This window comes from Apodemus sylvaticus, chromosome 10 (assembly GCF_947179515.1).
Source record: "Apodemus sylvaticus chromosome 10, mApoSyl1.1, whole genome shotgun sequence".
NCBI lineage: Eukaryota > Metazoa > Chordata > Mammalia > Rodentia > Muridae > Apodemus > Apodemus sylvaticus.
The window spans coordinates 78549136-78610083 of record NC_067481.1 but is presented as its reverse complement, the minus strand read 5'-3'; the positions used below and the strand labels follow the sequence as shown (position 1 = coordinate 78610083).

General features: G+C 42.7%; 1 protein-coding gene across 1 annotated transcript; it reads left to right on the top strand.

Annotated features, from left to right (window-relative positions):
• Nucleotides 1–17136: 17136 nt before the first annotated feature.
• LOC127693698 (hepatitis A virus cellular receptor 1 homolog) lies at nt 17137–53138 on the top strand. Its single transcript, XM_052194757.1, has 10 exons — nt 17137–17323; nt 17774–17843; nt 26690–26747; nt 27951–28289; nt 32264–32410; nt 35588–35656; nt 39221–39270; nt 47469–47580; nt 49031–49067; nt 52081–53138. The coding sequence occupies exons 3-10, from the start codon at nt 26699–26701 to the stop codon at nt 52181–52183; spliced, it is 906 nt and encodes a 301-aa protein (XP_052050717.1). The 5' UTR covers nt 17137–17323; nt 17774–17843; nt 26690–26698; the 3' UTR covers nt 52184–53138.
• The last annotated feature ends 7810 nt before the right edge of the window (nt 53139–60948 follow it).

Genomic DNA, 60948 nt, shown 5'->3' with positions numbered 1-60948 from the left:
GTGGCTATTCTTGGACCCCAACAAGTTAAAGTTAAAACCCCTTTTGTCTTTTGTTTAGTCTCAATCCAGATTAGGGGCTCAGCACCCCCACTTTGTGCTGGTTTATGTCCACAAACTCTGGTATCCAGAGGCAGCAATATCTAGCTGTACCTAGGAACTCTTAAACCTGTCTCTTAGTCTTTGGAATTGGGATCTGAAGGGTGGTAGCAATCCTATTGTGAGAAGCTCTCTTTGCTTCTCTTCAGTTGGTAGCCAAGATAAGTAGCCTTCTACAAAAGTGGGTTTTCTTAGACAATTATTTTATTTTATTTTATTCTATTTTATTTATTTTATTTTATTTTATTTTATTTTATTTTATTTGAGACAGAAGTTCTCTGGGTAACCCTGGCTATCCTGAAACTCACTTTGTAGAACAGGCTGGCCTTGAACTCAAAGATCCACCTTCCTCTGCCTCCCAAGTGTTGGAATTTAAGGCATGCATCACCACCATCGTCTGAGTTAGCTGACATTTTGTAGCTCGAGGTCTGTAATACTTGCAGCAGTCCCTCAGTGGTCCTTTTACAATCTGTTTTCTCAGGGAGTCTCTAACAATGAAAGGACAAGAAGTGTGTATTAGTGTCTTTAAATCCTGGGGCAACCTGGTTCATGTAAGTTGCCTGGTGTAAATCTCCCAATGGGTCTGTCCATTTAAAAAGAAAAGATGGGTTGGCTCATCTCTGTCTATCGGAGGCTGAAAAATTAATCTTTCAGGTCCAAGACAATGCATGCCGATTTTTCTGAAAGAATCAGACTCATGAGAGTCAGAGGTCGCAGCACTTTTCACAGCAGGAGAGGTGTACTCCAGAGTGACTGGCCAGAGCCAGATTCCTGCCCTTTCAAGCCAGGCAATTCGGATTTTAATTTCCTCCTTTTGTTTCCAGGCTCTTGAGAATGGTTTAATCTGACTGAGGTAGCTGAATAAATTAGTCGAATAATTATAGGAACTTGTATTGGGCCAGTCCTAGGGGTTGGGCTTTTTTGTTTGTTTGTTTTGTTTGTTTGTTTGTTTTCTGACAAAGGGTAAGACATCAAACTTTTGCTGAGTATCTATAAGTGTAACTGCATCTCATCCTTGGAGGTGACAGTGGCTTTCTGTTTTTGTAAAAGGTCTTGTTCTTTGTTATTAAACATCCTCTAAGCTAACTCCAGCAGCTACTTCTTATTTCTTTAATTTTTTTTAAACTTTTATAACCTTTTTTTTTTTTTTTAATATCTGGGGTCAACTGGATGACAAAGGCAACCTTGTTAGTAGCTGTCTTTAATCCTTTAAAAAGGACGCAGCAAAAGTATTTTGTTTTGTTTTGTTTGTTTGTTGTTTTTTGTTTGGTTGGTTTTAAGTTCCTTGGTAAGTGTTGGATGGAAGTGAAAAATTTGTTCTGTTCAGGTTGTATTTTCCGCCAGGGATCCACCCCTCCCTGCCCAGCCCCGGGCTCTTCTCTTCTCTTCTCTTCTCTTCTCTTCTCTTCTCTTCTCTTCTCTTCTCTTCTCTTCTCTTCTCTTCTCTTCTCTTCTCTTCTCTTCTCTTCTCTCTCTTCTCTTCTCTCTCTTCTCTTCTCTTCTCTCTCTTCTCTTCTCTCTCTTCTCTTCTCTTCTCTTCTCTTCTCTTCTCTTCTCTCTCTTCTCTTCTCTTCTCTTCTCTCCTCTCCCCTCCCCTCCCCTCCCCTCCCTCCCCTCCCCTCCCCTCCACTCCCCTCTCCTCTTTTCTCCTCTCCCTTGCCCTCCCTTCCTCCCTCCCTTTCTTTCTTCTTCCTTCCTTTCTTTCTTTTACTTGTTTTTCTGAGAATGGTTAGTTTCACAGATCATTGGTTGAAACAAATACATAAATTGTGGAAGGAAAGGAGTGGGAATTCCTTCTTCCTTTTGGGCTCAGCCCTGAGCTTTTCCCCTTTCCTTAAAGCAGGCAAGGAAATGGGGGACTCTGTCCCCCTTCCTTCGTGCATCCCACTTAGATGTCAGTGGACCCTGGATAAGAGGCCCAGCTTTTCCCAACCTCACACTGGGATCAATTTTGACTATGAGCAGGAAGGAGCGAAACAACAAAACAAGCAAGCAAGCACTCCTATTCTGGAAGTGCTTTGTTTTTGATTTTGTTTGTTTCTCTCCCTGACCTGGCAGAGCCAAAAGGATTTAGATCCCCTACGGGAGGGGGCACAGGTTTCAAGCTGGATCAGGGGAGGGTCTCACAGCAGATCAAAACACACACACACACACACACACACACACACACACCAAACAACTGGGAGTGGCCACCATACATTCATATAAACTTAATGAATTCACAGTCACCATTATATTCTGGTCAGACAGGAGGATCCAGTAATGTCTCAAATGGATCCCAGACTCTGGATCCGCAGCCATGTCTGATCTCTCCTATGTGTTCAAACAGAAGGTTCCCTAACAAGACTTAGCTTCAGAAATGACAGACCACATGAAGTGACATTCTACTTTGTTTCCTTTTGGGGCAGACGTGTCAGACCTCTGGGGAAGCATTAGGAATGCTAATTTGGGGGTCAAATGATCAAAGGAAGCCCTGGGGACCTGATCGAACTCAGAGTACACACCCACTAGGAGTTCCCTGACCACTACACTCTTCCTCACTCCAAGGGCTCCAAGAACCCCAGTGTCTTGATGTCTAGTCTCTGGGATTTTGCTGGGGCCTCCAGAAATGTTGTGGGTTATTCATCAGAGAAGACTGCTTGAATATGTGTTTAGGCCATTAGACAGCCAGCTTTGATACTTGGTGCTTGGGATCCCATGGTAGCACTAAGTCGTTCACAAGATGAGGTTTTTAAGCACAAAAAACATGTTCTGGGTTGATGCTTCAGTTAACAAGAACAGTTAGCAGAGGGTGGATCCAGAACCCAAGGTCTGCTCAAGGCATCGGCTCAACATGGATGGATTTTTCTTTTAATTTTAATTTTGATTTTTTATTATATTTGACACAATATATATTTTATACCAATCGTAAAAGTGATGGACATGTTATTAAATGAACATAAATAGATAAAGTCTTTTTGTTTGTTTGTTCATTTTGTTTTTAGTAGAGCTTAAAATCTTGGCTCATACTGTGGTACAAACCCAAAATAAGCACAATTTTTAGACATTGGAGTTCATAAGGATATTGAGGACTATGTCATAGGTCAGTTTTGTGCTTAAACTTCTGGACTGTGACATCTGAATGAGTGTAAGATGCCCCTACACCCATTCAGGTGAAGACAGATGGGTCAGGGAGATTTGACATTAGATTTTACCTAATGGAGTTAGGTATGAAATGAATAATCATTTCAGTTTGGATTTGGAGTGATGTTGCTTGTTTTTCTTTCTTGTTTTGACACAGGGCCTTACTATGTGATGCAGGCTAGCCTGAAACTCCTGTGTAGCTCAGGGTGGCTTTAGACTTATCATCTTCTTGTCTCCCCTTGTGCTGGGATCACAGGTGTGTGCTACCACCCATGGACTCTGCTGTACTGAAGAGCCAACCCAGAACTTTATGCATGCTTGGAAAGTACACTAAAACTTAACTACATCCCAGCCAGGATGATCATCTTACAAAGAACTGTCTACACTCAAATCAAGATGTTCCAGAGTCCTTGGACACCAAGCTGAACATCCCTTGTCAGGAGCAGTTATATAAATGTGTACTAAGTTTTGCCAACTTTCTACTCAGAGCTTGTGACTTGAAACAATGTTGACTTTGCTCATCTCTATGATATATATATATATATATATATATATATATATATATATATATATATCATATGATATATATATATATATCATATGATATATATATATATATATATATATATATCATAGAGAATGTCAATAGTTTTTTGATGTTTTTTGAGACAGAGTTTTCTGCATAGCTCTAGCTATCCTAGTACTGACTGTGTAGACCAGCTGGCCTTGAACTGTCTGCCTCTGCTTTCAGAATGCTGGGATTAAAGGTATACACCACCACTCCTTGGCTAGGAATGTCAACATTTTATTGGAGCTCTGTGACTTGAAAATATGTCCAAGAAATATAACTTCTAAAAAAAGTGCAAAACAACCTATGCTACAGGAACCTTTTTTTTTTCTGTTTTGTTTTGTTTTGTTTTGTTTTGTTTTTCGAGGTAGGGTTTCTCTGTGTAGTCCTGGTTGTCCTGAAACTCACTCTGTAGACCAGGCTGGCCTCGAACTCAGAAATCCACCTGCCTCTGCCTCTGCCTCTCAAGTGCTGGAATTATAGGCGTGCACCACCACCGACTGGCTAGGAACCCATTTTTGTAAAAACTTGACAAAATGATAACACACTTGCATTTGTCTAGAGATATGTACTGGCTGCTTTTGTGTGTGTCAAGTTGACACAAGCCAGAGAAAGGAGAGACAGTCTCAGTCGAGGAAATGCCTCCGTGAGATCCAGGTGTATGGCATTTTGTCAATTAGCAATCCATTGGAAAGGGCCCAGCCCGTGGTGGGTGATGCCATCCCTGGCCTGGTGGTCCTGCGTTCTGTCAGAAAGCCGAATGAGCAAGCCACTGGAAACAAACCAATAAGTAGCGCCACTCCATGGCTTCTGCAGCAGCTCCTGCCACAGGGTTCTAGCTCTGCTTCAGTGCTTGTCCTGACTTCCTCCAGTGGTGGACTATGATCTGGAGGTGTAAGGCAAATAAACCATTTCCTCCCCAATTTGCTCTTTGGTGAAGTTTTCCTTTTCTCTTCTCTTTTCTTTTTCTTTTTCTTTTTTCTTTTCCTTTCCTTTTTGCAGTTATAGAAACCTTAACTAAGACAAGGTGGAAATGTCATGAGCAAGAGCTACCAGACTCACCGTAGGATTCTTTCTCTGCCTGGTAGAGAATCAGGCTGAAATAGGAGGGCTTTAGTTTGATGATATATAAATATAAATGTAAATGTAACATACATATAATTTGAATATTTTATAAGACTTACTAGTATATGTTTGTTTATTTTAAGATTTGTTTATTATTTGTGTGTGTGTGTGTGTGTGTGTGTACATGTGAATGTATTCTACATGTGTGCATTTTCCCTTGGAGGCCAGGGAGGGCATTGAATGCCCTGGAGCAAGAGTAACAGCACATTGTAGGTACACTACATTGGAGCTGAGAAATGTAATCTCGTCCGATAGAATAGCAACACACACTCTAAACTGCTGATCTCTCCAGCCCCAAGTTAAATACTATAAATAAAATTAAACCAAGTTAACTTCTTCATTATACAGACCAGGCTAGCTTCAAACTCACAAAGATCTGCCTCCTCCTGCCTTCCCTGTTTCCTCGTGCCAAGGTTGACCACTAGTTCTTGTCTAAAATCTCTGGACCCGGTGCTGACTGAGCTGAGGTATCAGGAAGGTTCCAGTGCTCATGGTGAGGGGCTTTAGGCCTGTCTGCTCCAGGTCACAGTGAAGGTCTATTCGGTTTTCACTGTTCCTTCCAACAGTGTCATCGACCATGATTCTCAGGCTAAACCATTCTGCTACACAAGCAGCTGTCTCATCACCCTGGAACTTCAAGGAAAGACTTCATCACGAGGATACTCTGGGCAGGGCAGCCAGCCTGAAGCTAATTGCTTTACCAAGAGAGTGGCTTGACCCTGATAACTGAGCCTTACTTGCTGGGAATCCTGAGACTGATTCAAGTTTGAATGCTTTAGCTGGGTGTGGTTGCTCGTGACTATAGTTCTAGCATGTGGGTATACTTCCAGCACTAGGCAGGGAGATTGCTTGTATAATGTCAGCCTCGTCTACATAGTAAGAACCTGTTTTAGAAGACCAAGGGTGGTAACATTGCGTAGTGGTGGCATGCTTGTCTAGTGGAAAGCCTTTGTTTTAATTTTCAGCACTAAAGGGAAAAATCAAATTGAAAAGTATATAGTACAGCGTCTGAATGGGTGGCTCAGAAGTTAAGAGCTCTTGATGGTCTTCTAGAGGAGCTAAACTTGGTACCCAGCACACATGTTAGACATCCAACAATTGCCTGTAATTCCAGCTTTGAGGAATTCCATCTTTTACTGGTCTCTGGGGAGGAGGGGTGTCTCAGGATTGCACATCAAGTGGATGTGGGTACACACACACATACACACACACACACACACACACACACAGGAAAAAGAAAAAGAGAGAGAGATAGAGAACTCAAATATATATATACATAAACCAAATAAGTGAATATGATAAAAACTGTGCTAATCTATACTGAAATTATATTAATTAGTATATTAAATATTTACTTATATTAAAAATTAAAATAAAATACAGAAAAGATAAGCATTGTGTTGCACACTTAAAATCTAGTAGTTTGTACACAGAGGTAGAAAAGTCATAGTCTAAGGTCAGCCTTGGCTACATTGAGAATTCTAGGCTAGCCCAGGCTACATGAGACTTTGTTCAAAACAAATAACAAGAAACTTCAGCTAACCAAACAAAAGTGCAGTAGAATTTAAGTTTATGCTGGTTTCTCCCTCCCCTCCTCTTCCTCCCCTCCCCTCCCCTCCTTCCCCCTCCCAGGTTTCTCTGTCCTTCCCATTTATCATTCTCACAGCTCAGGGGCCATCTGGGTAACTGCTCTGTACGTCTAGACTGGCTCTGTCCAGTGCTAATACAAATGAGAACCACCTAGGCAATTTTTATTTTTGTACTATCCATATTTAAAAGAAACAAAATAAGACAGAGCTTGCTACATGACTCCGTAGTTCAAAGCATTTGCTGTACAATTCTGAGATGCAGACTGTGGATCCCAGCACCCCCAAACAAATTGTCATGCATACACCTGCAACTCCAGCTCAGAGAGGGTCAGAGACAGAAGATCATTGGAAGATGATGCTGAGAAAACATGAGTTATTTAGATGTTTTATTGTTAATTATTTTATTTTTAGGTGGGTTCTAACTATATTACCCTGGCTGACCTCAGAATCACTTTGTAGACGAGGCTGGTCTTGAACTCACAGAGGGAGATCCATCTGCCTTTGACTCACTGATACTACACCTGTAATTTAACATTCAGATGTTTGGTTACTTCCTTGGAGTCAGCTCTGACACAGCCAAACCCCTACACAGCTCAGTCAGTGCAGCTCAGTTGTGCATTGAACTAGTCCACACAGCTTTTCATTAAAGGGGGCCAGGTATAATGAGCAATTTTCTACGTGTTTGTTCTAATGATGGATTTTTTTACATCAGATTCAGGAGGAGACCAGACCATGTGTCATAGGAATAGGCAGTGATAGAAGAGGACACCAGACGCCCTCTTCTGGAAAGCATGCGCATGTACAGGTTCCTATGCACCCAGTGATTATAAAGCAGTTGATCCTCTTTTTTATTTTTTTTATTTTTTTATTCGATATAATTTATTTACATTTCAAATGATTTCCCCTTTTCTAGCCCCCCCACTCCCCGATAGTCCCTTCTCTTCCCCTGTCCTCCCTCCCACCCCTTCCCACTTCCCCGTTCTGGTTTTGCCGAATACTGTTTCACTGAGTCTTTCCAGAACCAGGGGCCACTCCTCCTTTCTTCTTGTATCTCATTTGATGTGTGGATTATGTTTTGGGTATTCCAGTTTTCTAGGTTAATATCCACTTATTAGTGAGTGCATACCATGATTCACCTTTTGAGTCTGGGTTACCTCACTTAGTTGTAAGTCTTCCTCCTAGCACTGCTTTCATTGTGTCCCAAAGATTTGGGTATGTTGTGTCTTCATTTTCATTAAATTCTAAAACGTCTCTGATTTCTTTCTTTCTTTCTTCTTTGGCCAAGGTGTCATTGAGTAGATTATTGTTCAGCCTCCATGTGTATGTGGGCTTTCTGTTGTTTCTGTTGCTGTTGAAGACCACTATTACTCCATAGTGATCTGATAGGAGGCATGGGATTAGTTCGATCTTCTTATATTTGTTAAGATCTGTCTTGTGACCAATTATATGGTCGATTTTGGAGAAGGTACCATGAGGTGCTGAGAAAAAGGTATATTCTTTTGCTTTAGGGTGAAATGTTCTATAAATATCAGTCAAATCCATTTGGTCCAAAGCTTCAATTAGTTTTACTGTGTCCCAGTTTAGTTTCTGTTTTCCTGATCAGTCCATTGAGGAGACTGGACTGTTGAAGTCACCCACAATTATTATGTTAGGTGCAATGTGTGCTTTGAGGAAATGCAAATCAAAACAACATTGAGATTTCACCTTACACCAGTCAGAATGGCTAAGATTAAAAATTCAGGAGACAGCAGGTGTTGGCGAGGATGTGAAGAAAGAGGAACACTCCTCCACTGCTGGTGGGGTTGCAAATTGGTACAACCACTCTGGAAATCAGTCTGGCAGTTCCTCAGAAAACTGGGCACATCACTTCTGGAAGATCTGGCTATACCACTCTTGGGCATATACCCAGAGGATTCCCCAGCATGTAATAAGGATACGTGCTCCACTATGTTCATAGCAGCCCTATTTATAATAGCCAGAAGCTGGAAAGAACCCAGGCATCCCTCAACAGAAGAATAGATGTAAGTCTTAGGAATTCAGTGTGGATTTCATGTGTGTTACAAACCAAGAGTCTCCGCAGTCATGGGGGAATGAGTTAATTCCTGTGACAATGGTACAGCTCCCATAAGGCACTATTTCTCTACCAACTCCTAAATTATCATATATTTTAACTTTTATTTATTTGTTTGTTTATTTTTGTCTTGGATAACACTTTATTTAGATGGATTTGTAGTGTTAGGTAGAACAAATGCAACTCTTCTGTTAAACCACCTCATATAGACAAGTAGTTCTATTTTTAGCTTTATTTTATTTCAAATACAAATGCAAGGAATATCATTTTAAAAAGATCAGCTGGGCGGTGCTGGTGCATGCCTGTAATCCCAGCACTCTGGGAGGCAGAGGCAGGCAGATTTCTGAGTTCAAGGCCAGCCTGGTCTACAGACTGAGCTCCAGGACAGCCAGGGCTGTACAGAGAAACCCTGTCTCGGAAAAAAACAAATCCCCAAAACAACAAAAAAACAACAAAAAACAAACAAACAAACAAGATCAACTATAGACATTACTATGCTGTAAAGGCATGGAGTTCTGTGTGAAGAACACTGTCAAAGGAATGGCATGTGGTGAACAATACCTTGGGGAACTGTGAGAGAGACTCCAGAGAAAAGCAGAGAGAGGGCCTATTACCTCAGGTGCATTTTCTTCCCTGGATTATTCTTGGATGTGATTTCATGCCTACTGTGTGAAATATTTACAGTCAGTGTACAGGACATGTTTATTCTTGTTGGAGGTCAGAACATAGCTGTAGAAGCCAATCTGGTCAATGTGCCTGGAATTTGGATCTGGCCTCGCTTTCATGCTTTCCGGGATATAATACGGGCCAGGCACTTGTGTTTACACAGGTCTGTCCTAAGGGCGTTCTGGGAGAGAGCTGTTCTGTTAATGATTACTGTGTGCTTATTGATATCTATTGACATGTTCTTCTGATCCTGACTTGTTTTTAACTCAAGCAGCTTTCCTTGGGTCGCTGCTTTCTTTGTTACGTTGGTGTGTACACTGAAACTGATTGTCTACAGCAAAGCTGGGCGGTGGTGGCGCACACCTTTAATCCCAGCACTTGGAAGGCAGAGGCAGGTGGATTTCTGAGTTCTAGGACAGCCTGGTCTACAAAGTGAGTTCCAGGACAGCCAGGGCTACACAGAGAAACCCTGTCTCTTAAAAAAAAAAAAAAAAAAAAAAAAAAAAAAACCACAAGATTGTCTACAGCATCTATAAGCCACCCCATTCTTTCAGGTCCTCAGATCCCATGTCCAGCAGACAAGATCTATGCAGGTCAACAAAAGTCAGCAGATGTGTCAAAAAGTGTGATCTTCAGTAGGGTTTGGAGAGCATGAAACAGTAACATTTCAAACAATCCTCTCAGCAAGTGTACAGCTGCAGTCAACAGCATACTAATGATTGATCTGGGAATGGATGGTCAACAATGATTGAGCTGGGAGGGTCCAGTCCACTGTGGGCAGTGCCAGGCTGGGCAGGTGGTCTCCTGCTGTACGAACAGGCAGACTGATGAACAGGCAGGCTAAGCGAGCCAGTGAGCAGCCTGCCTCCCTGTCTCACCTCTGCCCCTGACTGAGCTCCTGCCTCATTCCTCTCTAGGATAGACTGTCATCAGGATGCTCAGGAAAGCCAGATAAGTCCACTCAGCCCAAACTGCTTTTGACCACTGTGTTTATCTGTTAGCAGCAGAAAGCCAGCTAAGAGTTAAGTAAGCATTCTCTATTCCAAGGCAACTATTCAAAGAAACAAAGCACAACTCTTTTTTTTTTTTTTTTTTGAGACAGGGTCTCACATAGCTCAGGCTGGCCTTGAACTCCCTACCTGGACAGTGCTGACCCTTGAACTTGTTATTTCGCCCCCACCTTCCAAGTGTTGGCTGACCTTGCAGGTGTGCACCACCATGCTGGGTGTGGAACCCGGGCCTCGGTCCAGGCTAGGCACTCTCCTGAGGTACATCCTCAGTCTCTAGAACATTATATTTTTATTCCATCACAGTCTCTTGAGTATGGGTTTTGCTGTTTAATTTGGCTGAAGAATCCAGCCTAAACTGGTGTGAGGTACATGCCCCCAATCAAGCAGTCAGGAGACTGGGGCAGGAGGAGCAGAGCTGGAGATCAATCAAACAAATCAAAGACCAATCAGATTAAGCGAGCCGTAGAGGCCAAGCAGTTCCCACCAGTTTTCTGATGGAATCCCACTGATCCTACTCCCTCCTTCCTCCCCCCCTCCTAGGAATCAGTGTCCTGCCTGGGGCCTCTCCTCCAGTCTTGCTCCCTAATAGTCCACTCTCCTCACGAGGCAGCCCACGTGTTCCACTTTCTCCGATTATCAGAAGGATCCACCTGTTCTGCTGTTCAAGTCCTTTCAGTCCCTGCCTGGAGGAACTGCCTCTCTCCTGCCTTTACCAGTCCCTCCTTTAGCTACACTGGCTTTCAGTCTGCTTCTAGGATATCACAAGTTCTCCTGGTCCCTGCACCTATTCATGCCTGGTCCCTTTCTCAAGACACTTGTCTCTGGTGGCCATTGGAGTTGCCTCATAACTTTCAGTTCCTGGCTGACATTTGTTGTCCAGAAAATAACCTTCCTGTTTGTTTTTAGTATATTTCTTGAGTAGCTTATGCCAATCAAACTCTTACCTAGAGCGTGAACTCTAACATGCCATGCCTTAGGAGCCCACGCGATGTTTGACTCATAGTTGGCACAGAATGAGTATGTGCACTGTGATTGGAAGGACAACGCACACGCCTGATTCATTGCAATCCCATGAAGGACGGGGAGGGAGAGCTGGCTCTGAGGTTGTTGACAGGTTATGTCTCCTCCGGTGACATGAGCCAATTGAAACCAAATTAGATTATATAAAGTCAGCAGCTTTACTGGAAAGCAGCTCCCGGGAGAATGGGGGGAGGGGTGAAGAGATAGCGAGAAAGGGCCCATGTGCAGAGGGAGAAGAACAGAAGAGAGAGACCAAAATGTTGGATTCATTTTGGAGGAGCCTCTGGGGGTAGGGCAGCCCAGCACCTGGCTGGGCTGGATATGCAGATAGAGGCTGTAGGATATGCAGATAGAGGCTGTAGGATATGCAGATAGAGGCTGTAGGATATGCAGATAGAGGTTGTAGGATGCTGGGAGAACTTGGAGCCAGGTCTGCTTTGATGTGTAAAATATGCTCTTTGGTCCCTAATCCCTGGTCCAAAACCAAACACTTAGGAGTCCTGTTCTTCCTGAGAATCAAATACTACCGCTTTGGTCTCTGTGAATGACTAACTTCCTTTTCTGGCTTCCGCGGGCACTAGGTATGCATGCGGTGCACGTCCATCTGGGTGGGAAAAAGATCTACACGCACAAAAAGAAATTTGATTTTTTTTTTGTTTGTTTTTTTGGATTTTGTTTTTCTTTTCGAGACAGGGTTTCTCTGTGTAGCCCTGGCTGTCCTGGAATTCACTCTGTAGACCAGGCTGGTCTCAAACTCAGAAATCTGCCTGCCTCTGCCTCCCAGAGTGCTGGGATTACAGGCGTGCGCCACCACCGCCCAGCTGAAATTTGATTTTAAAGGAAAGGAAAAACTATTCATGAGGAGTTTTTCTTTCGAGAAAGTCAGAATGCAGCAGGAGAGTTCCATAGCCAAGACAAAGTATTTCAGCCAGACAGACTGAGCACAGAGCAGAGATGCTGCCACAAAGTCCGAAGGACATGAGGAAGGGGTTCTTTTTTTTCTATATTCTTTGTTTACATTCTAAATGCTTTCCCCTTTCCCGGTTGCCCCCTTCCCATAAATCCCATAAGCCCTCTTCCCTCAGCCAGTTCCCCAATCAACCCCCTCCCACTTTTCTGTCCTGGTACTCCTCTACATGGCTGCATCAGGCCTTTCCAGGACCAGGGCCCTTTCTTTCCTTCTTCTTGGGAATGATTTGATATGCTAATTGTGTCTTGGCTATTCAGAGCTTCTGGGCTAATATCCATTTATCAGTGAGTGCATTCCATGTGTGTTCTTTTGTGATTGGGTTACCTCACTTAGGATGATATTTTCCAATTCCAACCATTTGCCTAAACATTTCATGAATTCATTGTTTTTAATTGCTGAGTAGTGTAAATATACCACATTTTCTGTATCCATTTCTCCACTGAGGGACATCTGGGTTCTTTCCAGCTTCTGGCTTTTATGAATAAGGCTGCTATGACCACACCCTTTGTTTTCTCTCCACTGTAGAAATAAAAACTTTTACTGTTATGTTTGCTTAATTGGTTCTACAATATTCAAGTGACCCTTGCTGCATAGAGATGGCCTATAAGTAGGAGTTGGTGTCTTCATGAACCTTGGCAGAGTCTAATTTCTACTCACAGACCCATAGTAATTAATGAGCTACTCGGTAGAGGAAAAAGTATTTCTTAGTGCAGCATTTTTCTTTAACTTTTCTTTTTTATATTTATTTCTATATTCTTTGTTTACATCCTAAAATCTTTCCCCTTTCCCAGTTCTCTGCCCCTCCCCCCATAAGTCCCATAAGTCCTCTTCTCTCCATCCATTCTCATATCTTTCCCCCTCCCTTTTCTCTGTCCTGGTACTCCCCTACAATGCTGGATCAAGCCTTTCCAGAATTAGGGTCCTCTCCTTCCTTCTTCATGGGAATCATTTGATATGCTAATTGTATCTTCAGTATTCAGAGCTTCAGGGCTAATTATTATCCACTTATCAATGATTGCATTCCATGTGTATTCTTTTGTGACTGCATTACCTCACTTAGGATATTTTCCAGTTCCATCCATTTGCCTAAAAAATTCATGAATTCATTGTTTTTAATTGCTGAATAGTACTCCATTGTGTATATATACCACGTGTTCTGTATCCATTCCTCCATTGAGGGATATCTGGGTTTTTTCCAGATTCTGGCTATTATAAATAAGGCTGCTATGAACATAGTGGAGCATGTGTCCTTATTGCATGCTGGGGAATCCTCTGGGTATATGCCCAGGAGAGGTATAGCAGGTTCCACCTGAAGTGTCATTCCCAGTTTTCTTAGGAACTGCCAGACTGATTTCCATAATGGTTGTACCATCTTACAATCCCACCAGCAATGAAAGAGTGTTCCTCTTTCTCCACATCCTCGCCAACACCTGCTGTCTCCTGAGTTTTTAACCTTAGCCATTCTTACTGGTGTGAGGTGAAATCTCAGGGTTGTTTTGATTTGCATTTCCCTAATGGCTAATGATGTTGAACATTTCTTAAGGTGCTTCTCGGCCATCCGAATTTCTTCAGGTGAAAATTCTTTGTTTAGGTTAGGTCTGTACCCCATTTTTTAATAGGGTTATTTGGTTCCCTGGGGTCTAACTTCTTGAGTTCTTTGTATATATTGGATATTAGCCCTCTATCGGATGTAGGGTTGGTGAAGATCTTTTCCCAATTTGTTGGTTGCCATTTTGTCCTATTGATGGTGTCCTTTGCCTTACAGAAACTTTGTAATTTTATGAGATCCAATTTGTCAATTCTTGATCTTAGAGCATCTGGAATAACAAAAAACCCAGGATAGCTAAAACTATTCTCAACAGTAAAAGAACTTCTGAGGGAATTAGTATCCCAGACCTCAAGCAATACTACAGAGCAATAGTGTTAAAAACTGCATGGTATTGGCACAGTGACAGACAAGTGGACCAATGGAATAGAATTGAAGACCCAGAAATGAACCCACACACCTATGGTCACTTGATCTTCTCAAAAGAGCAGAAAATATCCAGTGGAAAAAAGATAGCCTTTTCAACAAATGGTGCTGGTTCAATTGGAGGTCAGCATGCAGAAGAATGCAAATTGATCCATTCTTATCTCCTTGTACTAAGCTCAACTCCTAGTAGATCAAGGACCTCCTCATAAAGCCAGACACACTGAAACTAATAGAAAAGAAACTGGGGAAGACCCTGTTGTGCCAGAGGCACAGGGGAAAAGTTTAGTGCAGCGTTCGTATGCTTGGAGGCGCCTATCCTTCCACGCACTTGGTGATGCCCTCTCAGGACAATCTGTTTTACTAAAAAAAGAAGGAAGGAAAGAAAGAAACAAACGAAGGAAGACAGAAAGAAGAAAGAAAGAGTAGTGTAGTTAGGCTGAGAAAAATAAAATCATGTTAATTAAAGTACTTTGTAACAATACATACTTTGGAGATTTGCTGTGCATGTGGGTCTCTTTTTGTCCTTAAACATTTATTTACTGGTAATTCTTTTGTTTGTTTGTTTGTTTTTTGAGACAGGGTTTCTCTGTATAGTCATGACTGTCCTGGAACTCCCTCTGTAGACCAGGCTGGTTTCAAACTCAGAAATCTGCCTGCCTCTGCCTCCCATGCACTGGGATTAAAGGCATGCACCACCACAACCCAGCACTGGTAATTCTAAGGAAGGAAGGGCCATTTTGGTTTGAAGGTTGAGGATACAGTCCTTCTTGGTGGAGTCTGCAGCAACGTGAGGTGTCTGCTGGCATCGCACGCACAGTCAGGAAGCAGAATGATCAATGCTGCTGCTCAGCTGGCTTCCTCTTCTCATTCAGCTCACGACTCGAGGCTGTGGGCTCTGGCTACTCCCTTGTCTAATTTTATTTCAAACATCTAACTTGTGGATGAAGAGATGTGTCAGCAATGCTTGCTGCTCTTCCACTGGATCTGGATTAACTTCTCAGCATCTACGTAGATGGGTTACAATGGCTCGTAACTAGCTCCAGGGGATTCAACATCCTCTTTTGGCTTCCAAGGGAATGTATACCCATGGCATACATTCATGTACACACACACACACACACACACACACACACACACACACACACACAAGCTATTAGACGAATTTAAAAGCAAACAAAATAATCCATTTAATATACAAATATTAATGAGTCCTTTAAAATACTCCGATGATAACAAAATGCCAAAAAACCCAAAAAGATATGGCTTCGAATGAAGGCTCTTCCATTTCAGCCTGCTTCTCTCCCAGAGAGAATATAACAAAGAGCCTTCGGGGTTTGGCTCATCACATTTCTACCTCTAGACAAACACATGTGAACATGTTGTTATTATCTCATTTTTTCCGCAAAACGTCTGCAAAAAATAGATTTCTATGGAATAGGTTGTGTTGCACTCTTTAAAAAATTATATTTCTTGGAGATATTCTCAAGTCACAGAGTTCCAGTGTATTGTTGACATTCTCTATGAGTACACATTGTTTTTTTAATATATGTTTTTAAAGAATTATTTATTTTGTCTGGGCGGTGGTGGCGTATGCCTTTAATCCCAGCACTTGGGAGGCAGGAGCAGGTAGATCTCTGAGTTTGAGGCCAGCCTGGTCTACGTAGTGAGTTCCAGGACAGCCAGGGCTTCACAGAGAAACCCTGTCTCAAAAAAACCAAAAAAAAAAAAAAAAAAGGAATTATTTATTTTATGCATATAAGTACGCTATAGCTGTCTTCAGACACATCAGAAGAGGACATCTGATCACTTTGTTCTCTTTGGCTGTGAGCCATCATGTGGTTGCTGGGGAGAATTGAACTCAGGACCTCTGGAAGAACAGTGTTCCTAACCGCTGAGTCATCTCTTCAGCCCCAGAGCACACATTGTTAATAAGCAGACTCAACTTTGTTTTAAGTCATGATCCCTGATAGGAAGTTGGAAAAACATAAAACGCATTTTTAGAAAGCTGCTCCTGGGAAGGGTTGTTCAGCTTGGTGTTCAGGGACTCTGGGACATCTTGATTTGAGTGTAGACAGCTCTTTGCAAGAGGACCATCCTGGCTGGGGTGTGGCTCAGTTTTAGTGTACTTGTCAAGCATGCATGGAGTTCTGGGTTGGATCTTCAGCACAGCAGAACCCATGGGTGGTGGCATACACCTGAGAAACCAGCTCAAGGGGAGGCAAGAGGATGGGAAGTCTAAAGTTACCCCCGGCCACACAGCAGTTTCAGTCTAGCCTGCCTTACGTAGTGAGACCCTGTGTCAAAACAAGAGAGAAAAACAAACACCACTACTCTGAATCCAAACTGAAATGATCATCCTAATTTCATTTGGTAAAACCTAATGTTAAATCTCCCTGACCCATGTGCCTTGCTTGCCCTGAGTGGGTGTGGGAACGACATCTTACACTCACTCAGATGGTCATGGTCCAGAAGTTTTAGCACCAAACTGACTTGTGACATTGTACAGAATAACCTTAAGAACGCCTCGCTTAGTTTATTAATTATTTATTTGATTTCAGGATTGCAAGAGGCTCTGTAAATTGGTAATACCTCCTGAAATCATTTTGCTTTGAGCAATGTAGCACTTTCTAGTTGTCAGAACAGAAAATGGTCTTATCCAATTTCCTGTCTTATACAACTACCTAACTCTGGAAGACTCCACAGGTGAGTTAGTAAACCTGAAAGGGTGTCAGGACATGGGAACGCTCTGCTTTGGAAGCTGGAAACCTCTCCCTACACTTCTACAAGCAGAGATTCTTAGGTTTGTTTGCTTAAACTGTTCACTATTAGCATGGGCTACAAATAAACATTTATGAGGATGATGTTAGTTGAAAGTCAGACTGGTGTCATATAATTAGTCAGTTTTCACTTCTGCACACGAGCTTCACTGGGTTCTGTCTATATTCTATTCCTCTTTCTGACTTTCAATTTATTCATCTACAATTAAGAAAGCTGGTCCAGTGGATCAAAGTCCCTTTCTGTGGAAACCTTCTCAAAGCCAGCATGATCTCCAGATCTGGAATCTGAACTCAACGAAGACTTTTGCTGAAGCCTTAGAGATTGCCCAGCAGAAAGTTAGCTTTTGTTTGTTTGTTTTGTTTTGTTTTGTTTTTGTTTTTGTTTTTGTTTCAAGACAGGGTTTCTCTGTGTAGCCCTGCCTGTCCTGGAACTCACTCTGTAGACCAGGCTGGCCTCGAACTCAGAAATCTGCCTGCCTCTGCCTCCTAAGTGCTAGGATTAAAGGCAGAGTGCCACCACTGCCGCTTGGCTTAGCTTTTGTTTGTTGTGGGGACAAGATCTCACTATGTAGACCAGGGTAGCCTTGAGCTCCAAAGATACAGCTGCCTCTGCTGGCTTGAGTGCTAGTTTAAGTATTTTGTTTTAATCCTTAAAATTGAACAGATACTATCTTGGCAAAAGGATTGTAGAACTAGAGAAACTCGATTTTCAAACAAAACACTTGAAGGTGTGGTCAGGAGATAAGGATGGAATTCTGGGACAGACTCTTCTTTATCCATCTGCAGCTCTGGAAGGGTCCAGCAGCAGCAGAGGACTAGGAGAGACTAAGAAGAAGCTGTGGCTCTCTCCTATCTGGTAAGTACGGTTTGGTTTTCTGTAGGCTTGTGCTGGAGAGAAGCAATGAGGATAGTGCTCCTACTATATGGCTTTGCATTTGGGATGGTGTGGGATTCTGTGTGGGATATTAGGACAATGATGAATCTGTAGACATTAGGGCAACTTTAGGGCAACTTAATATCTAATAGAGTTCTTTGGCTTCTTGGATGGTGAGTCTTTCTTTAAATGGAATAATGGCTTTTTATAGAAGAGGTATTAAAGCCTTCTTAAATTCAGTTAATATAAGATATAAAATTAAAACTGTAGCCATAGTCTGGTACTTTTAGACTAAGGCCCTATATAAGTTAGGCCCACATCTGTAGATAATATGCAAATTTGTCTAATATGATAATGGGTTCAAGAAGTTGAGGGCATAGATGTATTCGCAGTCTTGTTCATTGACTTTTGTTGTTTGCAAAGTAAAAGTATTTATAAGGGATGTTGGTTTGGAGTGTAAATTGAGAGCTTCAAATTGGCTACTGGGATTTGAGGTTTTGTGTTAGGTTTGTGAACATAGCAAGGCCAGAAGTAGAAAAGTTTTGCTTTGTTGGGAGTGTTGGAGAGGGGGATGGTGTGGCCAGTCCAGGAAAGGGGGGCACCTTTTTTGAGTTTGGAGTTTACTTTTTAGTGACTGAGTTGTCAGTGAATTCTTTTTCTGTGTTGGGGGAGATATTTAGAGGAAAGCTTTAGAAGATATTTTTAAACGTATGTATTTATGTCAAGCAGACTTGATGAGGTCTCCCTCAGACTGTGGCTTCCTCATCTGGCCATCTGCCTGTCTGATCGGTACTTCCCCTTACGTTCATATACTGCAGGGTGTGCTTTCTCGCTCCAAAGATTCCTCCCCCAAGTCTCTCCCCCACCTAAACTCTGAAGTTTTTAAAATAAGCCACGAGTCAGGCAGTGCAGGAAACACATCATAATGAATTCTCGTTCGATTCTTACAACAATATGAAGTCTCACCAACCTAGACCTCACTGCAGTCTTCCACTGAGGTCTGGGATTCCAAGTATAAACTGCCGTGACTGGTTCTTGCTGTCACTGTATTTGAGGCAGGGCCTCTTGTGTGCCAGGATTTCCTCAGAATAGAAGCCTTGCTGAGGATGAGCTTGAACTTCTGGTCCTCCTTTTCCCAGTTGCTGTGATTCCAGGTATATACTTCTAGCTAGACCCAGTTTATCTCATGAGGAACATCGAACTCAGGGCTTGCTTAGCAAGTTGTCTACCACCCAAACTGGACCACAGCTTCTATACTGCTCATTTTATCATTAAAATACCAAAGTACCAGCATGTTGACAAACACTTATAATCCTAACCCTGGCAATTCCAGCCCTTGGGAGTCAGAGGCAGTTAGGACTGGTTCTAGCTCAACATTGCTACAGGGTCAATTAGAGGCTAACCTTGCTACTTGAGAGTTTGCATTGTCAAACTACCCAACCAGTCTTCTCTTTCCTTGTATATGTCTGTCTCTATCTCTCTGTGTGAGTATTATCAAACTCTGGCTATATAAAACTTTGGTGTTATCTTTAAGATGCTAATAAAATAGTTTATTATACAAATTAGAGTGATCATGACTTTAGGGCATCAACTCTCACTGAATGACATTACACGATGGGAAAGCGTTACATGAAGTTGTTTTTCATTTAGAATCTTATTTATTTTTTTAAAGACATGCTCTTACTGTGTACCTCTGGCTGGGAGGGAAGTTGCTGTGCATACCAAACTGGTCTCTAATGCGCAGATATCTGCAGGAGTTTGCCTCTTGGTTCTGGAGTAAATGCGTGTTCCATCATGCTTTGCACTTTTGTTTGTTTATCTATTTTTTTTCCTCATTTTTTGTGCTTTCCAAAGGTGGAAACCAGGGTCTCTCTGCCTCTGACCTATAACTCCAGTCATCCAAACTCATTTTCCCATTTATTATTTAGAGACAAGGTCTTAAGAAGTTGCTCAGGTAGCCTAGATAGCCCTTAAGCTCTTGATCCTCCAGCCTCAGCCAGCTGAGAAGCTGTGGTTACAGGCCTGTACTTTCAGGCCAAACACAAACTTTGACTGTCCCAGAAATGAAAGTCAAGGATCAGTGTTTGTATAAAGCACAGAGGTAGGACGGTGTGTTGGGTCATGCCTGCAATCCCAGCATTCTGAATCAGGAGGATCTCAATTTGTGAGAGACCAACCTGAGATAGAAAGAGTTTAAGGTTAGCCTGGGCTACAGTTAGACCCTACCAAAATAACTATATAAATTAATAAACCAACCAATCAACCAACCCTCCCACCCACCCACCCAACCAACCAACCAACCAACCACACTGGTGGATCATGACATGGGAGCTACAGTGAGGTAAAGGGATTTCTGGTCACAGAGATGTTTATTGTCTTCCCAGCCTCTGAGCAGATGAAACTAGCTGAAGCCAACCCAGGCTACATTTCAAGGTGTGTCTAAAAGTTAAGAGATTGTAAGAAGCTGAGCTCTGTGGTTAATGGCTACTCAAAGATCTAAGATACCCTGAGATAGCTTTGACTCTACGGTCAGTACTGTATCCCTCCGCCATCTGCAAATTCTACTCAGTCAAGATCAAACAGCCTTAGGAATCTTGAGTCCATGTCCAGCTCCTTAGACATCAGCCTCTTAGTGTAGTGACACTTTTGGAATTTACCTTATTTTAAAAAACACAAAACTATCATAAGAAAATGCTTTGTGCTTTTGTTTGTTTGGTTTTTTGAAACAGGGTTTCTCTATATGTGCCCTGGAACTCACTGTGTAGACCAGGCTGGCCTTGAATTTATAGAGATTTGCCTGCCTCCCAAATGCTGGGATTTAAGGTGTGTACCACAAAACCTGGCTAGTTTAATCCCAGGTGTGAGGCTGTCAGGCTGCTTGAGACTGTCCTCAGGGTGCTTGTGATTTTCCTCATGCTCTAGTAGAGGTTTGGTTTTGCCTGAAGCAGATTCTGTGATTATGTGACAGTTGGAATTCTGGGAATTTTTCATATGGTATATGAAAGCTAGAGTCCAAATTGAGGGGTAATGGGGGATAAAGGGTGGGAGGAAGAATTACAAAGTAGCAAAGAGAGGCTACAATGTAGACAGCTTCAGCTCACAGCACCTTAAGTCTTCTGGGTTTCCAGCCATCACCTTGTTGTCTTCTCCTTTACACTTGTTTCCACTGATGTGTGTCTTTATGTGATCCCAAAGATATCTCCCACTCAACATGACAAAAAAAAGCCAGGATATCTCTTCCAAACCCTGTCATGTGAGCAGTTCTTCCCTCCTCTGCTGATAGCCCCTCCCCTCATGCACAGCTCAGACCTGAGTAACTCGATCTCCCTCTGCAGACCCCAGCCTACAGGATTCCCACTTTGCTCTGCCTTCTGAGCCCACTGACCAACGAGAGTCCTGATCCCTTCGACCACTTTGCTCTCTGTTGTCTCTCTCCCACAGTGAACTCCTGCAAAGACTCTGAGGTGTCCTTGCTTGTCAGCCTAGCAGTCACAGCAATCCTCACATGGCACCAGTTCCTGGGACTCCCACACCCCAGCAATGACTCTCTGTGTCCTTGGGAAAAAGAGTCCTCACAGAGCATTTCCTGTCCCTGTCCTGCCCTGCCCCCTGTTCTTCTTCTTTGCTGTTCTTCACTGTCCCAACTGCCCTGCCCTCTCCCCTGCCTCAGGCATTCTCCTGCATCTGCACCTTTCCCCTCTCTCTGTCTTCTCCCCTCACAGCCCTTTTTGGTTGGCTAACCTTCTTCAGTTTTGCTCAAATATGTTCTGTGTGAAGGTATTAGAAAGAGCATTTAAGCTTGACAGTACAGGTTAAGATTGTACCCGTACCTTCCAGCACTGCCGCCGAAGCTTCCTGAGCTTGCTGGATAATCTGTTTACTTGTCCATCCAGCAGGGTTAGGAATACTGTCTGCACAGACCTAAGCCCTGTGTGACTGGGCATGGACTATTTATTCTCTCTTACATATAGTTAGTTAAATGTTACATGTTTTTCTTAATGTATTGATTTCCCACAAAGACACAACCTTCTTGAGACCTGGTCTTTGATTCATTGGTATATACAAAATTCATGCTATCATGTATAATATACTGTAGCTATGCAATGAATGTGAAATGAGCAAAATTTTAGTATGAATAGTACAGTTTGCTATACTAAACATGATTACCTTATAATTTTATATTTCTGATTTCATAGTCATTTTAAATTCTGTGTATATGCCTATGATTGTGTGCCTATGTGCATTTAAATGTAGAAGCCTTCTCAACTGCCAGATTTTTTTGGAGCTGGAGCTAAGGGTGGGTGTGAGTCACCTGAGTTTGTTGCTGGGAGCCATACTTGCATCTTCTGCAGGAGTAGTAGACCCTTCTTACTGCTGAGCTCTCTCCAGCCCCCATGTTAGCATTTTTAATGTGAATAATAAGTTAAGGGAAATGGCTGACTTACACAGCAGTCAGGGCTGGCAGGCAGATGGCTCTGGGACATAAAAAGACCATTCTGGAAGGGATTTCAGGATTCTGGTTATACATGAAGGCTTGGCAGAAGCTGCTGGAGTTGGGATAAGATGGAGTGCATGCAGTGAGTACCTAGTAGTATAGGGGAGCAACGGGACATTGCCCTGTGTGGAAATAAAGTGAATTCAAGCTGGTGGAGTATTTCAGAGAGGTCTGCAGTAAGCAAGAGCAGAGACTCCACTGGGTGTGTTTTCCCTACTTTTCCACAAATGAGCTGTTTAGTAAGGAGCTGGGAATTCAGTGATGGTCACTGAGTCCTGTCACCTCACACTGCTCCCCTGTAGGTGGTGAGTCACCCCACATGGGATGACAAAGTTGACCCTAAAAGGCAGTGACTCAGGAAGACTGCAAAGCTCAAGTTAATGAAGAAGAATTCCATCAACCAGGGAGAAGGCTCAGGGGAGCAAAGTGCCTGGCCAGCCTGGCAGCTGAGTTTGATGTGGAATCCTCCTAAAGGTGGAAGGGGAGAAACAACTCCAGAGAAGGGTTTCTCCCCTTCTCAAGAGTCCATGGCATGCCCACAGTCATACACAGCTAGGAGGAGTCAGTGTATTACAATGGTAACCAATAAAGGAATAAGACATTCCACTGGACTATATCCTGTGCAAATGTGAGAGCTCACGGGCTAGTGTGGGGAGCTTCAAGCCTGAGGATTTGGTTCTTTGACGCCTCTGCTCCTCAGCTCCCACCTTCTCATTCTCATTACTGATGGAATCTTCCCTCCACCTGTCCTCCTTCAGCGATTAACCTGTCCTGTCACTTGCTTTTGTTTTGCTTCTTTAATTTTTTTTTCTGTTTTGTAGACCAGGCTAGCTCAGAACTGTCAATCATACTGCCTTTGTCACCAATGTTAAAGTTGCGACCAAAGCTCGCTTACATCTTGCTCTTTGCTTTATTGATGCCTTACGCTCATGGAAATCCCCTCACCCTACACCCCCCTCAGTCTTATGAGTGCTGTGCATACAGATAGGAGCCATCATTCCTAATTCTCCCTTGTCATTTTTTAAGAGATTTCTTCCTGTTCTCTTATCCTGCTAACCCTGAATGAAGGTCTCCTGGTACCCTTAAATTTCCATTTGTCCATCCCTTCTATCCACACTTAAATTGCCTCAAAGGGTTATATAACCTACAGTTGGGTGTCCTCCAACATCATATTCATCTGAAATAACTTAATAATTAAGGTCAAATTATGTGGAAAAATGAAATAAAATTTACTCAACTGTAGGCTTGAAGGGATGGCTCATCAGTGGAAAGCACAGCCTGCTGCTGCAGAGGATATTCATTCAGTTCCCGGCATCCACCTGGGGTAACTCAGAATTCCCTACAAGGCTAGTTCTACAGGATCTGGTGTTTCTGGTCTTAGCCAGCAACTGCTCCCAAGTGGACTTATCTACACTGAGACCTATATAATTTAATAGATAATAAAATTCAATGTTTACAAAGTTGACTCAGTCTAGCTGGGTATGATGATACATATCTTTATTCCAAGAGTTGGGAGTCAGATGCAGTGGATCTCTGTGAGTTTGGGCCAGACTTAGAAACATAGTGAGTTCCAGGACAGTCAGGGCTACATATAGAGACCCTGTCTCAAAAAAATTATTTTTACTCACTTGTATAGACATATTTCAGTTGCTAAATCAGTCACTAGTGACTACAGTATTTCACACAGCTCATATGTAATACCATCTTCATTGGAGACATTTCCATTGACTGGGCATGGTGGCACACAGCTGTAATTTTAGCATTCTGGACAAGGGGCATGAAAATTGCCACGAGTATTAGCTGGAAAATTTAGTGAATTTCTGGCAATATATATATTATGAGGAACTGAGATGAGGAAGAGGAACTGGAGGCTGCTTTAGACTGCAGGTGGCCCAGGAGGATTGTCCCAGACAGTTATTCAGGGGTCAGTTAGAAAAGAGAAAAAAGGGGCTGAAGAGATGGTTCAGTGGTTAGAGCAATGACTGCTCTTCCAGAGGTCCTGAGTTCAATTCCCATCAACCACATGGTGGCTCACAACCATCTGTAATAGGATCTGATGCCCTCTTCTGGTGGGTCTAAAGACAGCTATAGTATACATAACATAAATTAAAAAAAAAAAAAGAAGTTTTAAAAAAAAAGAAAAGAGAAAAAATTGAAGCTGTGGATTAAGGAAGAGACAAGACAGAACACCACCTGGCAAAGTCCTGAGGTGATGAAAGCAGGGAAGGAAGTCCACCTGGCCTTGGGACAGGTGGTCAGGGCAGCAAATCTGAGCCCTAGGAAGGGACCAGATAAGTGAGATTTTGCAAAAACCTCTGGATAAGAAATTGGGCTCCCTGCTCCTTGAGAGAGCTATGAGCTAGGGTTGTCAGTGGGACATGCCATGGTCTGATTATACATTGACCATCTGTCTCATTGTTTGTGAATTTATTTGTTAGCTGTTCACTTACCCATCCCTGTAAGCTGCTTGCACAATTCTGCATATTTTACATCTCTGTTGGTGTGACTCACACTCCTCTCCAGTTTATTAGTAATAATGGCATTGAAATAAAAAATCTGTTCAAAAATCCTTCTGACCGACATCGATGTTTGCCTGACCTTAGGCTGTAGTACAACTAGCATGGAAACATTTTGCCTTCCAAATGAATAAAATGTGTCAATTCTGTGTGACACACTTTGGTATTTGCTCTTCTATCTTTTGACAATGCAAAATGGAGCCAACCTTTGAGCCCATGAGATGGCTGGGCAGATAAAGGCACTTGCCACCAGTCCTAGTCCTCAGCTCAACCCCCAAAGCCTGTAAATAGAAGGCCAGAACCTCCTCCACATAGCTGTTCTCTGACCACATGTGTGCCTTGGCATGTTCATGCGCTGCATGACACAAAACTATTTACATAGCTCTTATTGCAAAGGGAATAAAGGATTATTGTGACCCAACTTGGAGTAACCTGGATCAATAATATGATGTACACTAGGTTATAAGGAATAAGTACTGGGTTCCACTGTGGCAGAGGCTATGTGAATTGTCCGAGTGCTGGAAAAATAGAAAGCCAAAAATCAGTGTATTTTCCAAGTATCCTGGTGGAAAAAGCAGGCAGATGGGACACAGCAGAACACAGAATCTCTCTCTCTCTCTCTCTCTCTCTCTCTCTCTCTCTCTCTCTCTCTCTCTGATTTCCCTCTGTATCCCTGATTGTCCTACAACTCACTCTGTGGACCATCCTGGCCCCAAAGTCACAGAGATCTGTCTACTTCTGCCTCCATAGAGCTGGGATTAAGGCATGGCCGCCACCACTCCACCTGACATCTCTTGTACAGATTTCAGATCTTCTTAGTCTTAGCCTCAGGGTTGGTGGAAGCTAGCTGTGTGAAAATGTAACAGTACATGTCAGAAGTTATTCTGACTGTCATGAGGAGAGGACAGGCTGTTAGGTGAGATGCGGGGGTTGGTAGCAAATGGCTGTTAAGGGGCCAGCAGGGAATTAATGCTTGTTGTGAAAGCTAGTACTATCTTTAAGACTGGTAACAGCCTTCTTTCCTCTCTGACAGGAAGCCAGAGAATCTTCTGTCCAGAAATGGAGTTAATGAAGTACTAGGCAGGCTTACTCATGTTTTTATGGTTTAACAATTAAGAAGCAAAAGCTGAAATCTACAACTTGGAATCTGAAGACATGTAACATCCTCCATAAATGGGCTTAAAGATAGCTGCCCTGGGGTTCCTTGGGTATTCAGTGCATGTGAGTAAGAAGCTCAGGGTCTCCTTCACAGCTGATTCTCCAGGAAGCAGAGCAAACATTAGTGCTATTTTACCTAGGAAGAAATCTAGGTATGAGAGCTCTGTGGATCTAAGACTTTGATTCTGTACCCAGTGCTTTTCTAGGTATCTCTAAACATCACTCGGGAAAATGTGGCCTCAATCACCATGTGTGGCTGCATGTGCGGCACCATGGTCTAGCTCAGCCCATTTTGCTGTGTTTAAGGTAGTTAAGCTTTAGGGACCACCAGTATGAATTTGAGGAGAAACAATACAATGTCCATCAGAGGGCAAGTGCATCTTTGCCATTAGAAGGCTAGCCTTGGCTTAGAGTTCTACCCAGAGCACACAATCCAATGTCTGCCTTCAGTTTTCTGTGTTTGCTGCCTTGTTTGTGTCCGGGTCAGAAATCATATGGATGGCTCTATGTGAGAAGGGCAGGAAGGAAGTGTGTGTTTGGGAGGACACTGTGCCCTGGCAGAGTGGCTCATGGGAATCATAGAGTCAGGGTGAAGACCTGATCAGACATAGTGTGCTGAGTGCCACAGCTAACCAGAGAGTCTTGTCACTGTCCTTCAGGTCGATACCATGATTCCTCTTCAAGTCTTCATTTCAGGCCTCATACTGCTTCTCCCAGGTAAGTGAGCCGATGGGCTGGGGATGCTGAGAAGGCTGGAGGTGGCAGGAGAGATGACAAGCCTCGGGTTTGTTTGATCACGGGATATGTAGTGAGCAGAGAACCTGGGTAAATTGTAGGTCCAAAGAATTCCCTTAACATGTATGAGTTTCAAAACTGATTGCTAAATAAACATGATTCACAAGATGTGAAGCAAGGGATGCATGTATGTGATGGACAAGCAAACATGAGTACACATGCCTGCATGTGATAGACAGGTAGGGGTAAGTGTAGTGATATGTGTAGTAAAACTTTTATGTCTGTTTAAGGTAAGTGTGTAGTAAATCCTTTGTGTTTGGCTTTGAGTAAAATGTTTCAGCAAAGCCTTTGCTATGTTTGGGTCAATCATTAGATGATGAGAAATTGTTTTGAGACTGTTTTGGACCTTGTAGAAATGTCTCTCTAGAGAATCTACATTTAGTCTTCTGTGAGAACACACAACTCCACTAAACCTGGTGTTTTTACTTTTGATTTTGGTTAGCCATGGTCAAAAAGGTCATATTTGTATGAGTTGTCTGCTGTTACTGGAAGCAAGGGCAAGATCACATTGGTAGTTGGAATCTTTCTCAGCTCCACTTAACTAATTAATTAATGTTTGTATAAAGTGACTGGAGTGAGGTAGTTGGGGTCCGTCTTTTCCAAGAAGGCTGAACCCTCTGCTCCTCTGGCCAATGAAGGCTTAGCATCTTCTCTACAGCTGAGAAGGTGAGCTTCCTTCTGTACTGCAGCACCTGTGATCAGCACTAATCAATAGTTAAGTGTCCATGCATACGTGTAGTAGTCCCTTCCATGAATGATGGCTCGTCAAAATCAGACTTCATTCCACTTCTTTGCATCCATTTGTTTATTTAAACTGCTTTCAGTTATGTACTAAAAAAAAAAATTCTAATTTAAGGGGTTTTATGGGAGAGGGGGAAGAAGGCATACCATAATTGTCTTGGAAATAAGGTCTTTGTTAATTCAGACTGGCCTCAGGGGATAAAAAAAAACAATGATAAAGAAAAGCTAGAGCTGTTCAGCACTTGTTCTCTTTCATAATACAAGTTTTATTCCGCTTGAGTCCCACCCCCTTTAATTTTTCTGAAAAAAATAAAAACAAAGTTGTAGGAAAATGTTGAATCCTAATTCCCCATTTCTTTTCCTCTCCCTTTTGAAAAATCACAGGCGCCGTGGATTCTTATGTAGTAGTGAAGGGGGTGGTGGGTCACCCTGTCACACTTCCGTGTACTTACTCAACATATCATGGAGTCACGACGATGTGCTGGGGCCGAGGGCAATGCCCGTATTCTCGTTGTAAAAATACACTTATTTGGACCGATGGTCACCGTGTCAATTATCGGACGAGCACTCGATACAAACTGAATGGACGTATTTCAGAAGGAGATGTGTCCTTGACAATAGAGAATGCAGTTGAGAGTGACAGTGGTCTGTATTGTTGTCGAGTGGAGATTCCTGGATGGTTTAATGATCAGAAAGTGACCTTTTCATTGCAAGTTAAACCAGGTAAGCCTCTATGTTTCCTTTGTTTATATTTTGCAAGTGAATGGGGTCTTTTAATAATTTGATCTTTTCCTATAACAAGAAAACTGAAGGTCTTATAAACATGTTGATGATTAAACACTGGCATTTGATGTTTTAAAAGACATAATCTCATGTATCTTGTGGCCTGAGAATATAGGCATATGGCACCAAACCTAGTGTTCTTAAGTATTCTCTTTTGAGTTGCAGAACAACTTTATTTGCTTGGATGAGGTCCTAAGATCAATCTTAATTCAAGACTAGCATCCATGTCCTAACTATACTTGGGGCCATCTTGTTTGTTCGTGAAACTGCATCCACCCTCCATCCTGAAGCACAGTTGGGAGCTTTATTTAAGTTGAATGTATTTGACTTTAAGAACTGCCTCCTTTCTGTAATTATACCTTAGGACATTAAAACAGTGTTCTCAACAGTATAAAGCTGTAACAACTGTAACCTGAAAAGCAGACAATGCAAGGTCCTGCTGTCCAGATAAGCTGGCTTCAGCAATGGTCAGCTGACCTTCTAAGCACAGGCCACAGGTATAGGTGGGGGATCTACTCTCTTCCCTGACCTGCCTTAGGTTTTTGAAGTAGGTCTCACATCATATCACAAAAACTGTTGTTAGAGAAATGGAAATATCCTGATAGGACAGTGTTTCCCCCCAACATCTGCTCACTGGTCATTCGTCAGTGTAATAGCAGATGGACAGCTGCAGCGAGCCTATAAAAGACCCCAACACACAATTCCCTCCAATGAGCTTTATTAGAACGAGGAAGCCTCAAGGCCACGATCAACCTGGAGTTGGGAGGGAGAACACTAGACAGAAACCACAGTGTGTTCATTCATATCTTGATGGGATGTCAGGAGGCTGAGAGGGAAGGGGAGGCTTCCCTGTAAAACCTGAAGAGGAGCATCACGAAGGGCAAGAATGAGAGAATTCTAGGGAGGAAGAGAAGGTGACTGCAGCCATGGCTGGAAGGGCGGGGCAGACAGAGCATCCTCTTCAGACAGCAGCCTTCCAAGTGATCTTCCCAGCAGCCCTCCTGAGGATCTGGGCCCAATCCCAGAGTACAGAGCAAGTCTGGCTTTTATAACCATTTAGTCAGAGTATGGCACAGCCAGTTCTTGGTTAGGTCCCTAAGTCAGGGGCTGCTGTTAGGACACAGAACAGAGAGCTTTTTAACTGTGTCTCAGGGAGCAGCAGGGAGGTGCGGCTTGATCTTTTCAGACTATGGGATCCAGTCTAAAGGTGCAAGCCCATGCTCTACCAGGAAGGAGCTCATGGAAGCCCCGAATCTGGACTAATGACATTGTTAGGTCCTCTCTTGCCTCACACTCACAGACATCTGCCTGCCTCTGCCTCCCAAATGCTGGGCTTAAAGGCATGAGCCCCTATTTCCTAGCTTTGCATTTTGTTTTTTGTTGTAGATATTATGGATTTCTTGCATTGACTAAAAAAGTAGATGCCTGAGGACTTTCTGGCTTCTGATGTTGTTCCTGATCTGCATTTACTAAGGGTTTACACTGACACTAGACATCAATAATAATCTTTTTCTGTATTTTCAATTAAATCATTATTCTGTAGTCTCTCAGCTAACCTTTGTTATTCAATTCCATTTTATGTTTGATTTGATTTTTAAAACTGTATTTATTGTCACATATAGATACATGTGAATGATGTGTGTGTGGTTGGTATGTGTACCATGATGAGGGCAAATTTGAGCAGCTGGTGTAGATCTCTATACCTTTATGCCTTTATGTGAGCTCTAGGGTTCTACGTCAGGTGGTCGGGCTTGCAAGCATAATTAACAGCATAAAATTATTAATTTCAGATAATTAATCAAAGCTTTTATAAAGCTTAAATATTCGGTAAAACATCAGTGCTTACAAAGCCATTGTTTGACCCCTTCACAAGTCCATTACCGAGCCAACAGCTGCTTCATCTTAGCAACCGAGTCTACATTTTCTCATGGTTTAAACACACCGAGCTTCCTCATCCACTGTTCCTGGACCCCCAGCAGCTCCTTGGTCCTTTCCCATCCACCCGGGAGATAAAATGCTCCAGCACAGGAAAGGAAAAGCCCTGTGCTGGTGGCCGCTTTCCTGGCTTTTGTTCTCATAGTGATCGTCCGACTAGATTTTCTTCAGACTTGCCTTTTCTTCCACCTTAAAACAAATTCGTAGTGTCCAGGAGGGTTTGGATTATGCTCAAGCATCAGCCTATACTTTGGATTGGGTCAGGCAACACAGTCTAATAACCTAGGGCCAGACCAGGTTATTAACAGACCTGTGAATAGATGCATAGCAACACAGCCACGCCCACTCCTGGGCTTTCAAACAGTTGGGCATCAGTACTTGTCCTGAACACCTGCTTTTAGGTTTCTGAACCCAAAACATCATTGACCCCTCTACAGAAAAGGACTTGTCCTCACTTGCCTGAGGACAAGTGAGATGGCTCCTTGGTGCACACGATAACTTGGTGACCTGAGTTCAATCCCTGGGCCCACATGCTGCTGTGAGAGAACAGAGTCTGAAAATGCATCTGCAGATATCCATATAACTGACATCACCCAAAGACACAAATACATGCATTAAATAAATGCACTAAATTTAAGAGGAGGGCTCTACTCTCACTATTTCCGTACATATGGTAGAAACACTATAGTTTTTCTTCTTTATTTCAAGGTAAAAACACACTGGATTAAGAGATTTCAGTGTATCCCCCATAAAGAAGAGTTTCAAAGCAACTGTTGCTTATTCCCATGGTTCTAGTTCATGGGTTGGGCAGTGAAGACAGGCAGATTACTTACAGGGACCACGTGTCTGCTGACACAAAGGAGCCTGAGTGCTTCCCTGACTGTTTCCTTCCAGCACCATTTTGCCTCTGTTCTATCTTGGAACTCTGCACACCGAGACCACCAGGAGCTGTTTGGATACTACCAGCAACTCTGTTGTTGTTGGTTTGTGAGTTGCAGGTTGAACAAGCCTAATCCAAACCCCCCTGTCTGCAGTGCTCCAAAATCTGAAACCTTTTGATCATGGACTTGAAAATGTACCTGTAAAATTTGATGAAACTAATCCTGTGCAGATTATCCACAGATTATAACCTTAAGCTACATGTGTAAAGCGTAGGCATGTGGATGCTAGCTCAATCCATGTTTATACTTGTGCCCTACCCATACTATATTTTATTTATGCAAATACTCCAAATTGTTAAGAAAGATTTTAGTTCTGAAACTCATGATCCCAAGCATTTTTGGATAAGGGATAGTCACCATGTCTCCTTTAGATTGGAAGAAACTGTTTAAGATAATGTTACTCCCCAGGCTGTGGTGGCACACGCCTTTAATCCCAGCACTCTGGGAGGCGGAGGCAGGCAGATTTCTGAGTTCCAGGACAGCCAGGGCTATACAGAGAAACCCTGTCTCAGGGTGTGTGTGTGTGTGTGTGTGTGTGTGTGTGTGTGTGTGAAACAAAAACAAAAAACAAAACAAAACAAAAGATAATGTTACTCTTTATCAGATGCTCAAATCCCTTTCTGATAGGCCCTGTGTGGAATCTGCGTGCTTAGATGCAGGGCTGTATGATGTGTCTTCTCAGAACTGACTGAAATGAGCATGCTGGGCTTGAAAATGTGGGTGGAGTCAGTCACTACTGAGAGGAGTCCCAGCCCCTGTACCTTCAGTCTCACAGATCCTTAGAGAGATCAGAGGATCTGATGCCTGTCATTCATAAAGTGTTTCCATGAGAACTTGGGCTCTGTTTTCATCCATGTTGTCAGTGTGCTGCCTCCTATTGATGAGCCTGCCTCCACTGCCCCACCCTGTCACTTCCTAGTTGATAAGTTGAAGGGAGGAGCTTCTGCCTGGAGACAGCCTCTCACTGGTGCTACAGCAGAAACTCTTGTCTCTTCTTGCTTGACTGATCCTTGCTTTTATCTTGATTTTCAAATCCAGAAATTCCCACAAGAAGACCCACGACTACAAGACCCACAACTACAAGGACCACAACTATTTCAACAAGATCCACACATGTACCAACATCAACCAGAGTCTCTACCTCTACTCCTCCAACACCAACACACACACCAACTCACAAACCAGGTAAAACCCACTGTGCATCAGGACCCTGAGTTCTTCTTATGAGGGACAGTAGGACACACAGACACTGAGTCAAGTCATAAGCTTACAATCGGTGAAAAGTTTTGAATTGGGTCCCAAATAACAGCGTCATGAGGCCTGTGATTTTTCCAGGCTCGAGATGTATTCACCCTCTGTTGTATAACAAATGAATATGGAGGACACCTGTCTCTGTCAGATTCCCAGGGGATTGACTAGTAGCCAGATGCAGGTGGATCATAGACCTAGAATGGCTAATGAGGATGATGGGAAACTGGTCTAGCTGCTGTGTCTTTTTGATGAAGAGACAGGGACAGCTGAGAACTAGAGCCGCTGTGGATCCTTTGTGACTATGCTGAAATAGTTCCACCCAGCTGAAGCCATAGTTCAGTGACACTGTGATGCTAATGGTTAGTGTTTCCTGAGCACTGGGCAGGATACGCTGTGCTTTATGACACAGTGTTCATTCTCAGACAACTGTCTGATATAGCTGTGGCCAGTCCCTATTGTATAGTGACAGGAACTGTCAGAAGGTTGATTGTGGAGGTTATGAAGCTAGAAAGTAGTTCAGACTGTCCCTGATTACAGAAGCTGGTTCTTCTAACTCCAGGGTCAGGGCTCCTGTTTTGGACAGAGATATTTGGAGGGTTTGTTCTGTTTTCACATACTCACGGGAAAAGGCTTCAGAACACTTCCCTTTAAAAAGAGACAATGGATGCCCTGTAAGGTTTGGCTTTAAGCATCCATTAATTCATTCACATAGCATGAAAAGTGCAAAATATATCTTTGGTAGGGGTAAAAAAAACCCTCACATCAAATCTGAAGGCTTTAGGAAATAATTTAACCTGCTAGTGCTTTTAAGTGAGGCTATGAAGTTCATATTTCAAATTGCCTACAGGTAAGAGTTCAGATTCAATATTAATGGGTAGTGATATGACTTAAGGATGGGAGAAGCTTGTCGCCCTGAAGTCAAGATTAGGTCAAACCTCCATCTAGGAGTGAAACAATCGCTGCTCAAGAGGTTCTCAAAGCTTCCTAAAACCAGTCCATCCCATTGGTACATCTCCACTCTGACAAGCAGAAGGAGCCTCAGAGCTCTTTTTGATAAAGGAAACTGACGGGAGGGATTGCGTTCCCTCGCCTCTCTTGGCCTGCAAATACATCCAAATAGCAGAGCCCTGAAGGACTGGGCCACAGCCCAGCTTGCCGAGGCCTCTAGGCTTTACCTAGGATTTTAGAGCACAGGATTTGAGAGAAAACACACTTTGTTCCAGGCAGCTGCACACATTAAGAACTCTGAGAATCTCTCAGGATCGACAGAACTTTTCAGTTCTTAGCTTTTGGTGCTTTGGAGGATAAGCTCAGGGGCTGAGTTTGGAGAACAAGGATAAATTATGACTTTATTGAAACCTGGGATTTAGAAGACAAGTGTTGGTTCATTTGTCCATAGGAAGTCTTGGGAATGGTGTTAGTATAATCTTATTTGTTGTATTGTTAGTTTTCTAAAGTATTGCAGTTGAGAGTTGTTGTGCATCCTGGAGAGAAGGCAAACACCCTGGTTACTGTAAGAAAAGGACAGGCATCTTCATACCCACTCCTTGTGCTCATCCTAGCTGCCCTCAATTCTATTCATGGAATATGTGATTTGACAGTGTAAGACCAGTGGAGAAAAGTGGCCCAGGCTGGGAAAACGAATTCAGCTCACAATGCCTTTTGCCAAGAAGTAAATGGCTGGTGTGCGACCATCAAACATCTGTGTTGTTCCATTTGTAATTCAGAAGGACAGCCACATCCTCCTCGATGCTGGAGTGTTAGGGTAAAACAAGACAAGTGCAGAGCAGGGAGGTGTTGTTCCAATGTGAGCATCAGGCCGTAGTGAGGGAGGGCATCCAGAAAGACCACTGAGGGGTCCTGAGGAAGCTCAGCTTTAGGAATTCCTGTGTGGTCTCAAGCAACTTCCTTTAAGACCCTCTGTCATTCTGAGAAGGGATTAGTTTATTGGACTCACAGAGAGGCGAGTGCTCAGTTAGTTCTTCCTGTGAATCATGGTATTGTTGGGGAACATGTAGGGACTTCAGGAAGAGAAGGGTGAATACAGGCTGCATTGGAGAGTTCCATGTGGAAGCCTTTGGAACTCTCTCTCCAAAGCCTTGGAGAAATGGAAGATGAACCAGATAATGGGAAAGTATTCTTATTAAAGGAATGGGAGGAGGATGGGAGAGCTTGCTTCAATCACTCAGTCACTAAACCAACCAACCAACCAATCAACCAATCAACCAAACAACCAAACAACCAAACAACCAAACAGACAACCAACCAACCAACCAATCAGTCAGTAAAGAAGTGTTTGTTTTTAAAGAGAGAGGGATAAAGAAGAATTCCAGAGGAGGCAGGCTGCAGGACAGAAATCATCTCAGTGAAACTGCTACCTTGAGAAGAACTCTGAGATAGAACAGTGTATCTATCTACTCCACATTATTCAGTGAGCATGTGTCCCTGCAAAGAAGTGGGAATAATCTTGACCTTGAATAAACCCTGTAGTGAAGAGGGTCATGAGAAACTTTCAGGCCCTTTCCTCGAAAGTGAAATACTGCTTGTCTTAATCCTGATCTTAACTGAGTGTCCCATTCTCCATGTATTAGTATTCATTGTATGTCCCACAGGTATTCATGCCTCTAGAATGGGAAGTGTGAAACAATTCTGAGTACTGATAAAGTTGTCTAGAGTATTAGAACATAGATCTTACTCATTTAGGATTGTGAAGCAACTACAGGCAGTGGCCATCTTTAGATACAGTTCTAAGAGGAATCAGCAGGTACAAAAGGATAGGAAGGAGACATTCCTACTTAAGAAGGTTGGGGAATGGGGTTGGAGAGATGCCTCAAAGGTTAAGAGCACTTCTGAAGGTTCTGAGTTCAAATCCCAGCAACCCCATGGTGGCTTACGACCATCAGTAGTGAGATCTGATGCCTCTTCTGGTGTGTCTGAAGACAGCTACAACGTACTTACATATAATAATAAATAAGTCTTTTTAAAAAAAGATGATTGGGAGAGCTGTGGGAGGATGACAGTAAGTTTTGGGTTGCCTTTTGTTTTCATTTTCCTTGGTGGGAGCCAACCTCTTTCACAGCTGAAATAGTTCTTGCATTGTTCTCATTCCAGAACCCACTACATTTTGTCCCCATGAGACAACAGCTGAGGCGACAGAACCTTTATCCTATACTCCTTCAGGTAACTATATTCACCTTTCTGGACCCCTTGGAAGGGCCAGGTTCCAATAAAGCTGGTTTTGAATAGCCCACACCCTCTGCCACAAGACAAATCTAACATTGAAAGTGCCAGCAGTAACAGGTAGAGTTCTAGTCTATCTCAAACAGCAGACTGAAGAGCTCCCTTTCCTATCAGACCCTGCCTTCTGCCAATCTAGGCTGTGTGACTTCTTTGAGGAAATGGATGTCAAGGAGAGTCAATGTGATGGGGAAATAAAGGTTTATCAGTGGATATTTAATACAGATCTTAAGCTCAGTGGTTATTAGGAAGAGATGTTTAGCAACAGGACCAGACATACTGGGGCATGCATATGAACTTCTCCATGAAGGGGACATTAGGTTTCTTTACATTAAGTATATGTGATGTTGGTGACTCTCAAGTTGAATCTCTGGAGTGCTAAGAAATAATCCCCCACAACTATCCCACTGCTATTTGTTTAGAAACAAAGCTGCAAGATTTAGTTTTACAACAGTGTTATAGTTACATAATTTTATTCCATAGTCCATGTTGTCATACAGACTTCTGAGGAATCTTTCATGACATTCATGAATAGGAGAGATGGGCTAGAGATGGGAGGGTCTGCATCATTTGACAACTATCAGGACTTGTTTATTGCTTACACCAACTTGGTTTAGATGTCTATCAATGGCATAGCTTGCCTCAGTAGGAAAGTTTGCCTTCTATCAGCATTTCTTGAGATTTCTCAACTTTGTCAGAAGAATAAGCAATGGAGCCACCCTCCCATTTTCTTTTACTAATTTTCTTTCCCCATGTCTCAGGGCTACCATTAGTGGCCCATCAATTACTCCTGTCTTTCTATCCTGATTGATTTCTGTCTTGATTTAGTGCTGTGTGACTTATAGAAATGTCACTCTCTTGAATTAGTTCCATTGTTGGTTCAATTAACACTGCCACTGGTTGTTTAAATGTAAGGTTACTTTACTGTAATAAATGTTAAAGAATGCTATGGCAATGCAATGTGATGAAGTACGTGAATCATGTTTACAAAGGGGTTGATCAATAGATAACAGTCACCACTGTTACTCTCAGACTGGCACAGGATTTCAGATATGTTCATGTGCCTGTTCTACAAACCAAATCCCAAGAGAATTACCATGCTTGATCCTGTGGGCCTTAAAACAGTGAACTCAGACTTCTAGTGTCTATACTAGCATTGCTGTTGCTAACACTTCCTTAAATATAGCTAAGAATCTCTGTCTCTGCTTTGCCAATCCTGTGCTTGCATGGGAAATCTGTGGTCTTGCACTGTGGTCTGAATTTTTTTAGTCCCCTGAATTTCTTTGTTAATGACATACTCAGTGCAGTAGATTAAGAGCTGGATGCATCTGGAAGACCATTAGGCCAGGAGGAAGATGTTCATGCATGGTATTAGATCCGCTATAAGAGGGCTGAAGGTGCTGGCTTGCCTTTTCCTTCACTTGGGGATACACAAAAAGTACCTGCTATGAGGAAAGAACATTCACCAGTTACGTAGTCAACTTGTGTCTGGATCTGGTAATCCAAGCCTTTAGAACTATGATCAATGCATTTTTTAAATAATATTTTTTATAATTTATTCACTCTAAGCTATTTTATTATAGCAACCAGAATGGACTAGGGTGGGTTGAGGATGCCACTAGCAGCACCCAGAGATTTTCAGCCCTGAGACCCCAACTCTCACTCACTTGGACCCTTGGTCTCACTGTCCACACTCTGGGTAGATCCTATACTATCTCCTCTCTTCAAACCTATAGTGGTGGAACACTTTGCCTGATCAAGTAAGGTGATGCTGAACTCTGCCATCTTTCCCAGCTAGCTCTACGTCAACAATAGTTATAAGTTTTTGGAGTGTCCTGTGCTGACCTTTGTATTCAGAGCTGGCTAATATGCCCTTGAGGAGCATCCAAACAAGATCAGGCCTTCCTGGAGTCTGTGTGTGCACATTTATAACTCAATTCTCAGGAGATGATTATCTCCCAACCTCATGTGGCCTACCTTTCCCCAGGCATTTCTTGACACTGGTTAATTTAGTTACATGCAGTGAACTCTTAGAGTCCAGAAGATTAGATAATATTGACCATGGCTTTTTAAAGGGAAAGCCTTAGTGTGGACAGTTTTCACACAGATTAAAAACAAAATGAAATTAGTTAAAAACAAAAACAAGGCTGAAGAAACAGCTATCTGCCACTGTTCCCTCGAGTGATGAATAAGGAAGAGGGGTGGGGATCAATCCATGGACTTACTACCTCACCTATTCAGAGAAGCAGTTTCCAGAGTGGAGGAGACACTGGAGCAACTGTGCTCCTGGTGTTGTTGAGACTTTTGTCATTCTGGTTCATCACTTGGTGTTCCTGGGCTACGTCCTTGCTGTGCCTATGTCAGCCCTCTGTTGGTGTGTACGTTTTTGAAAAGTAAGAAATATCAGGATTGACAGGGATTTGCTTAATCACACGGCCTACCGCCTTCCTTTATAGCTGTGTCTGTCAGGAATCTATACACTATCTCATTGCATTATTTCATGGTAATTTATGTCACTGCTAAATTGGGGGAAACTCTATAATTCTTTGGGGACACAAAAATTTCAAATTACCCACCAATACTACCTACATTTCTTTTGACAAGTTGTTGAACATTTCTCATTAGAGATATAATATTGTTAAAGTGAACTCCACAGTATCCACCCTCCTCCTCCTCTCTGCTCCTTCTTCACATAATAATAACATCACCTGCCTTTTCCAACACTGCATTGAATGCTCAAGCATGTATTCCTAAGTGCTTATATCAGGACCTTGAGGACAAAGGTCACTATGCTAATGGATGTGATCAGCACGGAATTCAAATTTTGACTGATTCAGCTTCACCCTACTGAGTCACTTACTCTGATTCCTGGAATGTCTTACTTAAGGGCCTAACTGCCAATAGAGCCTAGACTGTAGATGTTGCCTAAACCTAGTCATTGCCTTTGACTGCTTGGAAGGGCTTTCCCAATGAATACAATATAAATTCTGGAATGTATGAAGAGTAGAGGGCTATGAGTCATCCAAAGGGCAATGCCAGCTTTGGAAGTTGTTAGGGACTTCCACAGACCTGAAGTATTTCTACTCATTGTACGGGTACTGTGTGTATGTGTGTGTGGGTTGCCATCAGAGGTATTTGTAATTTGCAAAAATTAGAAATATATAATCATCTGATATCTGCTTCTTTATCTGTAAATGCAGTTAAGTAGATTTTTGTTAGAATGTTATAACCCTTATATGTGCCAGATACTCAGTGAAAAGGGGATTCTGTATTTTATTCATTGACACATAGAAACAATGAAAACAAAGTATTCTTTGATACAAAATAGACATTTAAAAATAGATTGAATATTTAAATGTTCAAAACTTGATGCTCAGTGAGTCACCTGTCATATTAAATCCTAATCCTCACAAGGTGTAAGACACATTGGCCTTGTGGATATTATTTACAGATATAGTAAAAACAAACCCCATATCAATGTAATTGATTTTCCATTTTGTTGAGCAGACTGGAATGGCTCTGTGACATCCTCAGAGGACATCTGGAATAATCACACTGTAAGTATTTTTCTCCCTAAGTTATTAGCCATGTTCACTTGTATATCTTTTAGGAATTAATTTGTATTTAAAGGTATTTGTCTATAAAATCAGATTGCAGGCATTTGAATGAAAAAGGAAGAGAAGAGTCAGACATAATGATATATTCTTTATTCATAGAACTCAGGAAGTTAATACAAGACCAGAAGTTTAAGCACAGCCTGGACCAGTAGGCAACTTGGGCTACATAGTGAGACCTATCTCAAAACTTGTATATAGATATATTAATAAATATATAAGTATAAAGAAATTTAAATGAAGAGTATGATGCTTATAAAGAATGTTTGAATTCCAGAAGTTCATTTAGATACTAAATATATTAATACATATATATAAAAATAAAGAAATTACAATGAAGAGTATGCTTACAAAAAATGTTTGAATTTAAGAAGTTCGTGTAGACCCCTAATATTTTTCTACTCATTGACTTCATAGAGTCCTCTAATAATGTTTTTTCCCACAAACAAATCTCCACATGAGGTATTAAGGTCTTAGATGCTCAGACTTTCTCTAGACTTTCTCTATTCCAAGCTTAAGAAAAATCCAAGGCACTCTAGTTCAGGATTCTTGCCAGAGTTCTATCTCTACCGGAAGTATGGATAAATTTACCAGTGGAGTGTTTTCCTCTTGACTCTAGGAAGAAACAAGGTATGCTTTAGTATATGTAAGTAGCACAGGAGAAATGGCATCAGGGGTAAGAAAAGAGCCAGATATGGAGTTGTGAGGATTATTTGACTATTGAAAATAGCAAAACGCTTGCTGGGATGTGCAAAGCCTTGCACGTGAACTGCCAGAACCTACCCAACAACAACAAGAAGAACAACAAAAACTATTCAAGGTAGGTAGAAATATCTGTACAAGACAAAATGGCCGCATGCCTTACCTATGGACACTCAGAACATAACAAGTAGATGCTAATAGTAAAATTCTTCTGTTTGTTTTTGGAGACAGGGTCTCATGTAGTCCAACTGACGTTGAACTTATTACAGAGCTAAAAATGACAGTGAAGATTACAGTGCTGCCTCTGTCTTCCAAATCCTGAAATCATAGTTGTGAATGCCACCATAACTGCCCCCTCCTTTGAGACATCATCTATTTAGTAGCTTAGTCTGTCCTCAAACTCATAATCTTCCTGCCTCAGCTTACTGAGTACAGGGAAAATAGGTCTGTGTCACCTTGTACAGCCTGACTCTAAAAAATATAATGACTTACTTGAAATTAGCACTCAGTGGTCTGGAAGATAGGGAAGAATCTGTATATACTGGTCAAATATCAGGAACCATCATACCAATGTTGCTAAGGGACCAGACTGTGGCTAGGTATAAAACAAAACATCCCTGCATAATGAGGTTGTTCTTGCCCTCAGTCACTATTGAAACAGCCATGGTTAGTAATGAGGGGAAACAAGTTAGAGTTAAGTTCAGAACAAGTAGAAGAATCTGGACTCAGAAGATGTGACACACTCTCTGGGTGCATTGAAAACCACACATAGCAGCACTCAGAATTGTCTTTGGGTGTTTGTTTAGGTCTCTGAGACAGAATCCCATGTAGCTCAAGCTGACTGTGAAACTGCTCTGTACCTGGGAAGGATCTTGACTTCCTGCTTCCACCCTGAGAGTAACGTGTGCTCCCCCATGCCTAGCAACAGCAGCATAGGTCTTGACTCAGTGGATCAACTTCCTGGCCTCTATCTCACAAATATTGAAGGACATTTGTGAAGATGAATGAGAAAGGACAGGCTTTGCTGCCCCTCAGGATCAGGAACATGTTATGAAGTAGATGTTCATGTGGCCATGGTGACACGGCTGTGATCCCAGCACCCAGCAGGTGTAGGCAGGAGGATCAGAGGGTCAACATCATTGTCAGCTAGTGGGTGCCAGAGCAGTCTGGGATACAGAAACCCTGTCAGATGACAGACAAACCCCGTTTCTCCTATTTCCCCAGGGTGTTTGTCAAGAAGCACCTGTGAGTACCTCACCCAAGAACCCCACTGAGCATGGCATCTGTCGCTGTAGAGACAGAGCTCACAGAGCTTAGCTAATGTATCCACGGTCTCAATGGCTAAGCAGAGGAGCTGGGGTTGTGATCCAGAGATGAGGCTCATACAAGGGCAACCACCTGATCTCATGGTCTGCTTCCTGCAGTTAAACCCATGTCTCAGGGTCTGCTTAGGGCTAGTACTTCAGTGCTGAGCTATGAAAGGGCCTCAGCTCATGCCCTGCCTGTCTCATGCTTATTCTAGTAGGTAGTGGTCCCTGGTCACCTGCGCCAGGACCCTGGAAGAGATTCTGCACATGTGTCTGATTACGTGGTGATAATCAGGATGCAGCTATGAGTAGTCTTCTTAGTTTTTCTTAGGAAGTTATTAAATATAATTCCATCATTTTCCTCTTTCTTCTCCTGGTCCAAACCTTTCCATATATCAATCTCACTTTCTTTTTGATTTGTGATCTGTAGTTCTTTAATTATTGATATATATGCATATATACATATTGTATTATACATAAATTATATACTGCATGTACTGGCTAGTTTTGTGTGTCAACTTGACACAGGCTGGAGTTATCACAGAGAAAGGAGTTTCAGTTGGGGAAGTACCTCCATGAGATCCAGTTGTGGGGCATTTTCTCAATTAGTGATCAAGTGAGGAGGGCCCCTTGTGGGTGGTTCCACCTTTGGGCTGGTGCTCTTGGGTTTTATGAGAGAGCAGGCTGAGCAAACCAGGGTAAGCAAGCCAGTAAGAAACATCCCTCCATGGCCTCTGCATCAGCTCCTGCTTCCTGACCTGCTTGAGTTCCAGTCCTGACTTCCTTTAGTGATGAACTGCAACGTGGAAGTGTAAGCTGAATAAACCCTTTCCTCTCCAACTTGCTTCTTGGTCATTATGTTTGTGCAGGAATAGAAAAGAAACCCTGACTAAGACAAATTGGTACCAGCGTAGTGGGGTATTCTTGTGACAACCTGACCATGTTTTGGGGAGGATTGTGGAAGGACTTTGGAACTTTGAGCTAGAAAAGCTGTGGAAAGTTCTGTAGAAGCTTGGAAGACAAGGTTACAAACAGTGCAGAAGATGGAGGCCTGGCTTGTGAAATTTCAGAGGGAAGATTAAAGACTTAAAGTGGCCATGTTTGGATTGTGAAGATTCTGTGGTTTTGGTTAGCTGAGGCTGAAGAATCAGCTGTAAGTAACAAGGTACCAGAACCACTAAAGCAACCTTTGTGTTACTGGGACTATTGATGCTGGTTAGCTGGAGCTAAGAAATTAGCGGTGATTAAGAAGAGACCAGCATTACTGAGATGAAATCTTCTTGGAAGTGTTTTCTGAGAGCATAGAGAGTGTGTTCTAGAGATAGCCACAGTTGTATTTTTTGCTGTGGCTGGACTTGGTACTGTGTAAGAGTCACCCAGATGGTACTGGTTTTGAAGGCATGAAGGGGTCATGAAGAGTAGCTGAGGCTCTTGGCACAGTGAGAAGCCATGGAAGGCCACTGGTGAAGGTGCAGCCTCAGTTCCAATTGATGGCCCAGGACTTGAAGGTGTCATGCATAGGAGCAGAGGCTTGTCACCCTGATGAGAGCCTATGAGAGGGTATTGGTGAAGCCTAATTACAGTGGAAGATAGCAGCGTTTTGGAGATGCCAGTACCATGCCATGACCACCAAGAACAGCAGCAGCAGTGGAGTACAGGCAGCTGGAGCCTAGAAGACAAGCTGTGTGCTACAAAGGGCAGAGCTGAAGAAGTGACCCAAGCCCTTGGAGGAGCCCAGAAGATCGTGAGTTGGATCCCAGACATTGAACTATTGGAGTTTGAGTTTTGCTTTTGGTTGTGACTGTGCCCTGATATGTTTCCCTCTGGAAGGAAGAAAGTATTTTAGTGGAGCTCACAGTTGAGAGACTTTGAATTTTTAAAAGACTTTGAATTTTAAAGATATTGGAGATTTTAAGGTGATTGAACTTTTAATATGTAAAGACTATGGGACTTTTAAAGTTATTTAGATCTTGGGGATGAATAAGAAAGTAAGGGTTGAGGCTTAATAATGATGTGTTTGTGTGTCAAGTTGACAAGGGCTCAATTGTACTGGCTAGTTTCGTGTGTCAACTTGACACAGGCTGGAGTTATAACAGAGAAAGGAGTTTCAGTTGGGGAAGTACCTCCATGAGATCCAGTTGTGGGGCATTTTCTCAATTAGTGATCAAGTAAGGAGGGCCCCTTGTGGGTGGTTCCACCTTTGGGCTGGTGCTCTTGGGTTTTATGAGAGAGCAGGCTGAGCAAGCCAGGGTAAGCAAGCCAGTAAGAAACATCCCTCCATGGCCTCTGCATCAGCTCCTGCTTCCTGACCTGCTTGAGTTCCAGTCCTGACTTCCTTTAGTGATGAACTGCAACGTGGAAGTGTAAGCTGAATAAACCCTTTCCTCTCCAACTTGCTTCTTGGTCATTATGTTTGTGCAGGAATAGAAAAGAAACCCTGACTAAGACAAATTGGTACCAGCGTAGTGGGGTATTCTTGTGACAACCTGACCATGTTTTGGGGAGGATTGTGGAAGGACTTTGGAACTTTGAGCTAGAAAAGCTGTGGAAAGTTCTGTAGAAGCTTGGAAGACAAGGTTACAAACAGTGCAGAAGATGGAGGCCTGGCTTGTGAAATTTCAGAGGGAAGATTAAAGACTTAAAGTGGCCATGTTTGGATTGTGAAGATTCTGTGGTTTTGGTTAGCTGAGGCTGAAGAATCAGCTGTAAGTAACAAGGTACCAGAACCACTAAAGCAACCTTTGTGTTACTGGGACTATTGATGCTGGTTAGCTGGAGCTAAGAAATTAGCGGTGATTAAGAAGAGACCAGCATTACTGAGATGAAATCTTCTTGGAAGTGTTTTCTGAGAGCATAGAGAGTGTGTTCTAGAGATAGCCACAGTTGTATTTTTTGCTGTGGCTGGACTTGGTACTGTGTAAGAGTCACCCAGATGGTACTGGTTTTGAAGGCATGAAGGGGTCATGAAGAGTAGCTGAGGCTCTTGGCACAGTGAGAAGCCATGGAAGGCCACTGGTGAAGGTGCAGCCTCAGTTCCAATTGATGGCCCAGGACTTGAAGGTGTCATGCATAGGAGCAGAGGCTTGTCACCCTGATGAGAGCCTATGAGAGGGTATTGGTGAAGCCTAATTACAGTGGAAGATAGCAGCGTTTTGGAGATGCCAGTACCATGCCATGACCACCAAGAACAGCAGCAGCAGTGGAGTACAGGCAGCTGGAGCCTAGAAGACAAGCTGTGTGCTACAAAGGGCAGAGCTGAAGAAGTGACCCAAGCCCTTGGAGGAGCCCAGAAGATCGTGAGTTGGATCCCAGACATTGAACTATTGGAGTTTGAGTTTTGCTTTTGGTTGTGACTGTGCCCTGATATGTTTCCCTCTGGAAGGAAGAAAGTATTTTAGTGGAGCTCACAGTTGAGAGACTTTGAATTTTTAAAAGACTTTGAATTTTAAAGATATTGGAGATTTTAAGGTGATTGAACTTTTAATATGTAAAGACTATGGGACTTTTAAAGTTATTTAGATCTTGGGGATGAATAAGAAAGTAAGGGTTGAGGCTTAATAATGATGTGTTTGTGTGTCAAGTTGACAAGGGCTCAATTGTACTGGCTAGTTTCGTGTGTCAACTTGACACAGGCTGGAGTTATAACAGAGAAAGGAGTTTCAGTTGGGGAAGTACCTCCATGAGATCCAGTTGTGGGGCATTTTCTCAATTAGTGATCAAGTAAGGAGGGCCCCTTGTGGGTGGTTCCACCTTTGGGCTGGTGCTCTTGGGTTTTATGAGAGAGCAGGCTGAGCAAGCCAGGGTAAGCAAGCCAGTAAGAAACATCCCTCCATGGCCTCTGCATCAGCTCCTGCTTCCTGACCTGCTTGAGTTCCAGTCCTGACTTCCTTTAGTGATGAACTGCAACGTGGAAGTGTAAGCTGAATAAACCCTTTCCTCTCCAACTTGCTTCTTGGTCATTATGTTTGTGCAGGAATAGAAAAGAAACCCTGACTAAGACAAATTGGTACCAGCGTAGTGGGGTATTCTTGTGACAACCTGACCATGTTTTGGGGAGGATTGTGGAAGGACTTTGGAACTTTGAGCTAGAAAAGCTGTGGAAAGTTCTGTAGAAGCTTGGAAGACAAGGTTACAAACAGTGCAGAAGATGGAGGCCTGGCTTGTGAAATTTCAGAGGGAAGATTAAAGACTTAAAGTGGCCATGTTTGGATTGTGAAGATTCTGTGGTTTTGGTTAGCTGAGGCTGAAGAATCAGCTGTAAGTAACAAGGTACCAGAACCACTAAAGCAACCTTTGTGTTACTGGGACTATTGATGCTGGTTAGCTGGAGCTAAGAAATTAGCGGTGATTAAGAAGAGACCAGCATTACTGAGATGAAATCTTCTTGGAAGTGTTTTCTGAGAGCATAGAGAGTGTGTTCTAGAGATAGCCACAGTTGTATTTTTTGCTGTGGCTGGACTTGGTACTGTGTAAGAGTCACCCAGATGGTACTGGTTTTGAAGGCATGAAGGGGTCATGAAGAGTAGCTGAGGCTCTTGGCACAGTGAGAAGCCATGGAAGGCCACTGGTGAAGGTGCAGCCTCAGTTCCAATTGATGGCCCAGGACTTGAAGGTGTCATGCATAGGAGCAGAGGCTTGTCACCCTGATGAGAGCCTATGAGAGGGTATTGGTGAAGCCTAATTACAGTGGAAGATAGCAGCGTTTTGGAGATGCCAGTACCATGCCATGACCACCAAGAACAGCAGCAGCAGTGGAGTACAGGCAGCTGGAGCCTAGAAGACAAGCTGTGTGCTACAAAGGGCAGAGCTGAAGAAGTGACCCAAGCCCTTGGAGGAGCCCAGAAGATCGTGAGTTGGATCCCAGACATTGAACTATTGGAGTTTGAGTTTTGCTTTTGGTTGTGACTGTGCCCTGATATGTTTCCCTCTGGAAGGAAGAAAGTATTTTAGTGGAGCTCACAGTTGAGAGACTTTGAATTTTTAAAAGACTTTGAATTTTAAAGATATTGGAGATTTTAAGGTGATTGAACTTTTAATATGTAAAGACTATGGGACTTTTAAAGTTATTTAGATCTTGGGGATGAATAAGAAAGTAAGGGTTGAGGCTTAATAATGATGTGTTTGTGTGTCAAGTTGACAAGGGCTCAATTGTACTGGCTAGTTTCGTGTGTCAACTTGACACAGGCTGGAGTTATAACAGAGAAAGGAGTTTCAGTTGGGGAAGTACCTCCATGAGATCCAGTTGTGGGGCATTTTCTCAATTAGTGATCAAGTAAGGAGGGCCCCTTGTGGGTGGTTCCACCTTTGGGCTGGTGCTCTTGGGTTTTATGAGAGAGCAGGCTGAGCAAGCCAGGGTAAGCAAGCCAGTAAGAAACATCCCTCCATGGCCTCTGCATCAGCTCCTGCTTCCTGACCTGCTTGAGTTCCAGTCCTGACTTCCTTTAGTGATGAACTGCAACGTGGAAGTGTAAGCTGAATAAAAAACCCTTTCCTCCCCAACTTGCTTCTTGGTCATGATGTTTATGCAGGAATAGAAACCCTGACTAAGACACTGCCTATCTTCCTAAAGTCATAACTACAAGGCTGCCCAATAATAATAATGTTATTTGTGTGTATATGTTTTCAAGACTACCATTTGTTACTGGAATTTTATAAAAATGTGTAATCTTAAATTGCATTCACAGGTAGTCTGTGGTAAAAGACCAGGACCAGCAGATGAGCACACAGAGAGCAAGCAGAGTTAGAAATGAGATTTTTTTCTTTTATTGTCCTAAGATGATGCATTTAAGGAATACGCTACTGACTATTAAAGCTGACATAATTGGATACATGATATATCCACCCACATTATGCATGCAGTCATAATTTTGAGGTGTACACACATGTCATCATCTTGAGCAGCACAGGACCCCTTTCCATTTCCATAGCTTCAGAAACACTTTGAATTCACATGCGTCCAGACTCCACTGCCCTTACCACCTCAGATCCTTCGATCTTGCGTTGTATTCCAGACTAGTCCCAGGCCATTGAGGATGAAGGTCTAACTTGTATTTTCTGTTCCTCTCCCTTAGTGCCCCGTTGGTTTGTATTGCTCATCTATTACTACTGTTATTTTATTTCTTGTCTCCTTAGGCAGCAATACCTCCACGGAAGCCACAGAAAAACCTGACTAAGGGCTTCTATGTTGGCATCCTCATTGCAGCCCTGATGCTGCTGCTGCTTGTGAGCACTGTGGTTATCACCAGTAAGTAATTTCATGACTGTCCCCAAAGAAGGAGAGCCAGGGTTCTCTCGCAGTCCTTCTGACTGCCTTAAGTAAGTGTACATGTCATAGGGGTTTTGAGTTCCCATGCTCTCCACATGCCCAGATCCAAGACACTCGGTAAGCAATCCACTCCCCCAAGGATGTATCTGGTACCTACCAGCACTGCAGGTGATTTCTGGTTCTTGGAGAGTGCTCATTATCTTGAACCATGACTACTATGTCTCCAAAGACCCCTCTTCTGTAAAACTCAGAGTTTAAATACCAGTGACTGCTTGTTTTTAATTTTTCATGCTTTTATATTGTTTTGCTTTTAGTTTTTATACAATTTGATCTCATGTAGACCAGGGTGGCATTGAAATTACTAGGTAGCTAAGGATGACTGCCTCATCTGAACATGCCTGCCTCCACCATCCTAGTTTTGGGCTCACAGGAGTAAGCTGCAGTGGTTGGCAACATTGCTGTTTCTTAACCCACTCCTTCATCGTTCAGTTAATGCCATCAAAATGGAAATATGATTTACATTTTCTATAAAAGGAATCAAATACTATAGCACAAGATATTTGGTATAGACTTGGGATTTTAAGGCTATTTTAAGACCTATGATGAGTTCTCTCCCTTCTTACCCTTGGGATCTAGTTTCTTTCCTATGATGATACTGCTGAAAGTTTGTGGGACATATTTTGTAGAAGAGAAAGTATCAGTGTTGAAAAAGTCACAGACTATTTGAAGGTGGCACCCAGGCCTACCTAGCCCTTTCCAGGAGGGTTTGTGCAATTGCGTGAGGCGTTCCTGTTTGTGTAGTTCAGTCACTGTGTAAGAACTTCATTGACTTCTCCAGATGCTGCATGTCAGCTCATTACTGCCTTGTTTAACACAACTGGGAAAAATGAGAACTAAGAATATGCTTGTCAGGTTTCAAGATGTATTCCTCTAATTATTTAAAATATGTTTATTTCAGGTGGCATGTACCTATAATCTCAACATTCTATAAGTCTGAAGCCAGCCTGGGATATGTATCAGACGGTGTCTAATAGGGAAAATTACTTAGAAATTGAGTAAAATGCCAGAAATGTGTTCCCTCCTTAGCCCAAAATTGTTTATTCTTCCCTCAAGGACTTGTTCTCTAGCAGCACATTAGAAAAACCTACATCTCTTTGTTTCTTTCTGTGAACAATAATTTACAATGTCATTCTAGCAACTTAGGCTAGGTGGGTGAATATATCAAACATTGAATAAGAAGATCCTTCCTGTGCAGCACAGGAAGGCATTGCCCAAAGTGGGGGTGGTGGGGGGTAGTGGGGTGGAGGTGGGGGGGGTGGGGGGGGTGGAGGTATGGATTGATTAAAAGCAGAAACAATATCCTTGATTGGAAGAAAAACATGTTCAATTCTCCTTTCAACTTTTCTTATCACGTCCTACCCCAATTTAGGGTACATACTTATGAAACGGAAGTCGGCATCTCTAAGGTAAATGGCAAGGAACGTGCAGTCTTGAACTAACAGTCTTGAGAATTTTCCTCTATGATATTTTTTGCAAGTAAATTATTCTTTACTGATTGATTGAATGCTTGCTTGCTTGCTTGATTGATTGCTTTGTTGGTTGGTTGATTTGAGCAGGGTCCCATTATGTGGCCCAGATTGGCCTGGAACTTTCTATATAGCCTAGGACAAGCTGGAATTCACAATTTAAAGACTCTCCTGCCTCAGATTCTTTAAATCATGGATTACAGCTGTGTTTCCCAGTGCTTAGTTCCCATTCTGCACCTTCAGTCCCCAAATGTTGCTTAATGGGTCCCTTTCTTGTTACCCTCACTTCTCAGAGATATTTTTCTTCATTTGTATTTGTCTGCATTTATGGCGGGACAGGAACAGAAAACCTCTCAAGGTTAGAATTAGAATTCAAATGTCTTATAGGCTGATGCTGAATTGTGGGGTTTGCCTCCTGGTGCTGGTGTCGAATGAGTAGCTTTGATCCACTCCTATTTTACTCAATGTTTTCTGTCACTGAGGCCCACACAATTAAAAACTGATAAAGTATACCACAGAGCATATAAACTAGTAGACAGGTACTTTCAGGCAAGCAAGTTGGGGATGACAGGATTAAGTGGTCCACAGTTGGAGAAAGCCCAAAGGGAGCAGAAGACTTAGAGGAAGATAACTCCTGAGGCTGTAAGGAGTGTTGTGGAACTGTGGTATGGCCAGTGTTTCCACAGCTCCACACCAGGCCCCATCACTCACTGCACTAGTGTCTGCCTCATAGGCTCTTCAGTTTACTGTACTTGAGACGATCATTTAGTCGTCTCCAGTGTAAGTCCCCTGTGCCTCCTCTGTGCCACATGGTTTCCATCCCTGGTATAAAGCCATCTAGTTTTCTTGACTGGGTTACATTTCTTTCAGTCAACATCCATGTCCTTCAGGCTGCCATCCACAGCCTCACCGGTGTCTCTGTCAATCACAGGACAAATCTATAGACTGTGTCTTGAACAGTGTCAGCCCATCGTGAGTGCCTCATGCAGTCAGCTCCTGTTAAGTTCCAGTCATACCTTCCCTTACAGTAATAAACCTTTAAGATGGAACTGCTGTCAGTCTCACGTTACAGATCAGAAGACAGGCTCTGAAATAGGGAGGCACATCCGGGGTCTCAACCTCAGGAGCCCATGTTTCGAAGTCTAAGTGCTAAATGAAATATAATATAAATCGAACTAATTGCTTCTGAAAACGGACAGGAAATAAATCTCATAGTTGAAAGAAAACATCATTTTAATTTTTGTTCCTTTATTAGTAAGGTATCTTTTAAAAATATTTAATTTAAATATACTATTTGTGTATGTGAGAGAGAAAGATAGGTAGGGAGGTAGAGGTGGGGCATTGGGAGGGACAGGGACAGGAGGACAGACTTGGGGGTGGGCAGGTACACATGTGTGGAGACTAGAAGAGGGCAGTGAACAACCTCTGCTTCTCCTGTTTGTGCAGCAAGATGTGCTTACTCCTCAGTTCTGCTCCAATGTTGATTACTTCATTTAAAAGAAAGTACTGGAGAAAATATAAGCCTGAAAAAAGGGATGAGGACATTGGTAAGGTAGTGCATACCTATCATCTCAGAACTCAATAAGCTAAGGCAGGAGGATTATATGATTAAGGCCAGCTGAGACGTCTAGAAACACCCCGTGTAAAAATAAATAAATGAAGTCAGGTAGGATGGCTCATTCCTTTAATTCCAATGCTCAGGTGTTTGAAGCAGGTGGATCTCTATGAGTTTGAGGTCAGCCTGTTCTATATAGGGAGTTACAGGATAGCCAGGGCAATGTAGAGAGATGCTGACAAAACCAAGTGGATGAATAAATAAATACAATATAAAATAAATAAATAGCAAGAAAGAAACCCAGGAGGCCAAACTAAGCACTACTTAACACGTTTGGGAGCTTCCTCGGTTGTATCTATCACATGGAGTGTCTTGACTTTATACTGTCTTACTACATGTGTAACTGTCCCAGGCAGAGTGAAGCTGAATTGCTCCTTTTCCTTGTAATTCTCAGCACAGGTGTCTTTACCTGGTCAACTAGAGACCTTCATATTGGGTCTACATTTCAGTAGAAGAGATGGCCTCTCTGATTTGACTAGTCAAGAGAGTCTCTAGTCCTCTCTGATTTGCTCTTCCAGGAGTTCTAGATGCTCAGATATCAGCCCGCTCTGCCTCCACTGATTAACAGTGAACGAGCTCTCCAAATGAAGCACCTCCCATACCTGTCGGGATGGGCCAGCCACCAACACCAGCAGTCCTCTCCCCAGATTAGTTTCCTGCAGTTCCATATCTGATGTTTTTGTTCACATGATGGCACAGACACCAGTTCCTGTGCTTTGTGGTTTTAAATACATGTTTCTACTTTATACTTAATCTTAGAGGAGGTAGATGTGATATAGGTTTCAAAATCCTTTCTTTAAAAAAAAATCAACCTTGTATTGTTTCATGCATGTGTGTATGTGTCTGTTTGTATGTGTATGCGCTTGGGTATGTGTCATGGCACCTGTGGAGGTCAGAGGACAACACTGTGAAACTGGTTCTTTCCTTCTACCTTTTCATGAGCTTCAGAGTTATAGGGGTTACCAAGCTCTCCTCACCTTTACTAAAGGGTTACAGTCCAAGTCTTAGTGCAGCCTCAAAATGCACATCTTGATTGGGTACCTGGGTTTGATAGTAGTTATCTGTCTCTTAAGACCGTCTACTTTCATGTTCTATTGAAGGATTCCAATATGAGCTGTTGTTTCAAAAATAATTCTTAGTCTGATACTTATTAAACAAACTTTTCTATGACTTAATAACAAGGCCCTATGCAGTACTGTTTGCTGTTATATTTTTTTGTTCATGGGGCTTCTGGAGTCCTGAGCATTTATTATAAATGTTCTTCTCAAACCTTAAAGATGACTTCATTCTCTCTCTCTCTCTCTCTCTCTCTCTCTCTCTCTCTCTCTCTCTCTGCAGTTTGGTTGCCTTCCACGTCTCTAAGATTGAAGCTTTGCAGAATGCAGTGGGTATGCGTCCCAGAGCTGAAGACAACATCTACATTATTGAAGATAGACCTTGAGTCCCAGTGGCCCTCTCAGGGGCCTTCTGCCTGAGATTACAGAGGCTGTCATGATGTCACAGAGTCACACCCATTACAGCTCCAGGGTGATTTTCTGTGTTGGTTCTTCCAGCTGCAGGGAAGAGGGTAACCCTCTACTGTGTACACTCAAAACTCAGGTTAACATCATTCTAATTCTTGTATCAACATGGCCTCGGTGTCTCTGCTCACCGATTATCTCAAACCTGAACATTTTAGAAGTTTGTGCTTCCTTTAGTCAATGTAATCATTGGTAGTACAAGAATTCTATCTAGGTTATTAAAATCATTAATGAGAGAGGAATAGGAATTAAAAGTTGGTGGGAGGGGCCTTCTGAATTTATAAGCACTTGATTGTGTTTTATCTATTTTATTGTAATTTGAAATGTTACTTCTACCCTTCCTAAGGGGTAAAATCATGGGAGCATGGAGGTTTTAATTTCCCTCATAGATAAATAGAAGAGAGTCTAATGCTGCCAATATAGGTGGTGATGCTTTCTCATAGTTCTCGAAATATAACACATTTATTATGCAGTTGATCGTAGGATAAAGATAGGTGTTTTATGTCAGGAGAGATTACCATGGTGAATATGGACCAGCAGACAGTAGTGGAAGAAAATAATGAACCAAGGGATTGAGTTCATTAGTGCTGTTTCTACACCACTTCTGTCTTGATGCTCGCTGTTCCTAAATTCACCCACTGAGCTCTGAATTAGGCGCTAGGAGGAGACATTACAGAAATGGAAGGGGAAGGGGAGAGAGAAGGACACAGGCTCTCTGCTGACAGAAGTCCTATTGCAGCTGTGACAATGTTGGAGACTATTGCAAACCTCCTCCAGATTTCTTCATTTCAAATGTCTTCAAGCCATGCTTATATTTAAATTTATTTCAGAAAGACACAACATCTTCTTCAGTGAATCAGTTTGTCACAAGCAATAAAATATTTGATATTGATAAAAGTTAACAAGGGCTGTTGTATTATTTATATCTTCATTGCAGTTTGATTGTTGAAAAGAGCAGATTGGCTAGAGGATGTTAATTTCTATTTCAGTCTGAGTGATCTCTGACACCAGATCAGAGAGATTCAGGCTATAGAAGCCAAGGAGAGCAGCGTGCTGAATCTTGGTCCACATTCCCAATGCTATAGAGTTCTTGGAAATGAATATGTGTATAATTTGGTTTTGTTTGTTTTTATTTGTTTGTTTGATGGGTTTTGTTTTGTTTCTGTTTCCCCCACCCCTGGAAAGTCAGAAATGCAGAAAGTTGCATTCTGGGCTTGCCTAACAGAGCTTCCCTCGTCTGCTCTAAAAGCGCATTGTGTTTAAACTACAGGATTTTCTTTTTTTCTTGTAGCAATTTGTAGCAATTATACATCAAATATACATTGCTTTAGCAATGACAGTCCTGATTTGCAGATTTGTCTACAGATTGCCAAGATCATTCTGAAATCTACATCGGTGAGGCCACCAGATGGGGCCACCCTCCCCTACACTGTCCTCCCTGCCTCCTTTCTCATAGGGAGTGATGCCTGCTCTGTTATTCAGGCTGCCTAAAAATGTGTGATAGAACTGAAAGGGTCTGGGGACCTGTTTGGCTGTCCTACTAAGCATTTCCAAAACTTGCTTGAACTCAAGAACATGGTGATTAGTGATATTCTGTGAAAAAAAGTATGTGGGACTCAGCAGAAAACATGTCTTCTATTGGGCTCCAATACTGTCAGCAGTAACAACCGAGTAACTTCTCTATGTCTGTTTCTCATCTGTTTGCTGTTATTTCCACCCTCACCTTGGCAGATAGTGGTCATTGCAATGAAAGGCTACTAGTGAGGAGTCTTTGAGCAGTGGAAAACATTCCAGAGTACAAGTTCTCATTCTAGCACATTTACTAGTAGTAGCCAATGTTGAGTTGGAGCTGAGTCAATAATTTTTATGTTATTACAACCACAAATCCAGTTTTGTATGTTGTCTGATCTGTTTTTAAAATAACCATGTTTCACTCTAATATAGACTATTGAAAAAAAATTATCCATTGAGATGATTGATAGAAAGAACCTAGATAAATTTTGTTAATATTTCCATGGATATATCATTCTTGTTGATTTTACTGAAATTTTTTTTGAATCTTGAGCTTCTACGACACAATTGATTCTGTTACCCACAATAGGCAGTGTAACAGTGTATTACAATGCTTAATTATACTTTTTGTTTTCTTAGTTAGGGTCTCACTGTGTCGCCCAGGTTGCCTGGACCTCCCTCTATAGTCCAGGCTTGCCTTCATGGTTTTTTTGCGTATTGCCTCTGTATCCTAAGAGCTGGGATGCATAAAACTGACTTGCCATTTATTTTTGCAAGTTCACAAGTTCCTTTGAACTAGACATCTTCACCTTACTATGTATAGGTTTACAGGACAGGGGTAAATTGGGTTAAAATTTGTCATTATTTAAGCAGGTGCTAAGTGCCTGTCTTAGGGTTGGGGACAGAGTAGTTCCGAGTCCACTTCTGAACTATAAGCTCCTGAGAAGCTGGAGTTTAGGAGAAAATTAAAAGGATATTATTTTGGGCCCATTAATCTGCTGATTAATTCCAATAAAAGAGAGGATGTCGTGATGACACTTGGCTTACCAATCGTGACACATGGAACTTGGAAACTGGCATGGAAGATGGATTGAGGCCTTAGCAGAATCTCTAGTCTGCCCACTGTGAACCAGCCACACCCTGGAGTTGTGGCTGCTGGGAAGGTCTGCTGAGTATTAATGCTGTAGAGAACCTCATAGCCTGTCCCTAGGAAAGAGCGATATTCCAACTCTTATATTTTATGGTTGTGAGTCTAGCCTTTAATGGCTCAGCCATCTCTCCAGACCAAGAGTGATATTCCAGATGAATCGAAAGGCATATGTAGCAAAGCGAATGTCTCTTGAAATGCATCAACCAAGTCTAGAGGCCCCTGGAAGCAGGAAGCTATGTTCCCAGGACTAGTGTGTGTGGCTGGCTGCCATCAAGGGAGGAAGGAGTATGTGGAGGAGTAGGACTGGAGAGGTGAGCAGAGTCTCACAGGGGCTGGATGACAAGTATGGTAATCACAGGTGTGCACCCCATTTCTGAACTGTAGCTCATTCCAGATATAGTCAATTTGACAACTGGGAATAGCCATCGCAACAAGGGACCTAGGAGCATATCTGTGTGAGAGGAGTTCCCCTTTTAGGAAATATAACATTGTAATATATTAAAGATATAGTAAACATTGTTTTAGAATATATGAATTTATTTTAGCAGCCTGTTTCTAAGTTAGATGGCTTGGTGTGGATAATGGGGCAATAGGGAAAGGTAGATTATTTACATAGTTTCTTGTATTAGAGATTAAAATAGGTTTTTAGACAGGAATGTAGAGGAAAGGGTAATCTACAGAGTCTGTGGTCATCTAAGCCTGAGAAAGATACTGAAGAAGGCATATGGGATTGGAAACTTCCTAAGTATTCTGGGTTGAACAGGAGCTAAGACGAAAACTTCCAGCTTTAGGATGATGATTTAACAGGAGTTATGAGGATCTACAGCTTTGGGATGATGACTTAACAGGAGTTATGATAATCTACAGCTTTGGGATGATGACTTAACAGGAGTTATTATGATCTACAGCTTGGTTTTAAATATGGTATTGAAGTTTAACTATTTTATGTGTTTATATGTATGACTTTCTTTTATATGACTATCTTTTATTCCGTTTTTTATTAGTTATATTCTTTATTTACATTTCAAATGATTTCCCCTTTCCTGGTTCCCCCCTCCCCCAAAGTTCCATAATCCCTCTTCCCTCCCCCTGTTCCCCAATCAATGTCCTCCTGCTTCCCTGTCCTGGAAATCCCCTACCCTGCTGCATCTAGCCTTTCTAGGACCAGGGCCCTCTCGTTCCTTCTTCTTGGACATCATTTGATATGTGAATTTTGTCTTGGGTATTCTGAGCTTCTGGGCTAATATCCACTTATCAGTGAGTGCATGCCATGTGTGTTCTTTTTTGATTGAGTTACCTCACTTAAGATGATATCCTCCAGTTCCACCCATTTACATAAGAATTTCATTAATTCATTGTTTTTAATAGCTGAGTAGTATTCCATTGTGTAAATATACCACATTTTCTGTATCCATTCCTCCATTTGGGTTCTTTCCAGTTTCTGGCTATTATAAATAGGACTGCTATGTATATAGTGGAGCATGTGTCCTTATTACATGCTGGGAATCCTCTCAGTATATGCCCAGGAGTGGTATAATGGGGTCCTCCGGTATCATGCCCAGTTTTCTGCAGAACCGCCAGACTGATTTCCAGAGCAATACTACAGAGCAATAGTGTTAAAAACTGCATGGTACTGGTACAGTGACAGGCAGGTAGATCAATGGAATAGAACTGAAGACCCAGAAATGAACCCACAACCTATGGTCACTTGATCTTTGACAAAGGAGCTGAAAACATCCAGTGGAAAAAAGATAGCCTTTTCAACAAATGGTGCTGGTTCAACTTGCAGCTAGCAGGCAGAAGAATGCAAATCAATCCATTCTTATCTCCTTGTACTAAGCTCAAGTCAAGTGGATAAAGGACCTTCACATAAAACCAGACACACTGAAACTAATAGAAAAGAAAATAGGGAAAAACCTTGAGCACATGGGCACAGGGGAAAATTTCCTGAATAGAACACCAATAGCTTATGCTCTTAAGATCAAGAATTGACAAATGGGACCTCATAAAATTATAAAGTTTCTGTAGGGCAAAGGACACTGTCAAAAGAACAAAATGGCAACCAACACATTGGGAAAAGATCTTTACCAGCCCTACATCCGACAGAGGGCTAATATCCAATCTATACAAAGAACTCAAGAAGTTAGACTCCAGAGAGCCAAGTAACCCTATTAAAAAATGGGGTACAGAGTTAAACAAAATTTTTTACCTGTGGAATATCAAATGGCTGAGAAGTATCTAAAGAAATGTTCAACATCCTTAGTCATCAGGGAAATGCAAATCAAAACAACCCTGAGATTTCACCTCATACCAGTCAGAATGGCTAAGATCAAAAACTCAGGAGACAGCAGGTGTTGGAGAGGATGTGGAGAAAGAGGAACACTCCTCCACTGTTGGTGGGATTTTATGTGGCTATTTTACTCTGTCTTTGTGATTAGCTGGAGGAGAGTGTTGAAGTTTGGGGAAATGTCAAGGTCTCATCATGACCTATAGTTTGCCACTTTGGCCTCTCAGCTGAGTCATCTGGAAAGCTGAAAACTGCCCACTGGCCCACTAATTGCTGCTGGTGTCCAGAGTGTTCAGTTTCTCTGCTCAATATGTGTGTGCGGCTTAGACTAAAATCCATTGACCTAGGGAGACTGAGAAGAGAGAGGATGGAAGAGAGAATGCCTTCAGGATGTCTGAATTAAGTCCTCTGGAAGAACATAAAATGTACAAAATGGAACAGGACAATACCAACAATGGGCAAGGGCAGGTGGACAACCAAGTCCTGGTCAGGATGTGAGGTCAGCGAGAGCAGGTCTGCCCCAGGCCTGGATTCCAGGAGGTAGTATTGGGAAAATGATGTCTGAGTGCCCCCATGCATCTGTGAGGCTCCCCAGGAAGTTGGTGAACAGCTGTCAGCTGACTCTGTACTTGGGCCTTCAAAGGACTCAATGTTTCATCACAAAAAAAAAAAAAAAAAAAAGCTAAAAAGAAAATCCTTACTGTGCTGTGGAAGATACTCGAAGGTGACCCCTGTTCCGCACTGCAGAATGCTGATATGGGCTGGCTGTCCTCACCAGTGTTTGCACCTGCAGGAGCCTAAAAATACTTTGATGATGACCCAGTCACTTTTTAAAAACAGATTTTGTTTTTAGAAATCTTTTTACACTCACAGCAAAACTAAGTGGAAAGTACAGAGATTTCCCATAAAACTACCTTCCGCACTCAACACACACAGACATATACACAGGCTGATTGAGACAGTGAAAAAGACCAAGGTAGAGAGAGCAAGAGAGAATGAGAGGAGGTGGAGGGTTGGGAAGGGGAGAAGAGGAAGAAGGGGAGAGGAGGGATAGAGAGAGAGGCCTCGCCAGCATCAGCAATCCACGTCCTTGGATATTGCACAGATATCAAGACTGGTGAATTAATGTTGGCACAATTGTCAACTGAAGTCCATAGTCTCTTTCTCTGGCTGATATGCATTCTGAGTTTCGACAAGTGTATTATGACAAGTATCCACTACTATTGCTTCATGGAGAAGAGTGTGTGACAGGCCAGGAAATAGTGTGTTCCATACAGCCATTCCTTCATCTTAAATCCCTATCATCTTAACATCTTTGTAGCTTTATATCTCCTCCTCCTCTTCCTTATTTTTTTAATTCAAAGTTTCTCTGTGTAGTCTTGGCTGTCCAGGAACTCCCTCCTTAGACCAAGCTGGTTGGAGGGACTTCTGCATGAGATGGAAGACCAGAGACTGCCTCTCTGTGAGCCTGGGAAGGAGCTGATTAGAATAAGAAAGAACAGCCTGTTTCCCACAGAAGGAATTACAGAGCTTCAGGCCTGTGGCAGGGAATGACAGGATCCCTGAAAGGGGAGCGGAGGGGCTTGTGATGCAGAGAAGTGAGGAGAAGCCTGGGCCTCATCCCTGCAGTTTCCCAGGAAGCAGAGGGAGGAGAACTTCTCCCAAAGGTGAGCAGGAGTAGAGATGGGCTGTTCTACCACAGGAGAGGTCCACAGGCCCACAAATCCTAAATCCAGCCGTGGGTTTTGAGTGGGCTGATTCCTCTGGCACGTGAGTCAGCAAGAGGGAAAAGTCCCATTTTTCCCACTCGTAACTCAAAGGGCCTCAACCAGAAGCCATTTTGAAACAAGACCTCAGTTCAGCTTTCCAGTCTACACTGAGGGAAGGCCCAGAGTTACAGCTGTGGGAGGAACAAGGATGTAGGGGAAAGAGCCTAGCATTGCCTCCAGAGTCAGGACAGACCTCATCAGCTATCAATATGACTGGAGTTTGTGCCTGTGAGCCTGAGCCAGTGGATGAAATCCCTGGAGGTATCTATTGTTAGTTGTTGTAAAGCCTGGGAATTTGGAACTTCCGGGGGTTCACATGACATCCATGCTGAAAGTCTTTCCAGCCCTCATAGACTCCTGCTTTTTCAAGAAAGAAAAATCACATTTCCTGGGCAGTGGTGGTGCATGCCTTTAATCCCAGCACTTGGTAGGCAGCACTTGGAAGGCAGAGGCAGGCAGATTTCTGAGTTCGAGGCCAGCCTAGTCTACAGAGTGAGTTCCAGGACAGCCAGGGTTATACAGAGAAATCCTGTCTTGAAACTCCCCGCCTCCCCCCCCCCCAAAAAAAAAAAGAAAAAGAAAGAAAAGAAAAATCACATTGGTTTTTGTGCCACCACTGATTGACATTTGCATGACATTCATTACAGCTTTCTCTTGATCTTTATTTTCTATTTACCATGCAAGGAAGATAAGTATGAATGTCAAAACTTATTGGGAAATCACTCTTGACTATAATACTAGAAGCATGAACAATTGAAACAAATAGTTAGACTTTATCAAAATGGAAAACTTATTGTGTCAAAAGATGCTATCAAGAATGTAGTTGGGCAATGGCACCTCATTGGTGGTGGTGTTCTTACATCAGTCAAAGACAGAGCAGTGGGCAGTCCTTTGTTCATCCTAGCTTGATGCCTGGCTTGACAGCCAAAGCTGTCTTATTCCTAGAACTCATAAAAATCAAATCAAATCAAATCAAATCAAATCAAATCAAATCAAATCCAGCAGCAGAGCATAAGAGAAGGAAGACAGACCTGCCAACTGCAATGCCATCCACAGACCTGCCTTACATTGCATGACGCAGGTGGGTCACAGATACCTGCTTGTTGCCATTCCACACAGCGTGGATGGAGGATGCTGCCCAGGAGCCTGTCGACTGTATGCCCAAGCTGTAGGGGGAGCCTCCACAATGTGCGAGCATGTGGTGGCCAGATGGGGGAGAAAGAGGAGTGGAGCAGCTTGAGCATTGTGAAGAGAGATGGAAGTGGCGTGTGAAGAGGAGTAGCTTTGAGTGACCAGCCCCATGGTGACGACCTCTGGCCATGGTGATGTCCCAGCCCAAGTCGCCACTGAGGGCCCTGTATGAGTCATTTGCTATGCTGAGACAGGAGCTGGTGTCGATGTCTGTGGCTCATACAGACACTAGAGAACATGGTGATATATCCCTGGTCAGGGCAGCCACAAGGGACTATGTGGATTTCCAGGACTTGTGCATAACAGACCCGGCCCCTCACTAGATGTTGTGCTTGTGAGAGCTAGTTCCATCTCACTGGCTGCAGCATTCAGGGGAGCAGGCCCTGTACCTTGCCCAGGCAGAAGAGTGGAGCTGGTCCTGGTGGTGTGGGGGGTTGCGGATGAGCCAGTTTGGAGGGCTTGAGTGAGGGAGAGCTGACCCTGTCACTTGTTTGCCATTGGGTGGCACAGGCTGATACTCCCTCAGCCCCCTTACCACCACCAGCCATTGGGAAAGCTGCCTACAGGGTCCCCTTATCAACTGCAGCACTCAGGAAAGCAGGTCCTGTCCTTAGCCATGACAGCACAGCAGAACTAACATAGGGGCAGGGTAGTGGGGATGAAGGGTGGACAGGTGGGGGCATGGGGAGAGGTAGTGGATGCAGGAGAATCAGCCCTGAGGAAAGAGTGAGGGAGAATTGGCCCTGGGGTCATGAGAGTGGGTGAGCTGGCCCGACA

Bases quoted from the DNA above. Each gene is read 5' to 3' on its own strand.
- LOC127693698 (XM_052194757.1), top strand. From the start codon at position 26,699: ATGATTCCTCTTCAAGTCTTCATTTCAGGCCTCATACTGCTTCTCCCA. The intron at 32,411-35,587 runs GTAAAACCCACT...TTCTCATTCCAG, and splicing joins CACACCAACTCACAAACCAG to AACCCACTACATTTTGTCCC. The intron at 35,657-39,220 runs GTAACTATATTC...TTTGTTGAGCAG, and splicing joins TTTATCCTATACTCCTTCAG to ACTGGAATGGCTCTGTGACA.